The sequence below is a fragment of the Diabrotica virgifera genome, chromosome 9 (genome assembly GCF_917563875.1).
Source record: "Diabrotica virgifera virgifera chromosome 9, PGI_DIABVI_V3a".
Lineage (NCBI taxonomy): Eukaryota > Metazoa > Arthropoda > Insecta > Coleoptera > Chrysomelidae > Diabrotica > Diabrotica virgifera.
The window spans coordinates 26,015,852-26,087,940 of NC_065451.1; the positions used below are offsets into that span (position 1 = coordinate 26,015,852).

At 32.3% G+C, this 72,089-nt stretch overlaps 3 protein-coding genes across 3 annotated transcripts; 2 read left to right on the plus strand and 1 right to left on the minus strand.

Moving 5' to 3' along the window:
- Positions 1 to 4,010: 4,010 nt before the first annotated feature.
- LOC126891689 (uncharacterized) lies at positions 4,011 to 23,335 on the minus strand. The gene is made up of 2 exons (XM_050660938.1): positions 23,068 to 23,335; positions 4,011 to 4,790 (listed from the first exon to the last, which is right to left on the minus strand). Exon 2 carries the CDS (start codon positions 4,710 to 4,712, stop codon positions 4,086 to 4,088), a length of 627 nt encoding a protein of 208 aa, XP_050516895.1. The 5' UTR covers positions 4,713 to 4,790; positions 23,068 to 23,335; the 3' UTR covers positions 4,011 to 4,085.
- An 8,765-nt stretch (positions 23,336 to 32,100) lies between these two features.
- LOC126891684 (uncharacterized) lies at positions 32,101 to 39,961 on the plus strand. Its single transcript, XM_050660930.1, has 4 exons — positions 32,101 to 34,179; positions 34,531 to 34,631; positions 34,983 to 35,083; positions 35,761 to 39,961. Exon 4 carries the CDS (start codon positions 35,905 to 35,907, stop codon positions 39,763 to 39,765), a length of 3,861 nt encoding a protein of 1,286 aa, XP_050516887.1. The 5' UTR covers positions 32,101 to 34,179; positions 34,531 to 34,631; positions 34,983 to 35,083; positions 35,761 to 35,904; the 3' UTR covers positions 39,766 to 39,961.
- Positions 39,962 to 46,259: 6,298 nt separating this feature from the next.
- Positions 46,260 to 47,519, plus strand: LOC126890903 (uncharacterized). The gene has a single exon (XM_050660066.1). It carries the CDS (start codon positions 46,260 to 46,262, stop codon positions 47,517 to 47,519), a length of 1,260 nt encoding a protein of 419 aa, XP_050516023.1.
- Positions 47,520 to 72,089: the final 24,570 nt, after the last annotated feature.

Below are 72,089 nucleotides of genomic sequence, written 5' to 3' on the forward strand. Positions count from 1 at the left end.
AACCAATTTTTGTCTTGCGGAAAAACAAAATGAAACTAGCATATTTATAATAACAAAACCTATATTTTTTTTGCTCTTTAAGATTTTTCGTATCACTAATACTTTTTAAATTATTTTGAAAAAAGGAAATTTTTCAAAAATTTTTAGAAAATTTTGTTTTACTATAAAACCAAATGTTTTCAAAAATAAGCACTTCAAGCCAATCAAACTTAGAGTACATATAAACAATATACACCTACAGTTAAAATAAATGGTAAAGCGGTAACGATTAATTTTATTTAGGGTGCTAAATAGACGGAGGTTTTCACAATTTTTTTTACCAAAAAAGGGGGCCAACTTTTTTTTTCAGTGTAACTCGTTTATTTTTGGTGCTAGAAGCTTTTGTAAAAAACAAATATAAATAGTTTTTAGGTACTTTAAAAATGTTAATAAGCTTTTCCCGAAAAGTTCTTAATTTTTCGGTGATTTCACGTTGACTTATTCGATTTGGAATTAGACGAATAAGAACGTATTTTTCATGAGCTACAACTTTGTTTTTATTTTATTGATAGACTTTACTGATACACCATTTTTTTTGGGTTTTTTATAAGCTACACTTTTGCTTAGAACATTTTTTTCGATAAAATATTTACTTTTTGAGTTACTTGCGAAAAACACTCTGAAAACGTAGTTTTTTTGTCGAAAAATCAACAATTTCAATTGCGAATAACGCGGAAAGTATTGACTTACGTAAAAAACTTTATAGAACTAAAGTTGCTTATAATCGGTCAATTTATCCATTTCCGGGCTTATTTGAAACACGCGTTTTCACCCCCTGAGAAGGGGTGACTGTCACCCTCCAAGTAAAAGCAACCAATGGGACAAATTCAACTTTGAAGTGGAGGTTTATTCTATTCTATTCTATTCTATTCTAACTTTGAAGTGGAGGGTAAGTAGAACCTAAATCCAAATTTTCATGCAATTCGGAGTTGCCCCTGAAAATTACACTCCAAAACGGTCATTTATTGGGCTATAAAGCATACTTCGAATGAGACCTTCCACTATTGCTGCCAGATGGACCAAAAGCATAATTTCCTGAACTATGCTGACTTGCCCGGTTACTTCCATGACCACCAAAGAAGTGCCTAGAACTCTGATTGTTGCCACTGGAAGGAGTCATTACTTGTAGTAAAGCATTAGCAACTAGTAAGCCTTTAGCTGCATTGGGATTGCTTTCGTCATCTTTTTCGTCTTGAGTAGAAATAGACTCAACTGGAACTTTAGTTTCTAATTGGCTCTTAGATGGTTATGTGGTTACTTCACTTTTGGTGTCTTTAACTTCGTTTTTGAAACCTGCGTATGCAAAACCTTGATTTTTATTCTCGTAAAATTTTACCTTTTCTTTGTTTATTAGTGCACCTCACCTGGTGTACAGCATGAGAATACAATAGCCAAATACTCACCAATGTTCATGAAAATTGATGAAGATTTACCAAAATCGGAGCCAATAGATAATAGTTGATTTTTACATTCATTTACTGTGGTACTTGATCATGATTCATGTATGTTGTATGACGTTCAGTGGCTGTAATAGTGGCACTACTCAAAAAACACCTGTTTGGACTAGGGATAGATGTAAATGTTAAAATACACATTCTTTTCAGCATCAATACGGACACAACTCATAATTCAATATTAAGCCGTAAGAGGGTAGAAGTTTCGCTATTGTATTATGTGATCAATCCCAAATATTGGCTGCCTTACTCACACTATTCAGTTTGCACCCAACACTTGATATGATCAGCGCAGGTTATAATCATCAACAGTGGCTTATTTTGAGTTAAGTCAGTGTTGCAGACATATTCGGAGCACTTTTCGAGTGCCACCAGTTTCCTATTTTATAATCTTATTTTTTAATAAAGTTTAATTTGTATTTTGTAATTTTTTCTGTTATTACAGTGTTTATAATCCCTAGCTAGTTAATGAAAAAAGGTCTTGCTACAATAGTGGCATAACTCAAAAACTTTTTTCAAAAGTGGTATTTAAAAGATGAATTAAAAAAATAAAATTAAAATTATACCTAAGTACCTACATATATACATTATTAAATACAATTGTACCAAGTACATGTGAAATTATACAAGTACCTACATTAAATGACCCTTTAGAGAAGGTATCACTTTGACGATAATCTTCGTTTACGCAAACTGAAGCATTTTTGATGAATTTTTTGAGTTGTGCCGCTATTGCACCACATGTGCGATGGGCTATAATGTATACAAAAATATAAATTTATTTTAAAAACATTATAAAAAATATTCATATATTATGTAGACTAACTAAAAGTAAAATAGTTTAGGCATCACATCCACCGCCACCACTTCCGTCCCCTGCATCGCCGCCCCCACTATCTCCACCCGTATCATGCCTGTTGTGATCAGAGTCGCACGTGCCATCAACAGTATCAATTCCCCCTGCCAATAAAACACTATTATTTATGTCCTAAAGCATACTTTGAATGAGACCTTCCACTATTGCTGCCAGATGGTCCGAAGGCATCATTTCCTGAACTATGCTGGCTTGCTCCGTTACTTCCAGGACCTCCAAAGAAGTGCCTAGAACTATCATTGTTGCCACTGGAAGGAGTCAATACTTGTAGTAAAGCACTGGCGACTAGTAAGCCTTTAGCTGCATTGGGATTGCTTTGGTAAGTTTTTTCGTCTTGAGTTGAAATAGACTCAATTGGAACTTTAGTTTCTAATTGGCTCTTAGTTGGTTCTGTGGTTGCTTCACTTTTGGTTTCCTTAACTTCATTTTTGAAACCTGCATATGCGAAACCTTGATTTTTATTCTCATAAAACTGTTGATCTTTCCTTTGTTTATTAGTACATCTGATGTACAGTATTGGACTAGGAATAGATGTAAATGTTAAAATACACATTCTTTTCAGCATCAATACCGGCACAACTCATAACTCAATATTAGGTCGTAAGAGAGCAGAGTTATGTTATGTTATGTCATCAATCCCAAATATTGGCTGCCTTACTCACACTATTCAGTTTGTGCCCAACACTAGATATGATCAGGGCACGTTCTTATCATGAACAGTGGCACAGTTTGAGTTGAGTCAGTGTTGCAGAAATATTTGGCTTTCGCTAGTGGCACTTTTCGAGTGCCACTAGAGTTTCCTATATAATTTTTCCTCTTATTTTTTTAAAAAGTTTAATTTGGATTTTGTAATTTTTGTTGTTACTACATATAGACCTGGATCCCGCGTACCAAAAAAGTTGATTAATAGCAAGCTGAAAATTTGTTAATAGCTTAACGGTGTCTAGTCGGACAAACTTTGATGTATGGGAACACTGGAACAGCATAAGTTTTAATTGTCGAAAAGGTTAAACATTTGGATCGTCAGATTACGAAAACGTTCCATGTAATTTGTCGGACAGAACTTCCAATTGATTTGTTACCATTTCATTAAATTCTCATGCACAAATCAGACTGGTGTTTATCACCAACTGGGCATTTTAATGAGTGGAACACGAAGAACATGTCAAATGACAGGAATCATGTTGGTTAGTAATAGCAGTCTGATTTTTTCATGAGAGTTTAATGAAAGGGTAACAAATCAATTGGATGTTCTGTCCGACAAAATACATGGGACGTTTTCGTAATCTGGCGTTCCAAATTTTTAAACTGTTCCACAATTAAAACTTCCCCTGTTCCAGTGTTCCCGTACATCCCGTACTTCCCGTGTTCTTAGACACCGTTAAACTAATAACAAATTCTCAGCTTGCTATTAATGAACTTTTTTTGGTACGCGGGATCCAGGTCCTAACAGCTTTTATAATCCCTAGTTAGTCCATTTAATGAAAAAATGTCTTGCTGTAATAGTGGCATAACTCAAAACCTTTTTTCAAAAGTGATATTTAATAGATTAATTAAAAAATAAAATTAAAATTATACCTACACACTACACATATTATTAAATGAGCATTTTTTATGATTTTTTTGAGCGATTAGCTATAATGTACAAAAAAATATAAATTTATTTTAAAAACATTATACAAAATATTTGTATGCAGACTAACTAAAAGTAAAATAGTTTAGACATCACATGCACCGGCACCGCTTCCGTCCCCTGCATCGCCGCCCCCACTATCTCCTCCCGTATCATGCCTACTGTGATCAGAGTCGCACGTGCCATCTACACTATCAATTCCCCCTGCCAATAAAACACTATTATAGCGTGCCTTATGTCCTAAAGCATACTTTGAATGAGACCTTCCACTATTACTGCCAGATGGACCGAACGCATCATTTCCTGAACTATGCTGGCTTGCTCCGTTACTTCCAGGACCACCAAAGAAGTGCCTAGAACTCTGATTGTTGCCACTGGAAGGAGTCAATACTTGTAGTAAAGCACTGGCGACTAGTAAGCCTTTAGCTGCATTGGGATTGCTTTGGTCAGCTTTTTCGTCTTGAGTAGAAACAGACTCAATTGGAACTTTAGTTTCTAATTGGCTCTTAGATGGTTCTGTGGTTGTTTCACTGTTGGTGACTTCATTTTTGAAACCTGCGTACGCGAAACCTTGATTTTTATTCTCATAAAATTGTTGACCTTTTCTTTGTTTGTTAGTACATCTGGTGTACAGCACTAGAATACAATACGCAATTGCAAATAATAAGGCAGCAACTAGCAGCGCAATCCATATTGGCGTGAAAATATTCATCTTCAGTATTAAAACGACAGGTTAGTAACTTGTGACTTTCTTTAAATGGTATTAAATTGTCACAACCATTATGCAGACCTAAAAATAAAAAAAAATGTAAGTTTATGATTTGATATAATAAAATCAACATTATATACAGATTCGGAAAAGGTTTATGGTTAGTACAACAAATTTAGCGCAATATCTAACAAAGATACTAATATTAGGTTTTCATCTAATAGACAAAGGACACAAGGGGACTTATGTCTCCCTAGTCTCCCCTCCACAAGGTGCATGTACGCCCATCAGTTACACTGAACTATAAAGCCGATTATTTTCGATCCAACTATAAAGTTCTAAACCCCGAACAGGGAGAAGTTGGTTTTTTGCGGTTTCCCAACTTCATTGCACAATTATACCTGTTCGCCCCAAGAAAATAGCCGCAACTATTTTCTACACTCGTACGCTCACTGTCCACGCTGCGTCCAAAAACCACCTCCTGACCGCCGACGAGGGACGCAGGCTTGCCTGTCGTTGTACAATGGTTTCTAGGGAGCTTGGTCGAGGGCAAAGCACGTACAGTACACACATTTGTCAATGGAACCAACACCAATTCCATCAAACTTTCTTCTCTGATCTCTGAAAGTCAGCTGAACCACCACCGTCCGGCAAAACCCAGGAGCACCACGCCTTACCCCAGTGTCTTTTCGGACTGTTTGCTTTTGCGGCCATACTAACACATTCAACACGTACCCTAAAGAGGACAAAATCCTAAACAGGGACTACTCAATGAATCCTTTCAAATAAAGCAATCCTTTTCCTTTCACGAAACCCACATTGAGTATATATCCAATTATACTCCTCAAAGTAATATCTGTCTATATATTTGTTATTTTATTTAATTTTTAAAGAACTAATTTTATTTTCACACCTATTAGGTACCTACTTCCAAAAAATCTAAATAAAAATATAATTTCAAAGATACTATTTGGAAAATACCAAATATCTTATTTTTAATTAAAAGACGAAATTTTTCGCCCATTTTAATCTTAATTCAGTACATCCTGCCGTTAGTGTTCATAAAATAGAGGTAATGGATTTTGACAAGAGCTATGACCTTGTGAATATTACGTAAACTTGTGTACAGTACAACAGATTTGACTGCAACAGGTTTACAACTTAACTTCACTTGCACCGCCCAAACGAACGTCTGTTGTCTCTTCTTCTCGCGGTTGTAGATTGTAGATAAATCGGTTTCACTGTACTGCATCGTCATGACTCATAGCTCTTGTCAGAATCCATTACCTCTACTAAATTAATGTTGTTCTGAAGTTATTTCCTTGTGGCATTTTTATAATTAACTATTTATATGGGAAATAAGCCACAATTAAATTGAAAAAAATAATTTTATTAACGTTTCGACTCCCAAATCGGGTGTCGTTGTCAAAATACAAAATACTACTAAAATAAACAAAAATGTTGTTGCTAAGTAAAATATTCTTCTAATAATTTATTTAATCTGACTCATTAATATCGGCAATTCAGACATATATTATACATTTTAAAGTAGAAGACTTTAAAATGATATTGTTAATATTTATGAGTTGCGTTCCTGGGACGACTTTACTGAAAGATAGTTCATTCGATTACATGAAATTACTAAATTAACCTTTAAAATTCACTTTTACTCATAGAACTATAGGACCAGGGGCCCCTCCTATCAAATCAACCTCCGCTCTGACAGCGAGCTTGATGCAACGATGTCATTTAATATTTTTCTGTACCTTTTTTCCATGAATGATATTTACTATTTTTTTTGGAAATAAGCCAGCCACCAGTTGACTTATACCCATATACCCCAGGCTGTGGGTGAAAAAACGTGATATAATTAAGGAATTTTTGAAACCTATCAAATGTTGTAAAGGACGATGCCAGGAATAACTTCTACTAAAATGTAACCAAAAATATTGTGCGCTTTTTTTTTAATTGCGATTTTCATTTGTTAAATTTGCAATTTTTATTGATTTTTAATTTTGTAGCTTAGGATATTGATTTTAGAGAAAAACTTTTTAATAGAAAGTTGTAGTAAATTAAAAAACCTATAATTTGAGCTATGGTAAGTTTAATTTTGTTAATTGGTTGTTGCAAAACAGCCTGCGAAAGGTCCAAAATGGCCGTTTTTTACAATTGCATTATTTATTGCACAAATAATTTTTTTTTATTTTTTAAAGCTTTAAAATGAAGATCTTTCAATTCCAAACATAAAAAAAATTTTAACGCCAGATTAACGAATTTGTTGCTTAGATATTATAAATTGTTTATCCCAAGAGGTCAAATGTCTAAGGCTATAACTTTTTGAAAAAAAATCGTAGAAAGTTGGTGAAACATCCAATCTCCTTCTAAAGAGTTATATTTTCATATTCTGATGTAAATAAATGCGTAAAACATTTTTAAACCTCAAATTTTTGGATTTGAAAATAAGGGGGGCAAATTTCGTTATAAACATTTAGAGCTGAAGCGGCCCTGTACATCCTATAAGTTTTTAACTTACATATTATTGTTGCTGAAGATGAAACGAAGATTTATAAAAAATAAAAAATTTCTACGGCCAACTGAAGCCGAGATAATTTTTGGGTTTGAAAATAAGAGGGCAAATTTCGTTAAAAACATTTAGAGCTGAAGCGGCCCTGTATATCCTATGAGTTTCTAACTTACAGATTATTGTTGCTAAAGACGAAACGAAGATTTATAAAAAAATTTAAATTTTCTACAACCAACTGAAGCCGAGATAATTGTTTTTTTTTTCTTAAATGATAGTTCCTTTATTTATGACAATTAAGAAATTATTTTACAGTCATTTACTAAAGAAAGACTTATTATCTTAAAATAAAAATTATTATAAAATATAATTACATTTAATTATCAAAAATTATTTTTTAAATCGGTGCTTTTGCAAGCGGCCGAATTTTGCAAATCGCCCGGCTCTAATCAAATTCGCGCGCTCGGAAAAATTTTACGTAACTTGTATTAAATTTTGACAGAAAACAATTTAATAATATTACCATTATATACAGTCTATTTACCACTGTATTTGTTTTTCTTGATAAACTTTTATATGTGAAATCCAAAAAGAATAGTCACTACAAGAAGAAAAAGTTTTATATTGTATATTATAGTAAGAAGTAACATTATTATTATTATATTTATATAACAATGAAAAAATTAAAAATATAGTTATATATTTCATATATATGTATCATTTTTGTAATATTATTTCTTCAGAAATGAAATTTCACATATAAAAGTTTATCAAGAAAAACAAATACAGTGGTAAATAGACTGTATATTATAATGGTAATATTATTAAATTGTTTTCTGTCAAAATTTAATACAAGTTACGTAAAAATTTTCCGAGCGCGCGGATTTGAAGCGAGCCGGGCGATTTGCAAAATTCGGCCGCTCGCAAAAGCACCGATTTTAAAAATAATTTTTAATAATTAAATGTAATTATATTTTATAATAATTTTTATTTTAAGATAATATAAGTCTTTCTTTAATCAATGACTGTAAAATAATTTCTTAATTGTTATAAATAAAGGCACTACGACTTACGAAAAAAAAAACAATTATCTCGGCTTCAGTTGGTTGTAGAAATTTTTTATTTTTTTATAAATCTTCGTTTTGTCTTCAGCAACAATAATCTGTAAGTTAGAAACTCATAGGATGTACAGCGCCGCTTCAGCTCTAAATGTTTATAACGAAATTTGCCCCCTTATTTTCAAACCCAAAAATTATCTCGGCTTCAGTTGGTCGTAGAAATTATATATTTTTTTATAAATCTTTGTTTCATCTTCAGCAACAATAATCTGTAAGTTAAAAACTCATAGGATGTACAGGGCCGCTTCAGCTCTAAATGTTTATAACGAAAATTGCCTCCTTATTTTCAAACCCAAAAATTAGAGGTTTAAAAATGTTTTACGCATTTATTTACAACAGAATATGAAAACATAACTCTTTAGAAGGAGATTAGATGTTTCACCAACTCTATACGATTTTTTTTCAAAAAGTGCCTTCGACATTTGACCTCTTGGGATAAATAATTTATAATATCTAAGCAACAAATTCGTTAATCTGGCTTTACAATTTTTTTTATGTTTGGAATTGAAAGATCTTCATTTTAAAGCTTTAAAAAATAAAAAAAAATTATTTGTACAATAAATAATGCAATTGTAAAAAACAGCCCTTTTGGACCTTTCGCAGGCTGTTTTGCAATAACAAATTAACAAAATTAAACATACTATAGCTCAAATTGTAGGTTTTTTAATTTACTACAACTTTCTTTTAAAAAGTTTTTTTTCTAAAATCAATATCCTAAGCTACAAAATTAAAAATCAATAAATATTGCAAATTTAACAAATGAAAATCGCAATTAAAAAAAAGCGCACAATATTTTTGGTTACATTTTAGTAGAAGTTATTCCTGGCATCGTCCTTTACAACACCTGATGGGTATCAAAAATTCCTGAATTATATCCTGAAATCGACCTATTTTTCACCCACAGCCTGGGGTAATAAGTTTATTTTGACTTTCCATATAAGTTTCGATTTTCACTTCCGAAATTGTTCTCAAAACACAAAACATTAATAAATATTATTGTTATAAAACTGTCTTTTCTATTTTATTATTTATATTTTTAGGCACTAAGTTTACTTTAAATAAAGGAAGACTTACTTATATTATTTTATTTACATAACTTATTTAATTTACTTAATAGTTACAAATAACTCAAACGAACACATCTAATTTATTTACAAACTCAAATTTATGATTTTACTAACTAAAACATAATAATTCCGATATACTAATACATTTCAAAATACACGGCGAACAACTCGATTCGGATACAATAATTATAGGGCTTTTCATCGATTGTCATTTGTTTCGAGCTTCTGTCACATGTTGTATAATCTGTGTATAATATTAATATACACGGATTATACGACATATGACAGAAGCTCGAAACAAATGACTGTGAATGAAAAGCCCTATTACGCGTCGATAAAAACTGACCGTCGATAAAAACTCACTTGGACCGCGATAGTCGTGACGTCAAAACGTCAAAAAAAGGTTTCCAAACACGTTGTGTCTAGGTACACGCTAAAATGTACGCAAATAAAAAAGTTAAACTTCATCAAGCTAGTGACTATTTAGCGTGCACAGTGACTGTATATTTTGATACACGCTATTTTGATATCTTTAGTGTTTGTTTGATAGAAAAATATTTGTTATGACCTTTAATTCTACCTAACTTTTTTATTTGCGTACACGTTAGCGTATACCTAGACACAACGTGTTTGGAAAAATTTTGACGTTTTGACGTCACATTATCACGGTCCATTACAAAAACCCCTATTTATACATTATTACAATGTTTCAAAATAAGAAAGATTATTACGGAAGAATTCATAGAATAACAATCGAAGGGTTATTTACACAATAGCAAAGCAGGTAAAATCGAATTTACCAGAAAAGGATCGAACGTCATAAATCAATAGTTTGTTTACGTTAAAAGATAAAATAGGCCCGGTAGTGAGTAGCCTGTATCGTCACAGACATTATGTATTTATTTCGATACATACAAGGAAATAGCAGATCTAAATAGATCAAATCAAAAAATTAAAGCACAGACAGGTTCTATAGGGGAGTGCATATAGATTTTCACTTCGGAAAAAATCAAACAAGATAGAACTTTTTGTAATTTCATTAAGAAATGTTTAATAAACAACACATCAAAAAGTTCTACTCTATTAAACAAATGAACTGCGACAGTAGATGTTAAATAACTCCTAAAATATAAATTTTAGAAAAAAACTGACTTGACCATTGAAAAATTCAGGAAATTTTACACAAAAAAAACCTTATATAAAGATTTTTCTAAAGTTAGATCTATAGCTTCTATAATTTTTTATTTATAACGCTAAAGTCACCCTTCTCACAAACATTGGCGCACTGTAAACTAGCGTTCTAGACCAGGGCGCATCTGTAAAAATATTTGTACATTTGGACGTTGAGAGGTGACTCAAATTTTTTTACAGAAATTGCTTGAAAATAAATCAAATAATAATATTTGAGTTATCCTCCCTCTCAAAAAGGTCCGGAACATTGTTTAAATAATCAAAATGTCAAAAAATTAAGGAAAAATTCGATTTTTTTCTTGGTTTTTTAATTATAACTTTAAAAGTATTCATTTCCGAGAAAAGTTGTACTAACATAAAAGTTGCATAATTAAATTTCCTACAATATAGAATTAGTTAAAAATTTAAAAAATAGTCACCCTTGTTGCAAAATAGAAATTATTGTGAAAAAAACATACAAAAACAAGTACTCGTATTTTACGTTTTTCAACCATTTATGCTACACTTAGGACCTTCATATTTCACCCTGAAAAACTTTATGATTCAATAAAACAATACTGTAAATTTCGTTAAGATCGGTTCAATAGATTTTGCAAAATAAATTTTGCAATCCAGCTTTCGTAAAAAAATTCATTTTTTCAAAATGTTACAGGACTGAAAATAAAGCAGATAGCAAGTTGAAAATTTTTTTTGCTTATAGAAGTGTACTGTACCTTTCATTCTCAATTTTACAAAATTAAAATTGATTAACACCACGGCGTCAGGAATTTTTTTAAATAAACATTAATTATTGGTGCTACGCGCAGGACAGCGGATAGTTTGCTCTGATTGGGCATTCCAATGACCTTTGATAATTATTGACACATTTTAATTTTTATTACATTTCGATATAAATAAATAAATTTGTTTATTGCAAAATAAAAACACATACTCTATCCTTTGATATAACAATTTTATTAGCAAAAACTTTCTTTGATCATATATTTTAACTTAAATAATAAAAGTTTATTATTTTTAAACATATGCAATTGTTTAAACAATATTTCACAAACAATAATAAAATTAGTTTGATTTTTGTGGAATTAAATTATTAAAATACAACAAAATATAGAGTAAGAAAATAATATATTAGATAAAGATTGGAAGACATTTTGGTGGAAATCAACTTGTATGAATCGAACACCGCTGTCCTGTGCGTAGCACCAAAAATTATTGTTTATTTCAAAAATTTTCTGACGCCGTGGTAATTAATCGATGTTAATTTTGAAAATTGCAAATGAAAGGTACAGTACACTTCTATAACAAAAAAAATTTCTAACTTGCTATCTGCTTTATTTTCAGTCCTGTAACATTTTGAAAAAATTAATTTTTTTTGCGAAAGCTGGATTGCAAAATTTATTTTGCAAAATCTGTTAAACCGATCTTAAAGAAATTTACAGTATTGTTTTACTGTATCATAAAGTTTTTCTGGGTGAAATATGAAGGTCCTAAGTGTATCATAAATGGTTGAAAAACGTAAAATGCGAATACTTGTTTTTGTATGGTTTTTTCGCAATTATTGCTATTTTGCAACCAGGGTGACTATTTTTTAAATTTTTAACAAATTTTATATTGTAGGAAATTTAAATACGCAACTTTTATGTCAGTACAACTTTTCTCGGAAATGAATACTTTTAAAGTTATAATCAAAAAACGAAGAAAAAAATCGAATTTTTCCTTAAATTTTTGACATTTTGATTATTTAAACAATGTTCCGGACCTTTTTGAGAGGGAGGATAACTCAAATATTATTATTTGATTTATTTTCAAGCAATTTCTGCAAAAAAATTTGAGTCACCTCTCAACGTCCATCTCAAAACAGATCCGCCCTGGACTATTCGGCGAAGTGCACGGTTGAGTTATTTTGATGTAATTCTATAATTAATGGATAAATTGAAATTTTTTAAATTGGACATGAAAGAAGAACAAGTAGGCTATCTTATGGTTATAATAAAAAGAAGTTAAATGTATGGGCATAAGTACGGTGTGGGCGGAAAGTGAGACTTACATGAATTTTGTTTAAAAATTATTTATAAATGTGTAACTAATACTATTTTACTTATAAAACTCTCAGATTTGCACAACTTATCAATAGTAATACCATAGTGATTCAATTTTCGCGATAAGTCTGTCGATTTACTTCTAAACGAAACTGAGTTGCTTGAAAACACCACGAGTCCGTAGGACGAGTGGTGTTTTCTTTAAGCAACTCAGTTGAGTTTAGAAATAAGAGACAGACTTATAAGATAAATTAAATCACGAGTGGTATTTTATTAGACTATTTCACGAACAAAGTGATAGGTCAAAAATTCAGTAGAATGAGAGGAAGGAATTTAATAATAATACATTTGATCTAGGTAACCCAAATCTACCCATTTTTTGAATAATTCACAATTAGTCATAATCATGAAATATTTATTATAACTATAAATAATTTGTTATAATTATTTTTTCCACCTACCTCTACCGAAAGTATACTTTTCCGGACCTGATTGTAGGGAGCAAAGTTGTACTTTTCCTCCCTAGGGAGGAAAATATTTTAGGGAGGAAAAGTAAAAGTGACGTCATGGTATTTCATTCATGAAATATAACTTATTGACGCCCTGTACAATATCTATTTTCTATTACGTAAGTATCTATACATTTTAACGTTTATTTAAAAACACTCTGTATTTTGCAGAATGGTAAAAAACAGTAAATTGTTATTCTGATTTAACAATGTTTACATTAATAATTTGACTTATATTTGACAGTTGACAGTTATATTGTACGTACTTGTTAGTTTTAGTTCTAATAAATTTTGTTGGTTAGTTACATAAATAAATTAAGTAAAAATGAAAAAATGACTTGTTATTTGAGGAAGGTGGAAAAACCATATGTATAACATGGGAGTAAAGTGCCTTTTCCTCCCTTGAATGATTACTGCCCTCCGCTACGCGTCGGGCAGTAAACTTCATTCTCGGGAGGAAAAGTAGCACTTTCCTCCCTTGTTATACAAATAGCTATTTACCTATAACAATAAATAATTTGTACACGAAAAAAATACATTATTCTCGACTATAATTATTATAAACGGTGCAATTGTAAAATTTTTGAATAGTATGACCGTTATTAGGTGGATACCAAGGTCCCTATACCATAGGTTGTATGGTAACTTTGACATTGACAAATGAAATATTGTCATCGTGACGTCACCCAGACGATCAATTTTACGAATTGCTTGTAAACATAATAGGATACGTGGTTTGGAGGCTATATTTTGTTATTAAATATCGTTAGTGTTTTAATTTGTGTTTATATCTTGAGATATAATGTATCTATAGATATCATTAAGCGTTTTTAGTATAATAACTTAAACCCAAAACTCTTTTACAAGTGTTCAGATACATTTTAATGTGGTTGCGTTAAGTACCTACTTACTTACTGGATTGCAGCCATCTGAAGATCGTTTGAATAAACAATTATAAACTAAATGAATATATAAAATGGGGAAAATTCCCTTTATTGCACTGAAATTGTATTTTTTTTATAATTTATTGTTAACGTAAAACTTCACAGGTACCTATTGAATGGAATCATAATGTTTTCATAGTTTTAGGTATTATAATCAAGTACCTAACGTAATTAGATGCTCTTAAGGGAAAAACTACTAATTTTGATACATAAATCTTTAGTTTAATCTCTTTTTCACCATGTTTTACATGTTAGGAGGAATTTATAATAATGTGTACTACATGCATTATCCCCAATTCAAAATTATTATATACCTACTCAAAATCATTTAAAAAAGTAAATTGTATTCAACCCATTATTAATATACCTAGGATATTTTAATGATTTAGTCCCATATATACACAAGAAAGAATCTACTTCTGCTTTAATTAAGTATGTAGTAATGCTATTCCACTGCATATATTTAATTGCAATTATATTCTATGATTTTTGTAACTCTACAGGCATCTACCGCATTTTTTAAAGAATATATGAAATAAATAGTCATTAAAAATCCAAACGTATTTTTTTTAATATACATATTTTCAATACATTCCTACTTTCCGAGTTCATTTCAATGAGTGAAGTGAATGAATTTGAATGCAGCATTCTGGGTGACGTCACTCCCGCCATTAGATTCTCGACGCTGATTGGTGGAAAGTTACCATACAACCTGTCTATTTATGAACCTTGGGTGGATACAATGTATTGTTGCTATTATTACTTGATGTACTTGGAGTATTCCTAAAAGTATTCACTATGTTCTGATGATGTTCGGCACTAAGATGTAAATACGGTTTCATCGAGTTCGAACTTCCATGTCCAGTAATTTTCATAGCTTGTTGTTCACTAACGCCAGATTGTAGTAACTGACTAACTGCAGTGGCACGATTAGAGTGATTCGTTATTTTCACTTTTTTAGTGTCTAATCCTATCTTTTCTGCAGACATTTTTGTCCATTTGGATATTGTATTAATACCAATAGGACAATTCTTGTACCAATTACTATTATTATATTTATTCCACTTGCCATTCACAGTCAGAAAAAGTCTATCATTGGTAATAGTTTCCCTTTTCGATATAAGTTTCCGGTATAATCTCACAGGACACATTTCAGGATTCTTCAAATTTTGAGTAAGCCATTTATTATCTGCACAGTTTTTATCACCACCTTGGCGGGTTTTGGAGAATATCGGGTTATATGCAATTCTGTTTGTTAAACAGCCTTTGTTGTTAGTCTCTTCCTTGAAAAAATGTAACATGGAAAAACTTGCTTCGTTACCTAAGCTAATTCTACGGCAGCTATATGAAAAAACTTCTTTTGGAGTCCCTCTGGCGTGTCCCATTGTAAGCACATATTTTTATATTCATCCGAAGTCATAGCGACAGAACTCATTTTCCTTTTATCGGGTACAGTTTGCAACAATTTTCTCTTACTATCACGAGCCGCTCTCGCTTCCTTGAAGGTTATATCTTTGAAGGGATCAATATGTCTCTGATACTCACAGAAATATTTTTCTTGTACCAATTTTGCAGTAGTGTTCCATATGGTTTTAATAACACTCTCCTTGTAATCACTACCATCAATTTTTCGCATGTTGAAGGCCCAGTCTTTTAGAATGAATGCTAGTCTTTCGTTGTTATTTTCTGCATCTAATTTGTAGTTGCGATCCACACAGAACATCATAAATTGTCTCCATATATAGGATTTAGATTTTCTTGTGTTACTCGGTATATTTTCTTCAATGTTTTGGTTTATAACTTCGTTTGAAGTACCACCGAAACGACTCATTTTGACGTATACAGCTACAATAATTTTTTTGGCAAACGTCAAACTTTGCTTTGCGATCGGTATCCATGGTTACGTCGTTGAAAACACGAAGCTGATAGACCAATCAGAATTGAAAGACAGTTGGTGTTTTCGCGATAACACAAGCTGTCTTTGGTTTGTGATTGGTCAGATTATGTGAAAATTTTAAGATGAGTGAAATAGTCTCTAAAATACCTTACTAAACGAGGTTTCATTAAAAAAAAAATCTCAAAAATTTAATTCAAATGATACGCGGCGTCTCAAAAAATGTAACTTTTGAAAATTTCGTAGTTTTACAGAATTTCTAACATTTTAAGACGATATTACTCAAGTTTGTATAAATTAATTACAATTTTATACGTGTGTTTTTAAAGCTTACGATGTAATCTTTAAAGTGCACTAAATTATTTTACTTTAGAAATGAAATAAACAATTTTTTTTGAGAAAATTAAGAAAGATAAAAAAATGTAATACAAAATCCGAAAATTATCTGCTAAAAAAATGTTTATACAAAATGATCAAAACTTTTTTCTGTGAAACTTACCTAAAATAAATTTAATAATAAGCTTCAACAATAATAAATTTTCAACAAATTTTTTTTTGTGCTCTTATATAGTATGTAGGCGTAAATTGGAACCTATTGGATAACTTTTTTATTATCAGTTTTACGAAAAAAAGTTATTCTTTATAAAATACTCTGCATCGTATAGAATCTAAGATGCAACCATGAGATATCAAATTTTATTAATTTTATACGAGGTATGACAAAAAATATGAATCTCACTCAAAAGTAAAGTACCTTTAAATTTCACAATATCGAAAATTACTATTAAGAACAGTTGTTTGGAATTAACAACTAAGTTTCAACGTTCAATTACATCCTTCTAATTGAAATATTGTGCACTATAAGGGCACTTAACTGTTAAGCGAAATTCATATTTTTTACATATTTCGTATAAAATTGACATACATAGTTTGATATCTGATCGTTGTATCCTTTAGTTTAGAGCAGGTATAGCATTTTATGAAGAATAATTATTTTTCGTAAAATTGATAATCAAATAGTCATCATACTTGTAATAAAATGATGATGAGTATCGCATAATTTCAGAAAAATTAAAAAAAAATTTCCATTAGAAAGATGTAATTCTATATTAAAACATAGTATTTAATTCCGCATAACTTTTTATAATTACAATTTTTAATATTCTGGAATATAGAACTCTTTAACGAAATTCATATTTTTGACATATTATCTCGTATAAAATTGATCAAATTTAATATCTGATGGTTGTTTTAGATTTTAGACTATGCAGAGTATTTTATGGAGAATAACTTTTTTTCGTGACATTGATAATACAAAAGTTTCCCATATTATGGTTCCTAGCTACGCAGACATACTGTATAAGAGCTTCTGTATAAGAATTTCTCAAATTGTAATGCCATATTCGGATTAAGCATAATCAAAAACAAAATAGAAACATATTTGATCAAAGTAAAATGATGAATTCAACGATATTTTTAAAATTATTTATACAAAACAATTGTTATTGTTTAAACAATTAATAAACAATTAGCGGCAAAATCTGTAAGTAGAACTTTTTACTTTAATATGTATTGTTATGATCTGCTTTCTATTACTTTTATATTAATTAGTATTTATTTGATTAATTATTTAATTAACGCAAATCATACATAAAAATTAAGAAAAAATCTCAGGATGCCTTTTGTCATAAAAAATTTAATTAAATTCTCTTAGGTTATACTTATCCTTTCTCGTGGCTTCAGTATATTTATCTTAGTTGATCCTTATCGGGATCAAATAGGAAAAGGAAATAAATAGAAAAATCATAAATAAGCACATACAATTACCTTTATTATCAAAAGCAATGTTCTGTAAATTTATCAATTAAATTCTGTGGGCATAACTGTCCAAAAGAAACTGTTACCATATAAATTAATCTAATTCAAACAAATATTTATCGCTTTGTTCTTGATACCATTAATAAAACCAGCTAAACAAACAAATTTGGTATTCGCAAAATTACTTATACTTCCTATTAAATTTTTGAAATGTTGGAATCTTAAATTCATATGCTTTTACGTAAAAAATTAACTTCTGATTATAAAAAAATCTATCACATGGGTTATTGACTGACCTTTTTGATTCACACACAATGATGCTCCTCTTGACCCAAACAGCTCCTCCTTGTTGATTATGTTAGGCTACCAATCAAAGCCCTCTCCGTTCTCAGCAAAAATCCAGCAGCATACCAGCAACTATTTCTCCAAAACACAAGCCAGGCCTCTTTTTTGCCAGTACTCGTTCAATAAACTCCAAAACTCTCTCCTCTCTTTCTCTCAACAATAATCTCCTGAGACCCCAAGTATCTTTTTTACTTGGTGTCACAAATAATTTTAATAACGATAATTCTTGTAACTTACTCTCTTGGAGTTTACAGAATCAAAGAGGTATTTCTTCTCGATTTGATTTGTCTCTCGTTCCACTTGTTTCAGCTACTCTCACTATCAAAACACCACTAGTACTTGCTTCTGAACTACTCACGAAAACTTATGACTGCTCCTCTCGGCTGCAGGTAACACAATAATCTCCTGAGACCCAAACTGTCTGAAAATTCAACCTTCTCTCCTTCCCATTCCAAATTGCCAAACCAATCAGAGACATTTTTTCTTCCCCCCTCTTTTTTTCATTCGAAAAAACCACTCATACTTTCAAAAATATTCCTACCATCATAATAATTACTTTCGGGAAATTCTACCAATTTTACTTGGGGTTAAACAAAAAGCGATTAAAATTCCAAACTTTCTTTACCTTAATTTTCTAAGAACTAATTACCTATGGCTTCTACCATTCCCGTAATAAACAATCGGTTTAAAATAATAATCCTAAATAACTTTCACTTCACTTTTTATTTACAAAAATGTTTTTAATTCTTCATGGAAAACTTCATCAAGGAGAAACCACCTTGCGTGAAAGCTAACTTCTAATAAATATTTACAAATCAATATACAGGGTGTATCAAATTTATGTGCCCGCGTTATATTAAAAAAAATAAATTTTTATTCTATCTTTGATTGCCAAATTGATACACAATAGTATATATTAGTAACAAAAAAAGTTTTAGAAAAATATAAGCTTGTTTGGATTATTCCGAAACAATGCATGTTTTCGTTATTTCTTGACTCCCCTACTAGAAAAAGCACAAGAACGAAAATCCTTAAAAATGATGAAGGGAATATTATTGATGATGATGAAGGAGAGATTGTGTCACCGGACCAATTATTACATTCAACAACTATTTAATTATATAAGAAAAGAACTGTAATTAGAAACCAGTGAGGATACTAGACCACCAACAGTTTGAGAAGAAGTCGTCTGTGTCACCAAAAACACAAAAAATGGAAAAGCTACTGGACCAGATGATGTGCCCATCGAATTATTATAACTCATTGATGAAGATGTTGGTGATGCAATGTTTGAACTCTTTAATCTAATATATCAAACTGTCACAAGTCACATGTCCCAGACAATGGCTGTAATCGACCTTTGTAGCAATTCTCAAAAAGTCAAATGCAACAACCTACCCAGATCATAGAAAAATATCTTTAATGAGTCACACCCTCAAAACATTTTTGAAAATAATACACAGCAGTATTGTGAAATCTCTTGAATGTGAAATTAGTGACAAACAATTTGCTCGATAAAGTCAGGCATGAACAAATTATGGAAATGCTGAAGAGGGCAGGAATTGACGGAAGAGACCTGAAAATAATAGCTAACCTGTACTGGAATCAATCAGCAGTGCTCCAAATAGATGGAGAATACACAGATCAGGTCAAAATCTTAAGGGGAGTTAGACAGGGATGGACAATTTCACCGCTGGTATTCAATCTGCACTCAGAGCACATTTTTGAAGAGGCTCTAAAAGATATTGATGAAGGCATCTCAATAAATGGAGTCAAGCTCAGTAACCTGCGGTATGCAGATGATCCAATAGTGTTTTCCAATACCTGCAAAACTTAATAAACAAAATAAGGGAAACAAGTCGAACATATGGACTAGATATAAACACCAGCAAAACCAAGCTAATGATCATCAGCAAGCAAAACATAAATGGAGCAAATCTGTATGTGAACCAAATGAGAATTGAACGTGTCTCACAATGAAACTACTTGGGAACTATAATCAATGAGTCGTGGGACAATACTCAAGAGATTAAATGCCGCATCGGAAGGCTCCTTAAATGTTACGTGTACTCAGTGCTACTATACGGAGTAGAAACGTGGACATTGAAGGCAGAAACTCTATCGAAACTTCATGCTTTTGAGCTATGGTTATACAGAAGGATCCTAAAGATACCTTGGACAGACAAAGTCACCAATGAAGAAGTACTACGGAGGATGAACACAACCGCAGATTTAGTCAATATCGTGAAGGGCCGTAAGCTGCAGTACCTGGGACATATAATGAGGAATCAAGGCAGATACGAGCTACTCCAATGCATTTTACAAGGTAAAATTGAAGGAAAAAGTACCCCAGGATGAAGAAGAATATCCTGGCTTGCTAACCTGAGAGCATGGTATAGAAAACCTCAACACAACTATTCCGTATAGCAACCAACAAAGCCATCATATCCAGAATGATTGCGAACTTTCGGAATGGACAGGCACCATAGGAAGAAGAATTTGCTTTAGAAATGGTATGGGTACAAGAGATGCTTTATTCGGTATAAATGTGCTGGTCCAGAGATGCAGGAACATCAATCAGGAGATTTACTTTGAAAAGGCATTTGATATGGCCTAACATAAAAAGCTTGTAGATATTTAAAAAAGCAAAAATACAGTCGTGGTATGAAAATTATATCTAATCTATATTGGAATCAAACTGCCAAGGTAAGAGTTGACAACCAGAACATCCGACGTATCACAATACAGAGAGGAGTTCGGCAGGGTTGCGTGCTGTCCTTCTACTCTTCATGTAGGTATAGCTGAATAAGTTCGTCGCCTTCGAATTTTGGTATTACAGAAGAATCCTACAAGTATCATGGATTCAAAGAGTGTCACGAATGAAACGTGGAAGTAACTAGAAAGATAGAAAATGTAGCGGAAATATTTATTTATCAAAAGACGAAAACTTGAGTACTTAGAATTTGTGATGAGAGGGTAAAAATACTCATTATTATATACAATTTATGAAACGCAAAATTTGAGGAAAGTTCAATGTGGGAGTACCAAGAATATACTGGCTTAAGAACCCGAGAAAATGGTTTGAAGGCAGTAGTGCATAACTATTTCGAGCGGCAGTCAAAAGGGTATGTATAGCCATGATGATTTCCAACCTTTGATAGAAGACAGAACTTAAAGAAGAAAAACAAGAAGAGGAAGAAAAAGAAGAAGAAGAAGAGAAACGGTTAAATTTTGCTTTTTCCCTGGAGTATATCTTCGCTATCAGGACAGTATTGTTTATATAATTAGACATTATCTTATCCAAAATGCTATTAAATAGTAATGAGCTTAGTGAGTCACTTATCTGATACCACTGTATATCTTAATGGGTTTTGTAATTTAGCCTTTTGTTTGAACTGTAATTTGTTTATCTATTTTAAAATAATATGTGGTTTGTGTTTTGATTTATGACATTGGTTTGAACCAATTGCCAGCTTAAATTTTTTTATTAAAATTATCATTTTTTATTGATACAACTTCCTAGTTTTGACTGAGTTACCTTATATTTTATTAACTACTATAATAACTCATAAATACCTATGAAATGAGCTCTAGAAAGTTGGTAGCATCAAAATGTAGCAAGTTATGATGAAAATACGAGGACCCTTTCGAATTTTTTAGGAAAAAGTGCCAAATAAAACCTACGCCATTTTCTAAAAAATTAAAATTTATAGTAATCCCTATGAGACTTTCTTTACTTTGGTATAATTAATGACCTTAAACATTTTTACCGGTTTTGAATGCATACCTGTTTAAAAAAAATGATTTAAAAAAGTCAGAATTTTTCAAATTAATTTCATTTTCTTTTGATAATAGCTCCAAAAATAATCGATATTCGTAAAAAATAATACAGAACGAAATGTAAGCTTTTTTAACAACGATATTTCTTTTTTGTAGGGTATACCTAATAATACATACATTTTTTTAACTTCAAAAAATAAAGGATCCAAAAGATTAAATTTTAGACATGTTTCGAGAGATGTGGTCTGAAATACCTAACCCATATAAATATCAGAATGGACAGCAAAGTTAGAATTTATAAAACTTGCATCAGACCTGTTATGACCTATCCTATGGCATTGAATCAAGAGAAGACACCAATAAAACCAAAATCATGCTACGAACAGCCGAGATGAAGACACTAAGAGAAATAGCAGGGAAGACAAGAAGGGATAGAATACGAAACAACATCATTAGGGAACAATGTGGTGTGCAAGATTTAGTAAGATGGGGTAGGCAAAGACGACGAGAATGGTTCAGTCATGTAAAAAGAATGGAGGACTACCAAGACTTAAGACAGAAAAACCGTCTAAAAGCGTGGTTGTTTTGTTGAAAAAATGAACATATTCACTGCCAAATAACTCGAAAAGTATCGACTTAGTGAAAAAACTCTATAGAACAAAAGTTACTTAAAATTAGCCAGTTTATCCATTTCCTGACTTTCTTTGGCCGAATATTTTTTCACTCCCAAGAGGGGGTGAAAACAACCCCCAGGGCAAATGCACATATCGGCACAATATCACTTTTTCTTTGACTTGTTAGCTATGTGTATGCCAAATTTCATGTCAATCCAAGCGGTTCTTTAAAATTTAGAGGTTTTGCAATATTTTATACCGTTAAAGAACGGACTACTAGTTGAATAATTTTATAGACTTTCACAGATTGCACTATCAGTGATTTTATTAAAATTAAATTAGTGTCAGTGTGACAATTTTTTTGGGGCCCCTTCCAAAGGATTTAATACATGCCTAAGATGGTAGGGTTACGGTACTGGTTAATACTAATACCACTAATAAATAGTTAATACTAATATAATAAAAAGTATCCTAATTTTTTAATTTCAAAAGTATGTATGTACAAAAAAATTACTTACCTAAATAAATACTAAGGCAACCGTTTGATAAAAGTACAACATCACCTACAAGACGTCTAAACATCTATTGTTGATATTGACACTCATTTTAGTAATTATGAGGCATGGGTATACCCCTTTTCGTCAAAAATAATCAGTAAACGTGTTTACCATCATTCTCACTCTCTCGCACAGTTTTCTGTGGTTCCAAATTCCTGGTATCACCACAGATGGTCAAGTCAAACTTGTGCAACGTTGCATATTTTGCGTTTCCTAAGAACCGATTCAATATAGTTGACCAGCAAAATAACAGTTCAGTGAATAATATTTACAATACGGATGAACTTCATGAATTATTATTAACAGAAAATTTAGGCATGGGCGCCGCTCTAGGGTTAATATCAGAGAGGTGCATCTACAGGGTGATTGATTAGTAGGGTAAAGCTCAATAGATCCGCTAGAGTAATAGATAGCAATAAAAGTTAATAACAAAAATTGTAGCCAACCTTGAGCTTCACACCCGTGTTGAGCTGGCCCCCTCACTTGCAAAAATTAAAAAACAAATAGCCCTGATTTATGAGCTATTTATGAGCTCTCATATTCCGCAAACTAAAAATTTTGAGCTCGTTCCACTAAGCAGGAATTTAATACCCTAGTGGGGGGGCTGAGTCAGCCCCCCCACTACTTAAAAATAGGAATATTGAATCGGTTTTTGCGGCAGAATTACGACCTATTTATGAGCTCTTGAAATTATATAGTTTCGATTTTTGAGCTCATCCCCTTCACCCCCAAACAACCCTTTAATTGATTTAACTTAAGAGAAAGATGCTGAGAAAACTTAAAATATATCGTATTGCGAATATAATTTCTATAGCTTAGATACTCTAAGAATAAACTATTAAATCAAGAGCATTTCGATTATTGAGCTACAACCCCTTCGCCAGAAAACCACCCTATCTTCCCGGCTTAAGAGAAAGTTGTACTTAAAATGCGTGAAACTAATTATTTGGCGACTACATATCATTTAATAATTTATAAGCTTCCAAATTACGCGCATTTAGATCAGTAAATTGCAATTTATTTTGTATAGTGCAGTCACTGAAGGTAAAAATCAACGATTACCTTCAATTTCGGTGAACCATCATCGATTTTCACGAAAATTGGTCAGTGGTTAGAGGATACGTCAAGAAACAAAGGTGACATGGTACCACCTTGCGCCTTTACCCTGAGGGTGGATACCGCCCCTTCTCGGGGGTGAAAATTATTTTATAAAAAATAACTGCAAAATAAAGCAAAATTTATTATATAAAGTTAATAAAATAAGTAAATACTTTTTAAGTTATTAAAGATCAAAGATTTTAATTATTTGTGAAAAAAATGCATGTTTTGAAGAGGTTTTTTGTAAATCACTGAAAAACTGTAAGTTTTTACAAAAAAATTAATAGTAGTTTAATTCGTATAGCTTATATTCTAAGAATAAACTCTAAAATCACGCGCCTTTCGATTATTGAACTACAACCCCTTCGCAAGAAAACCATCCCATATTCCCGGCTTAAGAGAGGGTTGTACTTAAAATAATTTAAATTAATTATTTGTCGACTATACATTGTTTAATAATTTATGAGCTCGCAAAATATAAGCATCTCAATTATTGAATTGCCATTTTCTTTCTATAGTGCAGTCACTGAAGGTAAAAATCAACTATGACCTTCGATTTCGGTAAATCTCCATTCATTTTCACGAAAATTGGTGAGCGGATTTTGATACTATCAACTTTTTCTGGATCTTATTTTTCATAGGTATTTCTAAGTACTTTGACAAGTATTTAGTACCTAAGTGTTATAAAATGCATCTCTTTCCCGTTATTTAAGCTTGAACCCTTAGATTTGAACAGTCGCCGAAAAAAATATACATTTAATTACCAATAACTTACTTTAAATTAACATTAAAGGATTTTTCAAGTAAGCAATTTATTATATTTCTTATTAGCTTCAATTTTAGTGATGAAAACTTTTTTGTAAAAACTTACAGTTTTTGAGTCATTTATCAAAAAATCGCTCTAAAGCATGCATTTTCTTTCCAAAAATTACAATATTTAATCTTTAATAACTCAAAAAGTATTGATTTATTTTAATCACATTATATTATAACAAATTTTGCTTAGAATTTGTCCCTCTCTCGATTTGTGGGGTTATTTTTAATAAAGTAATTTTCACTCCCGAGAAGGGGTGACATATACCCCAGGCTAAAACTCCAAGTTGTTATTGTCAATTCGTGAAAATAAATGGCGATTTACCGAAATCGAAGGTAATAGTTGATTTTTACCTTCAGTGACTGCACTATAGAAAGAAAATGGCAATTCAATAATTGAGATGCGTATATTTTGCAAGCTCATAAATTATTAAACGATATGTAGTCGCCAAATAATTAATTTAAATTATTTTAAGAACAACTCTCTCTTAAGCCGGGAATATGGGGTCGTTTTCTTGCGAAGGGGTTGTAGCTCTATAATCGAAAGACGCGTGATTTAAGAGTTTATTCTTAGAATATAAGCTATACGAATTAAACTGCTATTAACTTTTTTGTAAAAACTTGAAAGTTTTTCAGTGATTTACAAAAAACCTCTTCAAAACATGCATTTTTTTCACAAATAATTAAAATCTTTGATCTTTAATAACTTAAAAATATTGACTTATTTTATTAACTTTATATAATAAATTTTGCTTTTAATTTGTTGTTTTATTGATTTGTGCATTTATTTTTTATAAAATAATTTTCACCCCCGAGAAGGGGCGGTATCCACCCTCAGGGTAAAGGCGCAAGGTGGTACCATGTCACCTTTGTTTCTTGACGTATCCTCTAACTACTGACCAGTTTTCGTGAAAATCGATGAAGGTTATTACGATCAGATGGACAAGAGGTCATGAAGACTGAACCAGAAGGATCAGGACGATATTATCCTTAGATGGAATAAAGGAATGACCGAAGATAGAAAGGTCCAATCGCCTACATTGACGAAACAATGGCTACGTTGCTCAGTCGGAAGAGATGTGGGCATGGTTCTTTGTGTTGGGCTTCTGTTACAATGAAAGGTGTTAAATGAATAAACAATGGTATGCGAATAGAGCTAATGAAACGAAGATAGACAAAAGGTAAATAGATAACATTAACTGCTGGTTTGACACTTGGACTCTAAGGAAACGGAAATACTTAATACTCAAACGAAAATATAGGGCGCCAGGTATTTTGACCAAAAAATACTCAAAGGAACAATAATTAACGAAACATAACACAACAATAACAAATTAGCAAGAATGCTACGACAAGACATCAATGTACTAATCTTGAGCTGTAAAAAAAATTAAATAAAATACGACATCGTAAGTTTCAATGTAACATTTATTAAAATACTCTACGAAATCTCAATATTTACACAATACGTACAGTGTATACGCAGTATAAGATCGCCAACAACAAAATTAAGAAACCAAAAAATACCTAAACCGTTAATCTATAAGACAAAAGTTGGCGACATAATAACAATCACTGCATATAAATTGGTGTATTCACCAACACAGTAATACTAAAAAAATGGAATGTAAGTGAACGAATATAACTATTAATTATTAACTCAAAAAAAAATGAACTGTAGTTACTCGAAAAAATAAAAAATCCATACTCTAAATAAAAACTAGAAATTTTACCGTTCACTTACAACAAAAAAAGAAAGAGCTCTTTGTTTATATTTATACCTATCTAACAATACTTAATAACACTCTAATAATACTCAGAAAAATATCTACATAATGTAAATGTTTATAGTTTAAATGATCACCCATTTAAAAATAAAAAGATAATCATCAACTTCATACTAAAAGTATGACCTACTTTTCAGAATGTCACTATCACAAACTGGGCGAAAACTTTAGGTCATTGAACTTATTTCACGAAAGCACACAAAATTGTCCTTGCCCTGGACATAACAAAGGCGTCTCTACTAATTTCTTCAATAAGTAAAAGATGAGTGACTTACTTAAAACATCTGTTAGAGGGTAGGATGGCCCTTTGTAAGCCGGCAGGCTCTCAAGGTGTGGAAGATGGCCATGAAGAAATTCAACTTTACGACACAGTCGAAAGAATAATAGTATTTAACAGTGTTCATAAAATAGCAGCTGGACAACATAATGCATAGGTGGAAGGTGGAAGGTGAAAGGTGGACCCTTTAAAAAAAATAGAAAACGCAATTGTACAATTATTGTACATACCAATAAACAATCATTAATAATCTTACCTGCCTAATCGGCGGGGCCCACAATACACGAACAAACTTGATCTCACATAATGACTATATTAACTCAACTCACAAATGATGCAGAATTTTGAGAATTTGTGGTTTTTATGAACCTTTGGCGTCCTTTGTTTGTGGTGGGGTTTTAACCAATGAAAATTATGGGAAACTGTGAGAGATATTCAAGAACAGATTTCCTTACCACTCGTAAAAGGGCTTAGCAAATCTAATACTTAAGATGACTTATGGGATGCAAGGCCCATATCATTCACCAGAAAGCTATTAAAGTCTAACAGTCGACTCTATCGATAGCACATATGTGTTTCTAAGAAAAACAACGCCGATAGGGACTCTAAGATCTAATCAGTTAAGATAAAAGCGTGAAATGAGGGGGGCTAAACCAAAATCTACACTGGGAAAACTTAAACGTTATACAGCTTCCCCCCACGATTTAAACTGTGGTGCAATACCACTGTTTACAATCGGAGTCTGCAGTAAGCACCATATTCTGACCATCAAGCAGTAGCCTGACATAGTCGGTAGTCACCTAGACATACTAAAATAGGTTTTGGTACTGGAGGTGCTTGAACACAAGTGACCAAATCGGAAAAAGCTAATAATCAACAAAACTCAAACACCAAAATACAAAGGGTTATCTCTAAGATAAACTAAACTCAAATAAAACACAAAAACTAGGAACTATATATACAAGGATTACTCTAATTCTAAACGACTAAGTCAACAAACACCTACAGTGTTGCTTAAATCCTTAACATAAAACTAAACATTCAACTCGAAAGTCGACTCAAAGTATGGTTCGTTGACTCGCAAGTACAACAACCAATGACAGATATCTACACCGATGGCTCTAGCCAAACTAAAAAGGTGGAACATACCAATGTTGAAGTTTTGGACGCGAAAATCAAAGTTGCTCCAGCTCAACAAAGGCGATTGGCCAACAAGGTGACGTAGGCAAACTTCGTTATGGTTGTCCCCTCAACCGGTAACTAGGTAAGCGTCAAGCTATGCTAAGATTTTGACTGCAAGATCAAAGCAAAAAAGTGTCGAAATTGTATGACAGGAAAAGAAAACAAGTTGGCCAAAAGTTCCGTAAAAGTCTTCTGGGGTTAACCACGGCGGAAAATTTTCAATCGAGAAACTCCCAGAAAAACAAGGAATGCAATCAGGACAAGATACGTCTGAATACATTGTAAGATATTATTATAAATAACTTTAATAATATCTACTCAACTAAAATAAAGTCAACTCCATTGGAATTAACTCAAAACCAAACGCAAAATTAGCACAAGCAAACTCAACACAAAAATATTTGTTATAGTGCGTCCACTAACAACAAACAAACTCGAGCTCTAACAAACTCGACTAAACGCATAAATGACATGGTAAACTCAAAAACGCCACGGAATTTTCCATCCGGGACTCGCATGAGGCAAACTCAAAAATTGTCACGGAGTCTTGCATCCGGGACTTCATGAGCTAAACTCAAAAATTGCCACGGAGTCTTGCATCCGGGACTTCATAAGCTAGACTCAAAAATTGCCACGAAATCTTTCATTCGGGACTTCACTAATAAACTACGCACTAGTTATAGCTAGTGGTTTGCTTATTTGATTTCACTTTGCCAGTGTCTAGGACAAAGCATTTCGCAATCAACCGTTCTCAAAATAAGTATAATGTTCACAGAACACTGACTCAAAAAAATATTTACTGCTATCCCGATAACATGAACCGGAAGAGCCTAAACAAATTCAAACAGCAAACAGAATACAAAAGCAAATAAACACGAGTAACATATAAAATTACCAAAGCACAATTACTATCTCACGTAACGAATAAATTCGAACTCAAACAAAAGGAATAGAGAAGTTAGTAAAACATGCCAAGGAGTTCTCAACAAAGAAATATAGAAAGAAATGAACAAAGGAAAGTTCAGATAATTATTGTCGAAATCTACCTTTAATTAGGACCGGAAGTAATTACGCATACTAGACGCCTTATTATTATAATATATATGATAATATATTATTATAAAGGTACTTAAATCGTTAGGTTAAATCACAGGTAGCTCACAGGTAGGGAAGTGTCACAATTTAGTAGGGACTTAGGTCCTACATAGATACGACATTTTATCGAAATACTATTTTATGAAAGCCGCAAGAATAAAATTGATTCTGTAAATACATCTGGGCCTAGTACGTGCCTGTATTTAACAAAAAAATTTCCCCCTTTATTAGCCGACACAAAATTACCAAAACATTATCCTAATTCACCCAAACTATCGACAGAACTAACAATAATTACTCGAATTCTTTTACTCGAAACAAAAAATATTTGCATTATCTGCTAACTAAACATCGAAAATTTATATTCACGAGTCAAACTACTAGTGAAATATAAACAAGCAATAAGATGCTACTTTTTACATCTCATTAATACCTAAAATAGGGTCATAGCCCTTTAAAAATATCTACTATCAAAATAAGTGTATCTACAAGCTTTTGCGGTTGCAACATATGCTAAATAAAAGCTAATAAAAACATTACGCCTCTTTATCTGAAATTAGGGCCAAAAGACACACTTAAATACCTCTAGCCCTGACAGATGTTATTGGGGGTGGGACAAGAATTTTGAAATGTCAACCACCTTATCGTAGGCTAGTCGAAAAATATTAAGATTACGTAACGGTAAACGAAGACTCTACACTGCAAAAAGGAATATTTTCTGGACTGGAAGTAGTTTTGTACCGAATAGATTTTGGAATGCTAATAAGTGGTTTTTAAACTCAACGCAAAACATACTTCTCAAACATATTTCACAACAGCATGCGCCGAGATCTCTCACTCGCGACTAATAGCTAATGTAAAAAACAATTTCTGGAATAGACAGCTTAACTTCTTTCATTTAAGACTTAAATCACAAACCTAAAACACTAGCATGACGGAAAGCTGCAGGACTCTTTCATTCTCCAGACTAACACCACGCCATTACTAAAAACTCTCTAAAACCACTCGAAACATTCTGGTACCGAAAAACATACGATATCAACCAAATAGGATATCATCAAAAATACATAACCACATTAAAATCCGAAAATATACGGCAGAGAAATCATTACAACAATACTATTCTACAACGTCAGAAAAGATTGGTCATAAAACCGGACAGAACAGTGTCGTTGAACGACGGAGAAGCATGTACCCGAAAATTTAGAAGACAACGCAATAATAATAGTGATAGTTGCTACCTCTAAAAACAGTTACAAAGCATTTCATAACTCAAAAACGGTACCTAAATGCAATAAAATAAACGCAATACAGTACAAAAAATATACCGCAACACAATACATGTACAAAAAATATAAAAAGTAAAATGCACTATACATACACTGATATAATGCAAACTGAAATAGATCACTAAAGTTGCAAAGTACTACACAAAACAAAAGTAAAAATCAAAAAGTTAAACAATTACAACTTCTTTGTGATTTGCTACAAAAAATACACAGCTCAAGATCTAGATACCTTTACCTTAATTAGATACATAGCAAAAGACGTATCCCTTTGACATAAGGAAAAGTAATAAAAATGCTCAAATTTACTCAAGTAAAATATATCTAAAGAAAAAAGATCGATACTATACTATATACTTCAAAGAATGATACTCTAGAATGCGAAAAGGCAGGAATGAAAGTGTAAGGTACTACACTGATATTTAAATACTAAAAACGGAAATAAACAAACTAAAATGTGTCAAACTATTATTATCTATTAGCGAAAAATAACTCAAAAAATATTTTATCAATAAAAATAGCTACAAATTAGCCAGACTTGAACAAAACAAAAAAAGAAAATCAGGTCTGATAGGAAGATGATAATAAAGAAAATCATGCTTCTCGCATAGACATGAAAATATGTATAGCCCGCGAAAAGGCAATTGACAAAGCTCTACGAAATTATGTATAAGGCAACCACATGTAACAGAAAAAGTTCCATGAACGGGGGCCAAATGATGTATAATGCAACCATAGGTAACAGAAGAAGTCCCACGTAATTTGTATAAGGCTCCACGAGAGGGCGCCAATTGTATTACGATCAGATGGACAAGAGGTCATGAAGACTGAACCAGAAGGATCAGGACGATATTATCCTTAGATGGAATAAAGGAATGACCGAAGATAGAAAGGTCCAATCGCCTACATTGACGAAACAATGGCTACGTTGCTCAGTCGGAAGAGATGTGGGCATGGTTCTTTGTGTTGGGCTTCTGTTACAATGAAAGGTGTTAAATGAATAAACAATGGTATGCGAATAGAGCTAATGAAACGAAGATAGACAAAAGGTAAATAGATAACATTAACTGCTGGTTTGACACTTGGACTCTAAGGAAACGGAAATACTTAATACTCAAACGAAAATATAGGGCGCCAGGTATTTTGACCAAAAAATACTCAAAGGAACAATAATTAACGAAACATAACACAACAATAACAAATTAGCAAGAATGCTACGACAAGACATCAATGTACTAATCTTGAGCTGTAAAAAAAATTAAATAAAATACGACATCGTAAGTTTCAATGTAACATTTATTAAAATACTCTACGAAATCTCAATATTTACACAATACGTACAGTGTATACGCAGTATAAGATCGCCAACAACAAAATTAAGAAACCAAAAAATACCTAAACCGTTAATCTATAAGACAAAAGTTGGCGACATAATAACAATCAGTAGATAATCAAAGCCGGTATGACTATCAAGATAGGGAAATCAATGTGTTAGAGAGAGAAGTACCTTTCCAATGAGTAAGAGTGAGAAAGATGCTGACGTCACAGCGATGGAATCTACCATAGTTATTTTCCACTAGATGGCGCCACCAATCCGCCATTCTTATTCCAATTCGCCATTTTTATTCCATTTCAGTATTTTTATTTAAATTCGCCATTTTTGATCCAATTTTCCTTGACATTACGTTGAAGAAATCTACCATACCTATTAGCCGCTAGATGACGCCATTTTTAGTCCATTTTTATTTAAATTCACCATTTTTATTCCAATTCGCTATTTTTATTCCAATTTGTCTTGACACAGATATTACGTTGAAGGAATCTACCATAATTCGTTCTAAATATGATCTCAAATAAAATCCCACACATAAAACAAATTGAATTCATCGATATGAAAAAGAACTTCGACTGAGTTGACAAAGACAAAAAAAATCTAGAAGGAAGATATTTAATAGAAAAAGATTGCAAATTTTCAAAGCAAAAGTCTTTTAGACTAATTCGATTGTGAAAATTATATATACACAAGTAAAAAATCGAACTCCTATTGGTTCAATAAAAAAATGAAATACAACAGCATGTAAAAAGGCTTTAGTATTTTCAGTCCTATTGGTTCACGTGATTATTTAACAGAATAAAATGACATAGAAAAATGAAATTTCCCTTCCTCGTAGATACGCCACTGCTAATATGGAAAGATATATTATATTAGAAACTTTATTTAATTTTATTTAATAGCTAAATGATATATGGAAAAATATTATAAACTTTGCTTAATAGCAAAGCAATTAGAAGGTAATTTAAAAAATACGTCACAAATTGATGGAGAAAATACAGTAATTAAAGACCCATCAATATAATTACTGGACTTTGATATAAAAACGAGAAAAGCAGGGAAAAATATTGTATTCGAGTTTTCGAGGCAGTTAAGTACATTTGTCATATTGCAGTCAACATAGCAGTAAGGTGAGTACTATTTTTACTTTATTCTGATTTTTAATTTATATTCTTACCGTGTTATATGCCATTCTTCAATAAAATTAAACTAAAATACTTTTGTGACTGTCTCTTAGATATATATTTTTTCGGTTTTATTTTTCTAGTATTTCTCAATATTTTTTGCTTCTTATATATGAGAGTTTGCTTCTTTGTTCCTGAAGCCGAACTGATTTTCACGTATCCGTCTATCAATTGCCCATATGTGATAGTTATATTGCTCTTTGTACATTGTTGTCTCTTTTTAATAAATACAGTGCTTCTCCATTCGTCTGGCTTTGTCCAACTTCCATAATTCTACTAAATAAACCTGTTAGCCAACTTGTTTCTGTCTTTCTCAGAAATATCATCTGACATTCTTTGATCCACTTCAAAGAGAGTGAAATTGTGTATAGCAAAAATAAATGATGTGTCTTTTGGTTTCTGTTTTATCTAGTGCTTCGTAGCGTTGCAGCAGGTTAGAATCCCAAATTTTTAGTAATTTCGATTTTATTCATACATATTAGATCTATGTTTGCTTATTTGTAACTTGTGTATATATAATTTTCTTAATCGAATTACTCTAAAAGACTTTTGCTTTAAAATTTTGCAACTTTTTTCTATTCCTCCTCCTCCTCAGTCGTTTCCTCATTGCTGAGTGTCGTGATTCCCTATAATACGAGCGCAACTATCTCTTTCCATCTGCTTCTGTCCTGAGCTTCCCTCATATAGATTCAGAGAATGTTTTTCCACAGGCTTTCTGTATTTGATCCGTCCATCGAGTAAGTGAGCAACCTCTACTTCCGCGCCCTTCAACATTTCCCGAAATTTTTTTCTATTAGAGACCTTTATTTTAGATATATTTTATATAAATCTCACACAAGAAATGCATTTTTTCTCGATTTTTTCATTTTATTTTCGAAGAGAGTGAATTTTAGTATAGCAAGTTGTTATTGTTTTAGGTGGATTTAGCAAAAAATAAGCAAGGTTTCATCCATTGTAGTGGAAACGAACATCCAACAGTCAAATTCAAAATCGTTGAAACTTAGAATAAAAAAAGAAGGTAAGCGATGTTGTTTTTATAAGCCATACATATAATAGTGAAATACTTAAGCAGCGAGTTCGAAAATCTCAATAGCGATGCTTTTTTTTTTCTATTTCTCGATTTTTTCGTTCTATTTTTAAAGAGAGTGAATTTTAGTATAGCAAGTTGTTATTGAGAGTTTTGCTCTGAATTACATTTTTTGCTTCGAAATTTTACAACATGTTTCTATTAGAGAGCATCCTATTAGATATGTTTTTGGTCTTTTTTGTGTTTTCTGCAGCGGGTTCGAAAATCGCACTAGCAATGCATTTTTTTTTCGATTTTTTCGAAGAGATCGAATTTTAGTATAGCAAGTTGTTATTGTTTTAGGTGGATTTAGCAAAAAATAAGCAAGGTTTCATCCATTGCAGTGGAAACGAACATACAACAGTCAAATTCGAAATCGTTGAAACTTAGAATAAAAAAAGAGGGTAAGTGATGTTGTTTTTTGTAAACCATACATATAATATAGTGAAATACGCAGCGAGTTCGAAAATCTCAATAGTGCATTTTTTTTCTATTTCTCGATTTTTTTCGTTCTATTTTTTAAAGAGAGTGAATTTTAGTATAGCAAGTTGTTTTTGAGAGTTTTGCTCCGAATTACATTTTTTGCATCGAAATTTTACAACATATTTCTATTAGAGAGCCTCCTATTAGATATGTTTTTTGTCTTTTTTTGTGTTTTCTACAGCGGTTTCGAAAATCGCACTAGCAATGCATTTTTTTTTCTCAATTTTTTCGAAGAGAGTGAATTTTAGTATAGCAAATTGTTATTGTTTTAGGTGGATTTAGCAAGAAATAAGCAAGGTTTCATCCATTGCAGTGGAAACGAACATCCAGCAGCCAAATTCAAAATCGTTCAAACTTAGAATAAAAAAAGAGGGTAAGTGATTTTTTTTTTTTTTTTTTTTTTTTTTTTTTTTTTTTAACCATACATATAATATAGTAAAATACTTAATCAGCGGGTTCGAAAATCTCAATAGTGCATTTTTTTTCTATTTCTCGATTTTTGTCGTTCTATTTTCAAAGAGAGTTAATTTTAGTATAGCAAGTTGTTATTGAGAGTTTTGCTCCGAATTATATTTTTTGCATCGAAATTTTACAACATATTTCTATTAGAGAGCCTCCTCTTAGATATGTTTTTTGTCTTTTTTTGTGTTTTCTACAGCGGGTTCGAAAATCGCACTAGCAATGCATTTTTTTTTTCTCGATTTTTTCGAAGAGAGTGAATTTTAGTATAGCAAGTTGTTATTGTTTTAGGTGGATTTAGCAAAGATAAGCAGGGTTTAAATACTTAAGCAGCAGGTTCGAAAATCGTAATAGCAATACATTTTTTTTCTATTTTTCGATTTTAGTATAGCAAGTTGTTATTGAGAGTTTTGCTCCGAATTTTGCATCGAAATTTTACAACATATTTCTATTAGAGAGCCTCCTATTAGATATGTTTTTTGTCTTTTTTTTGTGTTTTCTACAGCGGTTTCGAAAATCGCACTAGCAATACATTTTTTTTATTTTTTCGAAGAGAGTGAATTTTAGTATAGCAAATTGTTATTGTTTTAGGTGGATTTAGCAACAAATAAGCAAGGTTTCATCCATTGCAGTGGAAACGAACATCCAGCAGCCAAATTCAAAATCGTTGAAACTTAAAATAAAAAAGAGGGTAAGTGATTTTGTTTTTTTTTTATATGCCATACATATATTAAAATGATTAAGGAAATAGTTAAGCAGTCGGATAATCTATTATTAACTATTAAAAGACTACGCAAAATAATTTTTGATAAATTTACTTCAATTGATGCTAAAGTGTGGTTAAAGCGATTAAATGCACACATTTACAAATGTAATAATTTAATTAAAGCTAAAAGATTACCTGTAGGAACTGCTAGAAAATTACAGTCAAACGTAGGACATTTTAAACATTTTCGAAGAATAATTTTAAATTTTAATAGACATGTTGGTCTAGGACTTAATTCAAAATTACGTAATAGAGTAAAATGGGAAAATGTCGCTTCAAGTTTTGCAAGCCGGATTAAGACAGGGGTTATAATAAATTTATATCATAAGGATGTAGGACCGTTTTTGGATGATGCTTTTGCGGTATTTAGACAAAAAGTTAAAACTCTTTTGAAATATAATAGAGTACTTAAAGTCAACACTACTTTGTGGGGAGAATTTATTAAAAAGACAGGTGACAGTGAGAGTTTAGATTTGATGCATTTTAGCACTAAAAATGTCATTATAGATAGTTATTCAACCGATTTACACATTTGGTTTAGCGAAAATGTCAAAGATAAAATTTTTAAAAAAATGTCTGAGTTTGCAGAAAAAGATTCAGGTGCCGCTCTCTCTAAAGTAATCTCATTAGAAGTTAACATCAATAAAGTCGAAATTGGGAACGGATCATCGTACATTAAACTTCCTGAGCAAATTCAAAAGCGTCGAGCATGTATAAATATCAAAAATTATGATCAAAATTGTTTTTATTGGGCGATTATTAGCTCTCTTTATCCTGCTAAAATAAATACAGAACGTACGTCGGCATATCCATATTACAGTACTGCGTTGAAAACGGAGGACTTGGAAGCTCCAATGCCTTTAAGTCATATTACAAAATTTGAAAAAATAAATACTATATCAGTGAATGTTTATGCTTTGGAATTAAATCAAATTAAGGAAAAACAATTTTACGAAGTAGTACCTGCTAGACTTACACAAAACAAGCTTGATAGACATGTAAATTTGCTTCTAATTCAGGATAAATATTTTCCAAAGTTAAATGATTACGACGCTCCTCCTAGTGACGATGAAAATATTGAAATAAAATATCATTATTGCTGGATTAAAGATATGTCTAGGTTGGTAAGTTCTCAGTTAAGCAAGAACGAACATAAAAAATATATTTGTGATCGCTGCATGAATTATTTTTCCAGCGGGAATAAACTTGCGGAGCACGAAGAGTTCTGCAGAGACATAAACAAATGTAAAATGACTGTTCCCAAATACGATCATGTTGCTTTTAGAAATTTCACATACAAACAAACCACTCCCTTTATTATATATGCTGATTTTGAATGTCAGTTACATAATTTTACAGATTCTAATGTAAAACTGAGCAAAACAGCAAAATACCAAAAGCATGTACCTTATAGTGCAGGCTATTACTTTAACTGTGCTTACGATGACAGCTTATCATATTTTCGAAGCTACAGAGGTGAAAATTGCATGGAGTGGTTTGCAAAAGAAATGGCTGAAATATCCAAATTTGTCAATTCTAAAATAAAATCAATTGTACCTATGGTTACAAAGCCTAGTACAAGTGAGGCAACTGCCTGTCATATTTGTGAGAAACGCTTTTTAGCTACAGATATAATTGTGGTAGATCATGATCATTTTACCGGAGAGATAAGAGGATTTGCACACCAAGCATGCAATTTAAACTTCAGAAAGGTGTTTGTTGTGCCAGTAGCCTTTCATAATTTTAGTGGATATGACTCACATTTCATGATTATCGATTTATGCAAACATGGGCACCTGAGCTTACTTCCTATTAATAAAGAAAAATATATTTCTTTTACTCTACATTCAGATGAGCATAAAATTAGACTAAGATTTATCGATACTATGAGATTTATGGGAACTTCACTCGATGAATTAGCATCACTTTTAGATACTTCAGAGAAGAAGATTTTAAAACAAGAATTTTACAGTTTAGATGATAATGCATTTAACTTATTAACTTGCAAAGGAGTATTTTGCTATGATTATGTTGATAGTTTGGAAAAATTAGAGGAAACTTCTTTACCTACAATTAGTCATTTTTATAATAAATTATGTGATGAACATATTAGCGAACAGAAGTATGCTCATGCGCAGAAAGTTTGGTCTACATTTGAATGTAAAAATTTGGGACAGTATAGCGATTTGTACTTAAAAACAGATATTTTGCTTCTGGCTGATGTATTTGAACAATTTAGACAAAAATGTAGGGATACGTACCATTTAGATCCTGCGTGGTATTATACCATACCAGGTTATACATGGGACTGTATGCTTAGGTATACAAAATGTAGATTAGAGTTATTAAAAGATGTGGATATGATTTTGTTTATTGAAAAAGGCATAAGAGGCGGAATATCTGTGTGTAGTAACCGATTTTCGGAAGCTAACAATAAGTACATGTCGACATATGACCCCACACAGCCCTCTAAGTACATCATGTATTTAGATGTAAATAATCTATATGGTTGGGCTATGAGTGAATATTTACCTTTTGGAGGATTTAAGTGGATTGAAGATGTAACCAAATTTGGTGTTGCATCTAAATCCACTAAACTTCCCAAGGGTCATATTGATATTATGTCAATTCCGAATGCTGCGAAGGAGGGCTATTTCTTTCAAGTTGACTTAGAGTATCCACGTGAATTACACGACAAACATAAAGATTTTCCATTTGCTGCCGAACACCGCATTCCTCCCGGTTCAAAACTACCAAAATTATTGCCAACTCTTTTTAATAAGTCAAAATATATTATTCATTATAGAAATTTAAAGCAGGCTTTATCCAACGGATTAATTTTAACTAAAATACATAAAGTTTTGAAATTTAATCAATCTGCATGGCTGCGACCCTATATTGAGTTAAATACTAACTTACGGGCTGCATCTAAGAGCAGTTTTGAGAAAAATCTCTATAAAATGATGAATAATGCTGTGTTCGGTAAGACCATGGAGAATATAAGGAGGCATAGAACTGTAAAAATATGTAAAAATTGGAATGGAAGGTATGGAGCCAAAAACTTGATTGCAAGTATTCGGTTTCACAGTCGTACTATCTTTAGTGAAAACCTAGTGGCCATCGAACTAACCAAATCAGTGGTGTGCTTTAATAAACCTTTGTATATAGGTGCAGCAATCCTAGACATATCAAAATTATGTATGTATGATTTTCATTACTCCTTCATGCTTCCAACGATGGGAGAAGAAAATTGTATGTTATTGTACATGGATACAGATAGCTTTATATATGAATTACAGTGTTTAGATGCATATAAGGAGGTTTTAAAGGCACACAACTGTAAATTCGATACATCTGACTATTCGGAAAATAACCCGTACATGATAGAACGGTTAAATAAAAAAATCCCCGGTCTAATGAAGGATGAAGCTAATGGAAAAATTATTACACATTTTATTGGTCTAAGATCAAAAATGTATACATTTAAATTACAAACAACTGATGAAGAGAGAGAAAATGAGAGAGAACGTTTAAAACTGAAACTAAACAAGGAACAAATTGATTGTGGTATTCAAAATTTAGGTATAACCAAAAAAGCAAAAGGTGTAAAATATAATGTAGTCAAAAATATAATCACATTTGAAGATTTTGAAAATTGTTTAAAAGAATACAAAATTAAAAGCACAAACCAAAGGTGTATTCGGTCATATCAACATTCAGTATTCAGCATAGAGCAAACAAAAACGGCCCTAAGTCCTTATGATGATAAACGATATTTAATACCAGAATCCTTTAAGACGCTTCCCTGGGGGCATTGTGATATACCTTAATTTTTTAGCAAAAATATAATCGCTTTAAGACGCTGAGGGCATTTACTTGGATATTAAAAATATGTATGGCTGGTGAAAAGACACAATCACTTTTCCTCAGTAATATTTAATAAAATGACTATTGTACAATATTATTTTTTCATTATCCTTTTGTAAATATATTACGAAAATAAAACACAAGTGTTTAAATACATAATATTTATTAACAAATAAAGTTATTTAAGTCATTTACAACTTTAATTTTATAATAATATACATATTCTCTCATAGCATGGCTTAACAAAGTATCTGCTGGAGAAATTTCACAAAACGCAGTCATAGCTTCAAACGGACCACATAAACTAGTATCTGTACAAAAATTCTGTTGCAAAAAATATACAACATTTGTATAATATGCATGAAAGTTTAAATTTTCCAACAACGATATGCGATGAGTCACTATACTGCGGTGTACTTGTAGAATTTGCGTAACATCATTTTCATCTAAATAGTATTCCACACCATGTTTTTCAATAACAAGGAACTTGATTGAATCCAACACCAATTGTCGTATCTTGCAGTAGTCTCCACACTGAAACTCGACAGGATCAAACTCGTCTGCATAGAAAAAATCATTCATCTTTTGTGAAAATAGGTTAATTATGTCACTCCACTCAAATTTGTCTATACTAATTCTTCGACCGTCGAATAATTCTTCTTTTATGGCATGTTGACATAAAATGACGGATGCCGTAAACTGTCTAGCTGGAGATAGACCAACTTTAATTATGTAACTATCTAGTGGAAATGAGGCTTCTAACAAGTAGTATGGTTCATTCTTCGCAGCTTCTTCGAATTTTGCTAAAACTTGGTCTAGTTCGGCACCATAATTGATTTCACTTGATGAATCATCGAATACCACAATAGAACTTGATGAACTATAACCACTATCTTGAGAACTCATGTTGAAGAGCGAGGTGAACTAACTGAGAGCGAGGTTGCTGAGCGGTCTTTTATATTGCGTCCCTCCTATTCAAGGTTGCATTCGCATTAAAAAGTACTAAACCACATCTTTATTATTAATCCAACTATTATGTTTACTATCGAGACCCAGCCATTGAACATACATCTTATTTCCGCGTCTGTGCAATACTTTTTCAATTAAGTAAATGTCTGTATTTTTTGTTTTCTGTAATTCTTCTTCGTAGAATCCTCCTCTAATAGGCGCTCCAGTCATATCTTCAATCAAATATGTTGTGGGATTTGTTATTTTAATTTCAGTAATTTTAAATAGTTCTGTTGTCCAATTTGGCTTATATCCCTTATCAAAAAGGTGTTTATTTTTACTAATACGCACCATATCACCAACTTTCAATTTTCTTTTACGTGAAATTTTCAAGTGAGTGTAATATTTTCGTAAGATTTCTTTTTCGTTAGACTTATTAACATCAATAGGTCTAAGTCGAATTTTGCTGTGTTTCGTGTTATTGTAGTCTTTTGTAATTTGAGGCAATGTATCTATCCATTTGTAAGTACCATTAAGACTGAAATACTTGTAAAGTTTTTCCTTCAATGTTCGAATAATTCGTTCACATATGGCTGCTTTTTTAACACTAAAGGTATTATAGTGATTAATACCATGTTTTCTTATGAGGTTTTGAAACTTGGAATTGAAAAATTCTGTACCTTGGTCTGTTTGTAAATTTTTCGGAACTCGTTGAGTTTGATTTAAAATATCTGCAAACGTCTTTGTTATTTCCTCCCCTGTTTTTGTCTTTAATGGTCGAGTCCACACAAATTTTGAAAAACAGTCAATTACGACAAGAATGAGCTTGTAAGATTTATTTTGATTGGCATAGGATCTCATCTCTGCAATATCCATTTGCCATAAATCATCTAGTCCTTTAATGACGGTTCGTCGACGAGGATAATTTTTTCGTGCTGGTTTATGTAATTCGTTGACCAATTGTTGTTTTTCTTTAGACATTATGAATTTAAACTTAAGACGATTGTCCCATGAAGTAATGTTATCTACTGCGTTCTGTAATGTAGGTTACATTTGATTTATTAAGTATTTTCGATGGGAAATTATTTTTCAGGACAACATTTGATTTATTCTCTTGTTAGTCTTATTTACTGTCAAGGTATTTTCTGCAGCTTTTTGTAGATTCAATGCCTTGTTAATCCTATCTACTGTCACGGTATTTTCTCCAACAGATTCTTGTTTTATTGCATTCTGGATACTTACTGCTTTTTGTAAATCATTCATTTCTTTTGTTAAATCAGATATTTTCAAGACAGCCAGTTTATTTGCATCAGATAACTCATTATTTTTTTTATTAAACTTGCTTTCAATCTTACCGATGGAGTTTTGAAAGTCAGAAATTTTTTGTTCAAGTTGAGTATCTTTTGAACTATATTCTTTTTGCATCAAGGTAATCTCTTTTCGCAGAAAATTTTTTATATTTGCAATGTGGTCATCTACATATTTCTTGTTGGAAAGATGTATACCTGATACAGGAGGATCTCGTTTAATATCCTTATTTACTGCATGTATCTGGTTTTGTAAATCTAAAATGGATTGTTTGAAGCCTTCACGCAGCTTTTGAATAGCTTGTTCATTAGAACGATAATGATGACGACCAAACTTATCAACACTCATGTTGGAAATGATGTCTAATCTGACCTAACATTAATATATAATATCTGCTTCACGTAATTCGTTGATAATGGCAACAATTTCGTTACTATGGGATGTGTTTCCTGCTTCTTGGGAAGCAATCAACAATTCGAGTCTATCACATAGTTCATTTGGATCATCCCAATATACATATTCAATAGGATTATCGTTGTAAATCAAATGAGAAGCATCGATGAACCCTGATCCTTTGGAGGTAGATGAAGTTGCTGACGATGATGAACGAGTTGCTTTTACTACTTCTAAAGGCGATTTCTTTGATGTAGTAGACCGAGTTTTCGGTGGTGAACGAGTCGCTTTCTCTTGACCTTCGAGAGACAGTTTCTTTAATCTAGTAGATTTAATTTTCGGTGATTGCTTCTTTGCTTTTTTAGGTTTAAACAACGGTTTGACAATATTAAGATATTTTTCTGCAGTTGCACCGTTAAGATGGCCTATGGAATTGTGATGAACTTCAGTATTATTTAATTCTTTATATTGTTTTAAATCTTCATTTTCATGATTCGTTGATACTGTATCTGAAAAAACATCGTCATCGCTATCTTCTTTTTTCACCTCTTCTTCTGATTTCATCTCTTCCTTTTTGACGTGTTTAAGCTTCTTATTAATAGCATGATGTGAGGATTGTGCAATATCTTTTAGTGGTTTAGTTATGGGTTCAAAGAGTTTATTTAGCGTCTCGTCTTGTTCTGTCCTACCTAGCTTTAATGCCAAATACTTTTTGCGAATGACTCGAGCTAATTCAGCAACTTTACGCTTGCGTGCAGCTACCTCTTTGTCTAACATGTTGTTATGGAATGCGTGTATTTCGATCATAACTACAATTTTATAAACTTGTCGAAGCCTAAACGATATCGTCCGTTAGAAATATCGAAATCCTTAACAATTACGAACGTACCATACCTATCCTGCCAACATTCAGAACAAATTTTTTTAAATTGAACAAATGTCATGTCAGGTGAGACGTGATCATCAAAGACGTGTTTTAAATTGAGCTCATCCTGTTTAAACAATACAATAAGGTTGGCATTATCACGCAGGAGTTGTTTGCCTGCTCGACTGTATGATTGACATATGTATGCACAATCGATATCTTTATGTCTTCCCATACAGTAATATTCACGTATTGTTTGTTGTGGATCCGTAGATACGTCATCAAATATGAATACTGAGTTTGGTTTAGCTTCGTCAGGACTTATTACGTCATCATTGTCTTTAAATGGAAAATAGCCAACCTCTTTCACAGATTCCAACACTTCCTTCAAAAACTGATACTTGGGTTGAAACAACGATTTTGAATATACGTAAACATTTTTGAATTTAGCGCCATTTAGATCAAACAGTAATGCTAGCATAGCATTCGTTTTTCCACATCCGCTTGGGCCACATACGATAGCACGAAAAGAATGTGGTAGCAATACACCATGTTTACTGATTCTTGCCACGTTATCGACAAAATCCAAGTTCTCCACTGCTAGTGTCTTATCTTGTTGAATGACCTTCATATTGTGATTAAGATGTATTTTATGCGCTTGGTTATATAAAGAAATTTTTCAAGAAGCGATTCATTTCAATGTTAGTCGTTCAAGGTGAAGGAGTGTTGAATTCTCTGATCAACAATATACCGTTTGAATTGCATGCCCCTGGTTACCAGTATCTAGGACCTGGAACTAAATTACAGAAACGTCTAGCTCGTGGAGATCCAGGGATAAATCCATTAGATCGAGCTGCGAGAGATCATGATATTGCATATTCTCATAGTAATTCATTGAAAGATAGACATAAAGCAGATTGGGTATTGGAAAACAAAGCGTGGGAACGAGTTACAGCAAACGACGCATCTTTGAGTGAAAAAGCCACTGCCTGGTTGACTACTACAGCAATGAAAGTTAAACGAAAACTAGGTATGGGTATGAAACGTGGTAAAGGTGTTGGTTCATTTAAGCGACACGTGCTACAACCAATTATCAGAACGTTGAAACGAACTCCTCCATCACCAAATTTGCGTAAATCAGCTCTAGTTGCACTTGCAGCAGCTAGAACAGCCGTGAAGAATATAGGTGGGAAAAGAAATGTACGAGTTCCAAGAATCATTCCATTCGAATCAAAATCTGGTGGTATTTTACCTTTAATCCCCATCTTTGCAGGCTTATCAGCTCTTGGTAGTTTGGCTGGTGGTGCAAGTGCCATCGCAAAGACTGTAATTGATTCAAAGAATGCTCAAAAGAAACTAGAAGAGGACAAACGTCATAATACAGCTATGGAACATCTAGGCAAAGGATTATACCTTCGAAAAAACGCTAAAGGAGGCTTTGGATTATATTTAAAAAAGTCAAAAAACTACCTCTGAAGCTACCTAATAGACCTTTAACCAATGTGGACTTGAATAAATTTGTTAAACTACTTAAAATTCCAAATTTTCGTGGTGTGTTTATGAGAGATAATTTACCTCGTAACCCTCGTAAACATGAATGTGCTATAATTAATCTCGACATTTCAACAAACCCTGGTACACATTGGGTAGCTTACAGAAAGATAAACAAAGACATAGAGTATTTTGATTCATATGGCTGCTTGAAGCCACCTCAAGAACTAGTTTCCTATTTGAATGGTGGAAGAATTGTCTATAATAACGATCAATATCAAAGTTATAACCAAATAAACTGTGGACATTTGTGCTTAAAGTTTCTGTATAATGGAAAATATAAGCGCTGATGTCTGGTATGAATTACCACAAGATATTCGCCATGCACTAGAATATTATTTACCTTGCAAGAAAGACTATAAGAAACACGTATGGTGCGATGTTTGTGGGACGATGGAAAGTGTATGTGTATTTTGTAGAATACCGTATTATGAACAAAATATAAATAAGACAAGAAAAACATGTAACATTATTCTAAGAAAAATAAAGAAATGTTTAACATATTTTGGTATTTAACTTACTGCACCTTTTACCTCCTATCAGTCATGTCTCGATTATTGACCCTAACAAGTACTACAAACGAGTTTTCGTTTACTCCTCAAGTGCCTCTTGTGCTTGATCCGCTACGGCAGTATTATGTAGCAGTGTTGGGATTTCATACATTTAATTCAATTCCAAACATTGATGGTGAAAAGTTTTATTTCTATGAGCAGAATGATCGTACAAAGTTGCGTTATATCGAAATTCCATCAGGATCGTATGAAATTACCGATATCGAAGCATACATTCGAAATAAATTAATGGGTATATACAATTCGGTTCAGGAGTTCACTTTAAAACCGAACAACAATACGCTTAAATGTGAAATTTTCTGTCAAGATCATACCATTACTTTCGAGAAAGAAGATAGTCTTGGTAAATTATTGGGTTTCTCCTCAAATAGAGTGTTAAAATCAGGAAAAATGCATTCTTCAGACCAACCTGTAAATATTATAAAAGTATCAAGTCTACTATTTGAATGCAACATTACTGAAGGAGCCTTCTACGAAGACAGACCTGTACACACCATTCTGCATTTTCCGATAAATGTTGATCCAGGTTTTTCTATTGATGAACGTCCTCATAACCCTATATACATACCAATAAGCAGCAGTATACGTGAAATTACCAAAATTACTGTTAGTATAGTCGATCAGGAATTAAGACCTGTCAATTTTAGAGGAGAGAAAAGTACGCTCCATTTGGATTTTAAGGAAACGATATAAATGGGTTTAATTATAAAACAAAACTCTACAAGTCAATATCTATTAGTCTCACACAGATCCTGCATGCGACGTGACGTGTCTGCCGCCAATAAAGCCTTTCTTGTTGCCATTGGATTAAAGCTGAAAGATGTCAAAACGTCAATACATTCGACGGGGGGTTCAACAGCAGGAGCCTCAACCTCATATTTTCGATCTTTACCAAAAACCTCTGTTCGATAATACTATTAGAAAAGAAGAATTTCGGACATATACACCATACATCAAATCATTTAATAATAGTGACGTTGTCGAATTTATCATAAATCAATCAGATGCATTTTTTGGGATACACGAAACGCTGTTGGAAATTAAAGGAAGTATAGAGAAAGTAGGTGATGGCGTGGTTTCTCTTGCACCGAATGCTGGAGCTTTCTTGTTTGATACATGTACGTATATCCAAAGTTCACATGATATGGAAATAGTTAGAGACCCAGGTGTAGTTAGCACTATTCGCAGTTTGTTATGTTATACTCCTGAAGATTCCAAGTTTCTCAGTACTGCAGGATGGAACTATCCGAATAATCCACATATATCGGGAGACAACTTTAGTCTACTGATTCCGATAAAACATATATTCAACATTTTCAACGACTACAATAAATTAACCTATGGCCGTCAAGTGTTTCGATTTGTTCGAGCACGCAATGATAGAGACTGTATTCTAGTGAAAGAACCTAATGCTACAACAACAACAACAGTATCTTTAACTGTTTCCAGCATGGAACTCAAGGTCAAGCATGTCTTTCCCAATGATGATATGAAAATTGAATTAATGACTCCGATTAAGAATAATGTGCCGATAACTATACCTTTCCGTAAATGGGAGCTCAATGAACTACCTTCACTTACGTCAGGATCTCGACGCGAGATATGGAGTGTAAAGACAACTTCATCTGTTGAACGCCCACGCTATGTCATTGTGGCTTTTCAAACTTCTAAACGAGATGACATACACGCTGATCCAACGTTATTTGATCACATTAGAATGTCCAGCGTGCGATTGGTTATTAATGGAGAATACTGGCCTAACGAGAGAATGCAATTGGATTTTGCAAAGAATGACTATGCTATAGCTCACTATAACTATACGGAATTCTTTCCTAGTTATACTCTTTCCTCAACAAAACATCCCATCTTAGATTATGCTGCTTTCAAGAAATATGCCTTATTTGTTTTTGACTGTTCCAAGCAGGATGATACGTCATTCAGATCAGGAACCGTTGATGTTAAACTGGAAATCGAAGCAGATGAAGGTTTTCCGGCAGGCACTCGAGCCTACTGTTTAATTGTTCACGACAGCCTACTCGAATACTTTCCTCTAACAGAAGTTATCAAAAATATTATTTAAGTAGGTTTAAAGAGTACGTCCCTCAGTATCAATCACCACGCTTAATCATGAGGATTGCTCTAGTTGACATACAGGGATTTATGGTAGATGGATGGTTTGTACCCAAGGAACTCAGCATTGAAATTGGTTTTAAACGACATCATTACATATTTACGTCTCCGCACCCGTTTACTTCATTAACTAATCAAGATAAGAAGACAGTATTCTTCTTGGAGAAAAACGTGCATGGCATTCGGTATTCCAATGGTGATGTGGAATATTCCAAAATAAATCAAATACTAGAATCCAAGTTATTGTATGCTGCCGATTACATTTACGTTCGAGGAGAACAAAAAAGCAGATTTTTACAACAGAAATGTAATATGATTGGAGTTTTTCCTACAATTATTGATGTCTGCAAATTTGATTATACGCCTTGCGTTTGTAAATTTGCTCCTGATGCAAACCCCTGTCACGCCAATGGAGTGTTTTTATGTACCGAAAGAAATGTGGATCGACTACGCCAATGGTTTTGTAATACGATATTACCTGTATAATTATGTTTTATAATAAAAATATATAAAAAACTATTGACTTTTAATTAAAACTCCTTATTTACTCATAAATTTTTATATTACGTGTCAAATCCTCTATTTACAATTTTTTTAAAAATAATTTTTAAAATTAAGATAAATACAGGCATTAAAATTAAACATGTCAATGCGAATATATTATTAATTTCATTTTTCATGTTTCTGCTGGTGGTGTTATCGTCCATGGTTGAATATGTCCTAGTGGATATGTTCTATCGCTAATATGTAGGTTCTCTAATTGTTTGATAATTTTTCTTAAATCCTGATATACTTTAATATCTTTCTGTAACTCAATGAGTTTATCTTGAAACTGTTCAACTTTATGTCTGTACTCACTCAAAGACATGACGCTACTAACAAATTTGTTTTAGTAAAGATACATATCTAATGCCTTTATGACATGATGTTTAATTTTTCTCCATCGCTTAAACATAAATTATGTTACGGTCGTAGATAAAATATAGTATGCAACTTGTAAAGCTTAGATTTCTACACGTGACTGGTTTAAATAACATATTATTTTATGGTCATAGATAAAATATAGTATGCAGCTCGTAACGGTTAGTTTATGGATCAAATAACATATTCGATACTCCCCACACCTTTAACGTATGACAATCTCCAATCAGACCAATGCTAACGAGATGTCACCATCGCTTAAACATACTAAATTATCGGTCGTAGATAAAATATAGTATGCAACACGTAGAGCTTAGATTTCTGCACGTGACTGGCTTAAATAACATAACATATTATGTAAAAGAAGAAGAATAGACAGTTGACAAAAAGAAGAAGAGCGTGGCGACTAGCACAGAACGGAAAATTGTTTTATTTTTAATTTATTTACTATTTTAATTTAAAAATAGCGTCATCTAGCTGCTAATAGCTAAACTATGGTAGATTTCTTTGACGTAATGTCAAGGAAAATTGGATCAAAAATGGCGAATTTAAATAAAAATACTGAAATGGAATAAAAATGGCGAATTGGAATAAGAATGGCGGATTGGTGGCGCCATCTAGTGGAAAATAACTATGGTAGATTCCATCGCTGTGACGTCAGCATCTTTCTCACTCTTACTCATTGGAAAGGTACTTCTCTCTCTAACACATTGATTTCCCTATCTTGATAGTCATACCGGCTTTGATTATCTACTACAATCACTGCATATAAATTGGTGTATTCACCAACACAACACAGTAATACTAAAAAAATGGAATGTAAGTGAACGAATATAACTATTAATTATTAACTCAAAAAAAAAATGAACTGTAGTTACTCGAAAAAATAAAAAATCCATACTCTAAATAAAAACTAGAAATTTTACCGTTCACTTACAACAAAAAAAGAAAGAGCTCTTTGTTTATATTTATACCTATCTAACAATACTTAATAACACTCTAATAATACTCAGAAAAATATCTACATAATGTAAATGTTTATAGTTTAAATGATCACCCATTTAAAAATAAAAAGATAATCATCAACTTCATACTAAAAGTATGACCTACTTTTCAGAATGTCACTATCACAAACTGGGCGAAAACTTTAGGTCATTGAACTTATTTCACGAAAGCACACAAAATTGTCCTTGCCCTGGACATAACAAAGGCGTCTCTACTAATTTCTTCAATAAGTAAAAGATGAGTGACTTACTTAAAACATCTGTTAGAGGGTAGGATGGCCCTTTGTAAGCCGGCAGGCTCTCAAGGTGTGGAAGATGGCCATGAAGAAATTCAACTTTACGACACAGTCGAAAGAATAATAGTATTTAACAGTGTTCATAAAATAGCAGCTGGACAACATAATGCATAGGTGGAAGGTGGAAGGTGAAAGGTGGACCCTTTAAAAAAAATAGAAAACGCAATTGTACAATTATTGTACATACCAATAAACAATCATTAATAATCTTACCTGCCTAATCGGCGGGGCCCACAATACACGAACAAACTTGATCTCACATAATGACTATATTAACTCAACTCACAAATGATGCAGAATTTTGAGAATTTGTGGTTTTTATGAACCTTTGGCGTCCTTTGTTTGTGGTGGGGTTTTAACCAATGAAAATTATGGGAAACTGTGAGAGATATTCAAGAACAGATTTCCTTACCACTCGTAAAAGGGCTTAGCAAATCTAATACTTAAGATGACTTATGGGATGCAAGGCCCATATCATTCACCAGAAAGCTATTAAAGTCTAACAGTCGACTCTATCGATAGCACATATGTGTTTCTAAGAAAAACAACGCCGATAGGGACTCTAAGATCTAATCAGTTAAGATAAAAGCGTGAAATGAGGGGGGCTAAACCAAAATCTACACTGGGAAAACTTAAACGTTATAAGGTTCACCGAAATTGAAGGTAATCGTTGATTTTTACCTTCAGTGACTGCACTATACAAAATAAATTGCAATTTACTGATCTAAATGCGCGTAATTTGGAAGGTTATAAATTATTAAATGATATGTAGTCGCCAAATAATTAGTTTAATGCATTTTAAGTACAACTTTCTCTTAAGCCGGGAAGATAGGATGGTTTTCTTGCGAAGGGGTTGTAGCTCAATAATCGAAATGCTCTTGATTTAATAGTTTATTCTTAGAGTATATAAGCTATATGAATTATATCCGCAATACGATATATTTTAAGTTTTCTCAGCATTTTTCTCTTAAGTTAAATCAATTAAAGGGTTGTTTGGGGGTGAAGGGGATGAGCTCAAAAATCAAAAGTATATAATTTCAAGAGCTCATAAATAGCTCGTAATTCTGCCGCAAAAACCGATTCAATATTCCTATTTTTAAGTAGTGGGGGGCTGACTCAGCCCCCCCACTAGGGTATTAAATTCCTGCTCAGTGGAACGAGCTCAAAATTTTTAGTTTGCGGAATATGAGAGCTCATAAATAGCTCATAAATCAGGGCTATTTGTTTTTTAATTTTTGCAAGTGGGGGGGGGGGAAGCAGCTCAACACGGGTAACATTTTTAAGTAAATAAAACCTGCAGAGCCAGTGCTGGTCAAAAAAACAAGGTTAGCTATAAATAAACAAAACAATCAATTATTGCATTCCATAAGAAGGTAACTGCTAAACAATTTTTGGCGGTGTTGCCAAATCTGAAAAAAGCACTGAGAAATAGGGAAGAAAGAAATAAATACCCTTTTAAATAGGCCAGTCTAAGAAGGGCAAAAATCTCCGCGAGGTTGAATCGGATTTTTGCACTTACCGCAGACAGCCAAATTATACGTGTGTAAAAAATATACGTGTGTAGCTCATAAATCAGGGCTATTTGTTTTTTAATTTTTGCAAGTGGGGCGGGGGGGTAGCTCAACACGGGTGAGCTTCACACAGTGCCGGATTTCATATTAATACCTAACGTTTATTTTAATTTTACTTTTTAAAACTAGTACAACATACAAGGCAAAACATAAATGAATAAGAATTGAAATGTATTCACTAATATTAAATAATCTTGGTTTGCAAATTTGGCTAACTAAAACCCCAAAACAGATCTAACAACAATTTCTATATTTATAGAAATTTCTAAAAAGAAAATGTATAGAAACATTTATATATTTATAGAAGCCTTTGAGATGTGGGTTTTTCGAAGGATGCTGAAGATCTCTTGGACAGAGCATTTGACCAACAACGAGGTCGAGGTGCTGAGAGGAATGGGGACTAAGAGAGAACTCCTAAATATTGTAAAAAACAGAAAACCGAGTTATCTAGGACATATTTACAGATGAGAAAGATAACTTTTTACGACTCATAATGGATGGGAAAGTGTAAGGAAGAAGAGGTCCAGGAAGAAAAAAATGCTCCTGGCTGAAGATCATAAGAGATTGGACAGGCATGGACACACATTCGATACTAAGAACCGCTCAAGATAGAGAGCAATTTGCTGTAGTTATCGGCAACCTTCAGTAATGGAGAAGGCACCTTAAGAAGAAGAGAGAAAAGATTATATAATTCAAAATGTTCGCACACAGCAGTTATTTGTAAAATTATTAATATTGCTAAAATTATTATATTTTAAATTAGTATTGCAGTTAATTGTTAAAATTAAATATCATTTGTTTCATTCGGAGGGAAAAATACTGATGACAACAAAAGACTAAAAAAGTCGAGTTGAACAGACATTATAAGTAAGAGAACAAGCAAAATAATGTGAACTGTACCAGTAATAGGCTACGGTACTGAAAAATAAAAATAAGTATATCCAGCAAATAAACCTCTAGATCATTCAATTTTCACATTATTCTCTATGTTCTTAATTTGGATCAAGTTGGATTAGTGATTAACATTAACACTCACTCCACTCCATACTCCTAATAAATCTCATATCTAAACTATAACACTCACTTTTCTAGCTTTTTTGGCTGCAAAATCTTTAATCAAATCGCTAAAGTCTATAAAAGCCAAGCCGCACACCAAAGAAACATGAAACGAAAAACATGTTTCATGAAAAGAAAACACTGCTAAAAAAATCTCAAAGTCCGCCTACTAATGAAACGAGTGTGATTCATGTTCATGACACATTTTTATTTTCGGAGAGTCTCATAAATGGCCGGATATATATTTGTTTAGCAGTGGTTTATTTCCATGAAACGTAATTTACGTTTCATGTTTCTTTGATGTGCGGCCGGGCTAAGGCACATCAAAGAAACATGAAACGTAAATCACGTTTTATGGAAATAAAACACTGCTAAATAAATAAACGTCCGGCCATTTATGAAACTCTCCGAAAATAAATATGTTTTATGAGCATGAATCACACCCGTTTCATTGGTAGGCGGACTTCAAGATTTGTTTAGCCGTGTTTAATTTTCATGAAACGTGTTTTACGTTTCATGTTTCGTTGGTGTGTTGGCTTGCCTTAGGCTTGAAAAAGCTCAGCATTTGAAACAAAACTAGACAATCTAGAATCGAGTTCCGCAAAGTAGTTTTTGATTCTTTTCAACATGCTGAATGATCTTTCTCCAGATGCATTAGATGTCATCGTGCATAGTAGAATGAGCAAACCCATGTCCATATTCGGATATAATGTTGTTAACTGTTTTTCATGAATGAGTTTCAGATACTCCAAAAGTGTATTCCTCGGAGTTTTGCTAATCTTGTTATCATGAGGTTCTCTTTCTTCATCAAATATACCTTTAACAAAGCCTTTGAACTGTACGCACTCTTCTCCAAAGTCACCATCTATGCCGATTCGATACTTTTTAGCCGAAATAGAAACTTTTCCCCTGATTTTTTCATTGGAAATTGACGATAAGTTGTTTAAAAATCCATGTTTTAATTCTTCATTACGACTAAAATAAACTTCTGACCTTTCATTTAATTCTGAATAAAGCCTGTCAATTACAACATTAAATGTATTAATCTTTAAGTCTACTTTGCCATTAAAGTGGGGTTTAGTGGGTTCATCTTTTTTGTCTTCGCCAGGGAGAGCTTTTCTTTTCGGGCGTCTTTTTATTTCAAGAATATAGGTTTAATTTTTAGACAACTCTTTTCCTCTTTTTTCATAGGAATAAAGTTGTCTGTCAGACTAAATGCGTTCTCCTAAAAAAGTTTTTTTTACAAAACACTGCGGCCCCCTTTTTCTTGCGGCCCTAGGCCTCGGCCTAGTCGGCCAAATGGTAAATCCTTCTTCATATTATAAAATTAGTTACAATGTTACAGGGTGTTCGATAACACAGCGGCAGACCAAACTTTTGTTTTTTTTTAATGGAACACCCTATATTTTATTTTATATTCGTAATCCTATTAACATTTCCATCACAAAAATATAAAGGTTTTATACAGGTGTCATACAGGATATTTACAAAGTTATAACCAATTTTGTATGAAAATCGTAACAAGTTGAACTCCCTGTATAAATAAAAATAAGCACAACATCAATGATTTATTAATGTCGTATTTTTTTATTTATTGTCAAAATTTTCAAGAATTATTGACATTGCTAATTTTCTTGATATCAAATACAGGGTGAGCCAAAACGCAAGTACATTATTTTCTCAGTAATGTTAAATAGACACCCTGTATTTTATATCATTATTGAAAAGTCAAATTACCGTACTTTAATTTTTATAGAACATTCCCTATGTCCAAATTTATTAGTTTTCGAGATATTTTCATTTTTCAGAGCAAATTACATATTTTAGGTGTCTAAATTTACCTAAATTTTAAGTAAGCCATGACTGAATTGACAAATGACGATTACTGATTATCAATCCGGTAATCAATGTAACAATGTAGCAAATAAAGAAATAAAAATAATTTATAAGTAATACATTTTACAAAAAAAAAACACAACCACAACATGCAACATTCTTGAAACAATTAAAAACTACTTTTTTATGTAAATGTAACAAAAATGAAGAAAATTAGTAATAAATTTTACAAAAAAACACACAAACACAAAATACAATATTTTGTGAAGACAATTAAACACTACTTTTGTATGTAAATGTGACAATGTAACAAATAAAGAACGAAAAATAATTTATCAGTAATACATTTTGTAAAAAAAACATGTTTTAAAAAATTAGAAGCTACTTTTAATAAAATATTTTTAATATTTAAATACATATTTTAAATACAAAATCAATTTTTTCAGCCTAAGTAGATATTATTTTAGTGTATTTGGATCATAGGGAACGAAGAAGGTCTTTTGCAATTTTTCTCTAAAATTAATCGTTTCCGAGTTATAAACAATTTAAAACTGAAAAAATCGAAAAATGACGATCTTTTAGGTACAAAAACACAAGTAAAAAATATTATTTTTGAAACTACCAAGTGCCTAAATCCAAGTTCAAACCGTATTGTATCAGGTAGCGATAAGTGGTTTGGTCTTATTTCATTAAAACATCGTTTTTTGGGTGTTAATGCTGCCCGATCGCCCGTCCTCTCATATGCGCTTCAATTAATAATAACAATGTTTTAGAATACAACATACCAAAAGTTCTTATAGGGAGCTGATAGAAGAAGGTTTGCGCTGAAATTTAGGTACCACGTAATTTTAAAAATTACGAGATATATTTTTTTTATTGTGTTTTTGAACCTTGAAACTCGACATTTTTGATTTTTTTTAGTTATAAATTGTTTTTAACTCGGAAATGATTAACTTTAGAGAAAAATTACAGAAGACATTATTTGTTCCCAATGATCCAAACAACCTAAAATAATGTCTACCCGGGTGAAAAAACTGATTTTTATAATTTGTTTATTTTTTTTTTAATAAATGCAGCAATAACTCCAAAATTATGTCATTTAGGTATAGGGAATATAGCATAAAAGACAATCAGTGTTTCTTAGGGATTTCAAAACGCAAAAAATATACAGGGTGTTCCATTTAAATTAGAAAGTTCATTAGATTTCCAGAAAACGGAAAATTTGACAACAATGTAATTACCACTATAATATCGGCCGCATGGTATTAGAAGACCCTTACCCACCAAAATCTATAAAAATTGTTCTAGCGGTTTCCGAGAAATTACCGTGTTGCCATACTTTTTCGCTACTCTGTATATAAAATGTACACGTAAAATAATGTAAGACCGAACAACGATCTCTAAAATTCTACGCAAGGACAAGTGTAAGGGAAGGTGGTGTCCCTGAGTCCTTTGTTATTCATCACTCTAATGGGGCCACAGTAACGTCTAATGCCGTTAATTAACGCATTATTTGCATTACAGAGATGTCAAATAATGCGTTAATTAACGGCATTAGATGTTACTGTGGCTTCAACATAATGGAAGAAATTGCAAAAGAATGCAAGGGTAACATAAACAGAACTATGGTTGGGGTGTATAAACTTCAACAAGTAATCCTTGTCAGAGTTGGTACATATATGCCAATGACCTGGTAATGTGGTAAAATCAGAAAAAGACTTGCAAGTGAATTTGTGAACGAAATATTGAAAAAACAGATGCTTTAATAATAGCGAAAACTCAAGAAATAATAAATATAAAGCTAAATAATGAGACCTTCATACAAGTAGAAGACTCAGTGCCGGTTTAACCTAACTTCGGGCCCTGGGCGCTGAATATTTAGGGGCCCCCTTAATTGCTATCCGCTGTCAGTTTTTTAACAAGAAAACACATGTATTTATTTTAAAATCTATACTTTTTTAAACCAAACAAGAAGAATAGCAAAGGTAAAAAATATTCCAAAAAAATACATTTAGAAATATAAAAAATAAACAGAAATTTACACAAAAAAACACATGACGAACAAAAAAATATATTCTAAAAAATACATAGATACTTATGACAAAAATTAGATCACTTTTTTTCTTGACTAGGCATTATCAATCGGTCATATAATACTATCACAATTCAGCTGGTCCAGGTCTTCATTTTCTATAATACAATAGTGATATGCGTCTAGATTTTCTTGACCCTAATTTGGCGTTAAATATTATATTTTTATTCTTTTTGCAGCCTAAAAAGACCGCTTGCCTAACGCATTAGAAGTTGGTATCGTAAAATAAACTTAGTCTTCTTCTTATAGTGCCTATTCGTTTCGAATTTTGGCGATCATTCTAGCTATAATTATTTTATTAACTGATGCTTAAAATAGATTAGTTGTTGTTGTAGAGAACCATTTCCTCAGGTTCTTTAACCATGATATTTTTTTTCTCCCAATTCCTCGCTTTCCAAATACTTTACCTTGAAGGATTACCTTCAGTAATCTGTATTTAGTGCCGTTTCTCATTATGTGTCCGAGATAATCTAACTTTCTCCTTTTAATGGTATACATCACCTCTCTTTCTTTGCCCACTCTTCGCTCAAACTTGCAGTAAAGGTAAAATATTGGGAATTGTTGCCTTTACAATCTTTACATCCTGGATGACACCAAATTTTATACATATTTATTTAACTTTTGGCATCATGTTATAGAATGAGTCATTTCATTATGCAAGTTCTCTTTGGATTTATCGACATCTTTTTTATATTTCACACATAAAGTATTAGGTAATTGACGTCATGACTGCTTCTTTATCTAGCGTAGAAAAACATCTAACAGCTAATATGTAACATCTTTGTAGCATTTAATTCTCTTTAAAAGATCTTGAGTAATATTGTGGCTTATAACAACATTAAATACTTCAATCCCGAATCTTTCTTGCCCCTTTAATTGTTTCACTTTCACCTGCTTCATCGAAAAATGTTTTTCCCTTTTTTGTTCTTTGAAGGTCAGTCGTATAGAATATGTTTGAGATATCGTCTTCGTAAAAAATATTTTTGACTTCTATTCAATTTCGCGTAACATATTTCTTACATCTCCAAAAAATCTCAAAATATCAATTGACACAAGTTCACAGTTTCTTCACGTTCACGTTTTGCTTGTTGCATTAACTCATTCCAAAGTTTTTGTCCAAATTACTGTCAATGGAGCTGTCTCAAAGGTATCCATTGTATTCTGCAATGTCTTGGCTTCATTTTTAATTGAAAAAATAGGTTTGATATATCCCTAGTTTTTAACTAAAGCATTTGTAGCGTCAAAAGTTTCTACAAGTTTTGATTTTATTACTTCAAAGCACTCATTGCAAATTTGGTGAGACAAATAGCTAACTGAACCCTTTCATTTATTCGCATTCTGTTGTAAATGCTCAGCTAAGAAGTAGTCAAATTTAGCCTAGTATACAATTTCCTTTATGACGACTCGTTAAATCGTCATTGGATCAACGGAAAGCTAGTCCTTGAGAAGCAAGTAATTAAGCAGTGACCATAACTCTTCTTAGGACGTTTATCCAATAGTCAGCTTCGCGTTCTACTTGCTCTTTCAAGGCAGCGTCTATAACTCCAAGTACTGATGATCTTGTTATTAATATAACCATAGAGTTCAGATGAAATTGACTTTCTTCGTGAGATTTGAGCAAACTATTCAAATGTTTCCAGTGGGTCCATTCAAAATTAGTTAAATTATTTTTTCAATTAAAGATAATTTGCACAGGTAACAATAAACAGATTTAGCACTTGCGTCGTATATTAGCCAATCTCTCTTTTCTTTGCCTCCATTGAGTTTTCGTCTATAAAAGTTGCTTTTATTTAATCTTGTATAATAAGCTTTGTCTCCATCTTGATACATTTTTTTATAATTTTCTAAGGAATTACTATTTGGTTTAAAAGTTCATAGTTTTTATAAAGTCATCAGTCTTAAAATCAGACCATTTCGAAATCGCAAGTATTTCGTCGTCGTTTTTTCTATTTTGGAAAATATGTAGATTATTTAACGGACTTTACTTTTTTATTAATAAAAGGAACTGATCCCTACGGGCCCCTCTGGCACACGGGCCCCTGGGCGCCCGCCCCAAGCGCCCAGTGCATAAACCAGCACTGAGAAGACTTCAAGTATCTAGGATCTAATCAACAATTAATATACAAGGAAATATAGAACCAGAAATAAATAGCAGGGTAATGAGTGCAACAAAATTATACTATGCAGCAAATAATAGTTTTATTAGGAAGAAGTAAGTAAGTCTGAAAAAAAATGAAAGTACTTTGCTGCGAGCCGGTGCTGCTTTACGGAAGTGAAACGTGGACAGTGAACAACAAAATTCGTAATAAAATTCAAGCATGCGAAATACGATACGTACGAGCGGTAACCGGGGTGGCCAGATGTGATCGTATAAGAAACGAAGAAATACGTGAAAGATGCGGTATCGGAATGATCTTAGACATACTTGAAACAAAACACTTATCGTGGTTCAGACACATGGAGAGAATGAGTGAAGGTAGAACTTCAAAGAGGACAAGGAAATGTGCATCCGACAAAAAACGACGAAGGGGCAGGCCAACAAGAACATGGAAGGAGGCTGTTGGAAAGGTTTGCGCAAAAAGAAATATTGGGTGGTGAGAGGCAGAGAGACTACCTACTTAGTCTGGGCTGATTATCGGGGAATAGGCCATTTTTGGGAAAAGTTATTTATCGAATTATAATCGAATTATAAGACCCTATATATTAATAATATAGATATGCAAAGTCCGCAGATAGTGTGCTACTTTTTTTATAAACAAAATGACGCACGAAAATCGTGTTTTTTTCAATTATTGCTCTATAACTCCAAAGATTTCAACTTTAGACCAAAAACACCCAAAAATAAAAATTCACCGCAATTAAATTCTGCATAGAGACGTGTTTTTTCCGATTTATTTCGACGAAAACTTTCCCCGGAAAAAGCGGGTTTTTCCAACAAAATCTTTAATTTTCAACTAAACTTTTAGATAAGTAGTTGTTAATCAATATTTAAATAACTTGGTAATGTAAAAGCCCTTTCCGTATGTATTATAATTCCAGAAGCCTATGGAAATTGAATGAACAGTTTAGCAACAATTGAAATGTTAATTAAGAATTTACGGTCGCTATAATAACGACAATAATTATGATGCATAAGAATAACTGTGATTTTTTCATAAAAAGACACTATACCTATCTAATGTACTTTACAGAATTATAATTGGACTATTTAAGCGGCCTCAGGAATATTTTAAAATTATAAACAATTTTTTGGCTTATAAACAAATAGAATATCTCGGTAAATATTAAACTAAATTAAATTGTGAATATGGTATTCTAAAGACAGCGGCAGGACGCTTCTTTTAAAAGAAAAAACGTTTAATTATGATGAGTGGTTCCTGAGATACAACCGGTCAAAGTTGACCAAAATTTACGGCAAAGATATAAACAATAGAATCATAATTTTCAAACCATCACCTTTTTATTTTTGTCCTCTTTCTCCACACCAATTTTCATATCTTTAAAATCCTCATAACATATATTATTATAACAAAAACTATCGATAATACGTATGAAAATTGCCAAAAATAGCAAAATTCCAATCAAAAATTAGGTTGGAGAAAATGTAACCCTCAAAGTTCAAAATCGGTATACGTTAAAAAAATGCATTTTCTCGGCTTCCCATGGAGCAATTTCCTTCATTCTTTTTTTGTTCCCAAGTAACTCGAGTAGAGCCATCGAACTAACGCATTATTAAATGTCAAACTTGCTTTTGTTTTGTTATAATAAATTAATTTATTTATTATAACACAATATTTTAATTTGTTTAAATAAAAATTGTTTAAATAATTATACAGCTTTCAAATGAGAATATTTATGTTTTTAACTTTAAAAGGTACACTTGTAGTAAGTTTATCTAAAACAAAGTCTACAACTGGAAAAAATATGTTTTTCTGTTCTTATAAATAAATTAATCTATTATAACAAAACAAAAGCAAGTTTGACATTTAATAATGCGTTAGTTCGATGGCTCTACTCGAGTTATTAGGAAACAAAAAAAGAATGAAGGAAATTTCTCCATGGGAAGCCGGGAAAATGCATTTTGTTAACGTATACCGATTTTGAACTTTGAGGGTTACATTTTCTCCAACCTAATTTTTGATTGGAATTTTGCTATTTTTGGCAATTTTCACACGTAATATCGATAGTTTTTATTATAATAATATATGTTATGAGGATTTTAAAGATATGAAAATTGGTGTGGAGAAAGAGGACAAAAATAAAAAGGTGATGGTTTGAAAATTATGATCCTATTGTTTATATCTTTGCAGTAAATTCCGATCAACTTTCACCGGTTGTATCTCAGGAACCACTCATCTTAATTAAACGTTTTTTCATTTAAAAGAAGCGTCCTGCCGCTGTCTTTCGAATACCGTTTTCAGAATTTAATTCAGTCTAATATTTCCCGAGATATTCTATTTATTTTTAAACCAAAAAATTGTTTATAATTTTAAAATATTCCTGAGGCCGCTTAAATAGTCCAATTTCAATTCTGTAAAGTACATTAGATAGGCATAGTGTCTTTTTATGAAAAAATTATAGTTATTCTTATGCATCATAATTATTGTCGTTATTATAGCGACCGTAAATTTTTAATTAACATTTCAATTGTTGCTAAACTGTTCATTCAATTTCCATCGGCTTCTGGAATTATAATACATACGGAAAGGGCTTTTACGTTACCAAGTTATTTAATTATTGATTAACAACTACTTATCTAAAAGTTTAGTTGAAAATTAAAGATTTTGTTGGAAAAACCCGCTTTTTCCGTGGAAAGTTTTCGTCGAAGTAAATTGGAAAAAACACGTCTCTATGCAGAATTTAATTGCGGTGAATTTGTATTTGAGTGTTTTTGGTCTAAAGTTAAAATCTTTGGAGTTATAGAGCAATAATTGAAAAAAACACGATTTTCGTGCGCCATTTTGTTTATAAAAAAAGTAGCACACTATCTGCGGACTTTGCATATCTATATTATTAATACATACAATAATAATATTCGATTCCAGCAATAAAATTGCTGGTAAATAACTTTTCCTTGTATTTTGCTAATTAGCCCAGAGTAACTAGCTACGCTACTGACCGAAAGCCATGGAGTATGGATACGTCTCATTTTCCCACTTATCTCGGCACCTTAGAGGACGGCTTAAGAGAAGTAAGTTAAAAGTAAAATAAATAAGCACGCCATTGTTTAAAAATAGTAAACATTATCTTTAACCTTCAAGCTATGTATGACACACGATTGCATGTCAAACATAGCATCAAGCAAAGCATAGGCATAGGGTATAGCCGAGTGCAATGTAAAATATTTTCTATATTTATCAATTTGTGTGTTTTGTGATTCACTATTAGCAAGAACAATAATTAATTATAGTTGGTTATTGTATTATACCATATTATAATGGCGTTTATACTTCCAGATAATATTCTAGAGACTTTACTTTGCAGTTTTTGTCATAAATACTTATCTGTGAAGCCCACAAAAGTTTATCCAAACAGGCTTATACAGTGTGGAAGATGTGTTGTTAATGAGGAATCTTCGATACATAAATCAGAAGGGGTAGGGGTAGAATCACAGTATGGAAAAATTGCTCAAAACATTTTGTTTAAATGTGTTAACAGATTTGATGGTTGTCGAGAATTGTTAACATATTCTCAGGTGCGAGATCACGAACAGGTAAGATTTATACATATACAGAGGTCACATAATACCTATCGCTCTTTTGCCCTATGTATTTCACAAGATACATAACCTTATAATTATTGAATTTTTAAATATTACGGGCTTTTTCAGGAGTTCTGTTCTATCCTTGGTAGTCACAATTATTATTGATTTAAATTTAAAAGGTTTCAAAGTATCAAGTTATGTTGATTTATTTTCATGTTCTTTGAGTGTGCACGGTTTTCAAACCATCAACACAAGCGGTAAATTCAATTTACTGTTACTATTCTATAATATTTTTTTTATGAAAACCTATTCAAGTGACTTATTATATGTTATTTAAGTTTAATTATTCACAAGCTTTAGGCACTAGGCACTAACACTTTCTCATTGGGTCCTCAAAGAATGGTCCTAATTGAAGACCTTGGGACCAGAAGGGGACATGTCACCAAATAATATTCTGGAGAAAACATCATTTTAGACTTATTTTCAAATCCTGAAATCCAATGTTTACATTTTCCTCGGAAGTAATGCCCATAATCGTTTGGAAATATGTTATTAAATACACAAGAAAAGTAACACAAATGTTTATTTAATGGTTTTTGAGTTTTTGGGCATTTTTTAAAAAATATGAGGCTTATCCCCTTTTGTATAAAAAATTATGTCCAAAAAATGAACATAAAATGCAACAATAAACTAATTCAGTTGTCAATATTTTCAATATCTGAAAAGTCGTCCAAATGTTCAATGTCTTCCAGTGGTTCAGTATTCTCAGTATCTGGTAGAATCTATTGACAAGCACCATTTTCTGCCTACACTGTTGTGCAACCGCAAGGTGCATCTAATTTTTGTGGTTCTATTTTCTTCCCTTTGGTTTTTATATACATATTCGTAACCTAGATTTCTTTTAGACTTGCGCTTAATTTTTGAAGTTATACTTCTTTAGGTGCGATTTCATTGAGGGTGAAATTTTATTGATCTGCGCGCATGCGCACACCGACAGTATGGTATTAGTCGTTATACGGGCTCTGATTGGGTGTTGAAATGATCTGTCAATAATTGTTCAATATGGAAGTTATCGGTAAACAAAAATATTGTATATATTAGTTTTTATTGTTGTGAGGACAGAAATAAAATCAAATTTATAATTATAGTGACTTTTTAAATAGTTTTGAAAAGCCGCAGGTACGTAATTCTAAATGTTTCAGTTGTATTCCAATAAAAAATTATCTTCATACCTATCTATTTGGAAAATGTAAAAAAAATAATGTAGTTACCTATTAGTAGGCAATGCTTTAATTTACATAATCCGATTACGAACAAACTTTCTACAAATCTTCATCTCATATATCATTTTCTTACTCTATATTTTGTTGTATTTTAATTCGACAAAAATCAAACTAATAATTTGATTCATATAAATAAACAAAATGTCAAAAAGTTTATGGTGTAAACGTTTAGGTTGTGTATATTCCCACATGACGTATACGCGAATGTGGTGTAGTGGGAAATCGCTTCAACTCTCGTACGGCGCGATAGACGTGAAGTGGGTTCAAGCCCCAAGCAAGTTGTTATTTTTTTATTTTTTTTATAGATTTTATGATTGTAAGTATATTATTATATAATTTTTTTCAGAAAATACGTATTTAATTAAAATTTTTGGCAACAATTATTGTTCAGAAATCATTTGTGGCATTTTTCAGTGTGTTTGTGTGTGTTTTATTCTTTTATTTTTTTAATTTTTGGTATTGTTTTAATAAAAATTTTTGGAAAGTAGTAGAGAAACTGTTTAAAGTATATTGATTTCGTTGAAATCATATAATAGAAGTATAACTTCTTACGTGCGTACAAAGTACACACACATTCTTTTTTTTATGTCGTTGTGTATCCGTGTGTCTCCATCTAGGAGGCGCATTCTCTTTTGGAGTTGGCAAAATACCTCCAGAAGTCTGTGGGGTATAAACCCATTCATTTTCGTACAATAAAGTAGGTATTTTACTTAAAAGGGATAAGCCCGCAAAAAACCTTTAACAATACTAATATTTTTAGGTCCGAAAAATATAACATAAGTTGACAAGCCACACATTTAATAAACTTACTATTCCTGAGTTTATATTTTCCGAATCGCTGCTACTTCTGGATACTGTATAGTCTTTATCATCTTCGCTTTCATTTAAAAACGGATCTTGGTCACTGTGTCCAGAATCAAACTCAGAAAAGTGTATTTTCCGTTTACATACACGGGAACGGGAATGTTCTGCCGTCATGTTGATTACTACTGTGGCTTGTCTCCTTCTGTTGTGCAATATAAAGTAATGGTGACACAACGGGACTTACTACAGCGGCGCCATCTATGAGAAAACAGCTGAAATTTTCTGTTTGGGACATTAATATGAGATATTTCTGCCGAGAATGATTACTTCATTTTCGGGAGGAAAAGTAGCACTTTGCTCCCTTGTTATACAAATACCTATTTATATTTATATTTGTGTGTGTATATTGACTATACTGACATTTGTATTTATATACTTGACTTGTAAAAGATACTTTTGTATCATTATAACCAATAAACAAAAAAAAAAATTGATGGGAACTCTTAGAAGAATTACGTATTCAAAATTTCAAAATAGAATTTTACAAAAACGTTAAAAATTCGGATGCCCCGAAAATTTTGTCCGGGACGTCAAGACACGATTTCGTAATTTGGGCCATCGGATTTTTCGGACTAGTTGGCATACTATATGCATGCATCGTTTTCCCGTTATTTAAGCTTGAATACTTATAGACTAAGAGCCGCTATAGGTGAACTTTCTTAATCATTTTATACACGATGGGACCCTATAACTTAAATAGTAGAACCTAAAAGAAAACGTTTGAACACTATGCCGTCACTTTTCAGTGGCACATGCGTCGACAGTGGCGCATCAAACGTTCCACTTATGGACGGGATAAATACATTAAAATTACAGAATTACTACCTTACTAACAGAATTATTTTTTTTTATTTTTTAAGTTCTATGTGATTGACACATAAGATTCAGCGTAATTTTAACTCACCATCCCCTTCCCCCTGCCCCCACCATCACAAACTTCATTTTTCTTTTTTTTGGTGGGATGCAATCAATTTTAAAATTTCAAAAAATTCACACGCATAGCTGAGGCTTTTATAAAACATGTCTATTTTTTATAGATCCGTAAGTAGAGTGTACATAACCTCAAAAAATTAAAAGAATTTTTTTTTTCAAAAAAGCGTATAGCTTTTTTTGGTAAATAGCTGCAGGTCTAATTTTTTCTTAATCTTGTGTGTTTTATCAAACACTATATTTCTAATTTTTTTTCAGATTTTTCCGTAAGCTCGTCAAAAATCCGAAAAACGATTTACGATGAATCTTATGTCTTAATCACATAGAACTTAAAAAGATGAAAAAAAATTGAATTCTGGTAATGAGGGAGGGTATTTTTTAATTTATGTATCCCGTCCATAAGTGGAAAGTTTGATGCGCCACTGTCGACGCATGTGCCACTGAAAAGTGACGGCACAGTGTTCAAACGTTTTCTTTTAGGTTCTACTATTTAAGTTATAGGGTCCCATCGTGCCTAAAATGAATAAGAAATTTCACCTATAGCGGCTCTTAGTCTATTAGATATAAAATTTAATTTTCGGTACTAGACGAAAAAAAAATGCATTTAATTAACTCACTTTAAATTAACATTAAAATGTTTTTCAAGTACGGAGTTTATTCTATTTTTACTTTATCGTACTATATACGTAGTATAGTATAATAGATAAAGTTATAGGATCGTGCAAAAAAAAATTTTTCAGATTTCACTTTTTTTCGACGTTTTGAGTCCCGCTGAGTCTAAAAAGCAAATAAAAAAAACATGTCGGAAGTATGTACGTACGTATGTCGCCACCGCCCAGCAAAAACTACCGGACCGATTTTGATGAAATTCGGTATGAGTAAGTTTAAGAGAATTTTGTCGAGAAACTAAGTTTTTAAAAAAAACCTCTCAAAGGGGGGCCGAAATAGGGGGGTTATTTAGGGCCCATTTTTGCAAATTTTTACCGAAATGAATGAAATTTAACTCAAAGTAAGCTCATCTATAGGTAAATAAAAATACGGAATTTAACATTTCCAAATTCAAAATGGCGGCCAGCATGGCCGACCGCCCACCCGACACATTTCGCTACCTATCTAAAAACTTGTTTAAGATAAGTTTAATTTGAAACCGTCGTTATATAGCTTAAAGATGGGGCTATAAGAAGAATGTTATCGTTTTTCAGAGAAAGTTACGGGTTGCCTATATTTAAGGGGTCAAAATTTGACATAAATTTGAACTAGATTTTCTCAAAAATGGCTCCAAGGAATTTTTTTATTTTTTGATATGTTTTTGATATCCTATCGCTAAATTGAATGACATTAGTCAGATTTCTTAACTCCCTATAGGAGGCGAGTTATGTATTTTTTATAAAAAAATGTTTGAGTGCCCGTAACTTCCTTCATAATAGAAACTTAAATTTTAAATTTTGCGGACATATATGGTACTTTATTATCTATTATCACAATAAATTTTACCAAAAATATGGCTTCCGGTTGAACCGGAAATGAATAAAAAATCTTAATCTTTTTAGATGCGCCCTGTATATTTTTACATATTTTGAAAGAATGCAAAATTACCTTTTCAATGACAAAATTCGTTGCTGTACCTCAAAAACTCGAAAAGTTACGGTAAATAGAAATTTTGCTATAATCTTAAGTGTGTCCTCTCTCACGCGATCATAGCAGAGCATTATTGTAGGGCACTCAATGAGGGTATTTGGCTCCGAATTCTATCCTACTACATTGATGTACTTGATATTTTCACAGTAAGTAGGGAATAGCTCAAGAAACAAAATCTACCCTATATACTATGGCGCTTTTATCTTGGGGCGGTTCCCACTTCTTCAAGGGGGTGGAAAATTTGTTGGTCAAAATAAGCACGGAAGTGGCTAAAGAACCTATGTCTAAGCAAAAACTGGTCTATACTTTTTTTTGAGAACTCAATACTTTTTGAGTTATGCTTAGTTGAAAATTGGCCATTTTCATTGAAAAATGACACCTTTTCGGACTGATTTTTTGTGAATACCTTAAAAACTATGCATCGAACTAAAAACACTATATAAAACATTATTTAGATTATAAATAATAAAGAGATTCGTTCATTCGTAAATGTTGTATTTATAATACAAAAATAGATATGGTAGGTGAAAATAGTTTGTTTTTTGGTGCATGCTCAAATTGGTGTATTCAACTTAAAATAACAGAGGAACGGTAGGTTTTAGGTGTATAATGCTACCAACACCTTTTGTAGTGTTTGAAAAGGCCTTTAAAAAGAGCACCGTTAAATGTCGGTTACATACAAATTAAGCGAGATATGGTGTAAAAAAATATAAGACTAATGTACTTTAAGGAAAAATGAAAAGTATATACATTTAACTCCCCATCCAACATAATTTAAATGTATTGTTTTTCTTTTGCAATACCTTTTAATATAGTGTTACTTCTACTTTCAAAAAGTTGAACGAGTTTAAAATGAATGGTTTTTGTAGAAAATGTGATCAAATTATAGAATGAATTTTTAAATTTTCTTAAAAATCTTCCTTTTTCTACATGTAATTCGAAAATAATAATATTTCAACCCTGAGAATTGGTGGGAACCGCCCCCATGATAAAAGCGCCATAGTATATAGGATTGACTTTGAATTAGGAGATTGGACTACTCCCAAAATTTCCTTAAAATCCATGCAGTAGGATAGAATTCGGAGATAATATCTTGACTGGCATAATCGAAATAGAATGAAATGTAAATAATATAAGCTATTAATTTCTCAGAAAAATGAACTAATTTTAAATTCTAAAATATCAAAATAACGAGTAACTTTGTTATTTTTATAGAATGCCAGTATCTAGTACCATAACGATAATAGATCGGTACGATAAAGTTCTCGGGCGACCCTTCCGTCCAGCGTTTTTTAGCTTTAATTTTGGTAATGAAAACATTTTTGTAAAGACTTATAGTTGAGTTATTTATGAAAAACCCCTTTTGGTACTGTTTTTTCATGAAAATTAAAATCTTTGATCTTTAATAACTCAAAAAGTATTGATTTATTTTTTTTAATAACTTCTTATAACAAATTTTGCTTAGAATATGTTCCTCTATAGATTTGTGGAGTTATTTTTAATAAAATAGTTTTCACCCCTTAGAAGGGGTGGTGTCCACCCTCAGGGTAAAACCGCAAGGTGGCACCATGTTATTTTTGTTTCTTAAGGTATTTAAGTGGATTCACCGAAATCGAAGGTAATAGTGTTGATTTTTACCTTCATTGACTGCACTATACAAAACAAATCGCAAATGAATGATCTAAATACGCGTATATTGCGAGCTCATAAATTATTAAACGATATGTAGTCGCCAAATAATTAATTTAATTCGTGTTGAGTACAATTTTCTTTTAAGTCGGAAAGATGGGGGGTTTTTTGCGAATGGGTTGTAGGTAAATAATCGAAATGCGCGTGATTAGGAGTCTATTGTTAGAGTGTATCCGTTCTACGAATTATATCCTCGATACGGTATATTTTAATTTTTCTCAGCATTTTTCTCTTCTTCTTTTCTTCTTTTGCCCTTTAATTCGTCCAATTCTGAACATAGGCTTCCCCCAGTTTCCTCCATTCGCTTCTGTTTAGTGCTTTCTGTTTCCAGTGCGTTCCTCCTATCTTTTTAATGTCGTCTCCCCATCTCATCTGGGGTCGTCCTCTTGCTCTCTTTCCTGTCCATGGTCTCCATTGTTGTATCGTGCTATTCCACCTATTGTCCGTTTGTCTAGCGTTATGACCTGCGAAGGTCCATTTTAGCCTGGTTATATGTTGGCCTGCGTCTTTGACTTTTGTTCTATTTCTGACCCAGTTGTTTTGCTTTTTGTCTGTCAATTTTACTCCTAACATTGCTCTCTCCATGGCTCTTTGTGTCTTTATTATTTTATCCATGTTTGCCTTGGTCAAGGTCCATGTTTGGCATGCGTATGTGAGAATTGGGAGTATGCACTGGTCAAACACTCTTGTTTTTAAGTATTGTTGTATTTTTTTATTCTTTAGGACCCATTTTAATTTTCCAAATCCTGCCCAGGCTAATCTGACCCTTCTTTTTACCTCCGCTGTTTGGTTTTCCTTATTTATTTTTATAATCTGTCCCAAATGTATATAATCATTAACCGCTTCTATTGTGGTGTCGTTTAGTATTACGTTTCTATTGTCTTGTGTGTTTGTCATTGTTTTTGTTTTGTCAAAATTCATTTTTAGACCTATTTGTTCGGATTCATTTGCTAGTTCGGTTAGCATGGTTTGTAGTTCTTCAAAACTTGATGCTATGACTACTACATCGTCTGCATATCTTAGGTGATTTAGTTTCTTTCCATTTATGTTTATTCCCATGTTTGTCCATTCCATTGTTTTGAAAACATCTTCCAGTGCTAATGTAAATAGTTTAGGAGAAATAACATCTCCCTGTCGCACTCCTCTGTTACTTGGTATGGGTTTTGTGGTTTCTTCCAATTGTACTGTCATTGTTGCTTTCTTATATATATTATGTATTAGCATTCTGTATCTGGAATCTATTCGACAGTTGTTTATAGCTTTTTCTATTGCCCACATTTCCACGCTGTCAAATGCTTTTTCGTAGTCAACGAACGCTAAGTGCAGATCTATATGGTATTCGTTAGCTTTTTCTATTACTGTCCTAATTGTTAGAAGATGGTCAGTGGTGCTATATCCCTTTCGGAATCCTGCCTGCTCTACTGGTTGATACGAGTCCAATTTGTGTGTTAGTCTGTTGTTGATAATCCTCATGAATAGTTTATACGTTTGCGACAGCAGTGAGATTGGTCTGTAATTTTTTATGTCCTTTCTGTCGCCTTTCTTAAATAGCAGGATTGTAAGACTTTCGTTCCATTCGTCGGGTATTTCTCCTTTATGTAGACACTGATTAAACAGATTTATTAATGTTTGTAAGATTTCTTCTTTCCCTTCTTTCAACATTTCAGCAAGGATTCCATCTGGTCCTGGTGCTTTGTTGTTCTTTAATTGTGATAGTGCTGCTTCTATTTCATAATTTTCTATTTTTGGTAGTGTTTCTGAGTTTACATTCGTGATTGTTTTCTTGATATATTCCTGAGTGTTGAAGTTTGCGTCTTTCTTTGAGGTGTATAGTTCTTTATAAAACCTTTCTACTTCTTCTGATATCTTATCTTTTCTCCTCTCTTCCCGTCCTGTTTCATCCTTTATTGAAATGAGTAGTGGTTTCCCTAAATTTGGTCGTAAGCATTTTAGGCCCTTATTTCTCTCAATTACTTTCTCGATTTCATTTTCAGTGTGTTTTCTTAGATCCTCTCTGGTTTTTCTTCTAATAAGTTTGTTTAGTTCTACGTATTCTACTGTGTTTCTTTTGTTTTCGCTTATTAGTTTTCGTCTACTTTCCATTAATTTAACTGTCCCGCTACTTAATCTATTTTCTTTTGTTGTTAGTTTTTTGGCAGTTTTCATTCCCGCTTCCAAGAGTTTTTCTTTCATTTCTTCATTGATCTTATTAATTTCTGACTCTTCCTTTGCTACTTGTTGATTATAGTTTTCCTTAAAGTCTGTCTATATTCTTCTGCGTTTTGTCTTATTCTGCTATGGTCAATAGCCGTTGGTTTTTTCTTCTAGATTTCTGCGTCGCTAGTTTGCTTATTTCTATTTTGGCTCGTAGTATGCGATGGTCGCTGCCAGTTGAGAATTTATTAAGTGCAGTTACGTCTTCGAAGATTTGTTTATTTTGGCAGAGGAAGTAGTCTATTTCATTTTTTGTCACCCCATTTGGGGAGACCCATGTCCATTTTCGGTTTGGCTTCTTATTAAAGTATGTATTTATTGCATGAAGGTTTTGTTGTTCCAACTATTGAACAAATGAATATGTTGAATCAAATATGTTGAATCAAATAAAGGGTTGTTTGGGGGTAAATGGGATGAGCTAAAAATCGAAACTATATCACTTCGAAAGCTTCGAAAGCGATTCAAGCGAATTTACAAAAAAAAAACGAATGTGTGTGTACTTTGTACGCACGTAAGAAGTTATACTTCTATTATATGATTTCTTAAAAATAAATATACTTTAAACAGTTTGTTTTAATTTTTTTTAAACACCAAACTAATTTTGTGCTTACCTCTTTCAAAAAAAAAAGTATAGGATTGCACTGGATTCGAACTCACGACCTCTCGATCTCTGGCCGAATTAGTCGAGGCATTGAAGCACAAAAAAAGGCCTTACTATCGATTTTTGGCGCAGTAAGACGGATTTTAATGCAGTTTGGTGCGTTGGATTCGTGAGAATGTCAGGAAATTTTGTTAACTATTGTAATGAATAAGAAATCTGAAATTGCATTTGTGCATAAGAAAAATTCAGTTCAAAAGTGCATTTTGAAATAGGCAATTATTATAAATTTGCAACCCGGTAAATAGTTGGCCAACATCCCGATTAATTATTTTAATTATTTTCAATTATTTTTAATCATTTATAAGCCCATATAATAATAGTCTTAGGGCCGGTTGTTCGAACGCTAATCAAAAATGATCATTATCAAATATTTAATTACTGTCACCAACTGTCAATGTCAACTTTGTTTGGGTTGCTGAAAACATAATTATGGATTACAATTATGAAATTAGTTAATCAATTATGTTAATAATTGTTATGTTAATTGATTAACTAATCTCATAATTATAATCAATTATGTTTTCAGCAACCCAAACAAAGTTGACATTGACAGTTGGGGACAGTAATTAAATATTTGATGGTGATCATTGTTGATTAGGGTTCGAACAACCGGCCCTAAGATGTCAATAACCATTAATAATAAACAAAAAAATTTTCCTTATGTGGGAATCGAACCAAGTACTAACGGGTCCGTAGCTAAATACACATGTTGTTCTGAAGCTATTTCCTTGTGGCATTTTTATAATTACGTATTTTTTATG

Bases quoted from the DNA above. Each gene is read 5' to 3' on its own strand.
- LOC126891689 (XM_050660938.1), bottom strand. From the start codon at position 4,712: ATGAATATTTTCACGCCAATATGGATTGCGCTGCTAGTTGCTGCCTTA.
- LOC126891684 (XM_050660930.1), top strand. From the start codon at position 35,905: ATGATTAAGGAAATAGTTAAGCAGTCGGATAATCTATTATTAACTATT.
- LOC126890903 (XM_050660066.1), top strand. From the start codon at position 46,260: ATGTCAAAACGTCAATACATTCGACGGGGGGTTCAACAGCAGGAGCCT.